We start from the raw sequence: 72,089 nt of genomic DNA on the forward strand, positions 1-72,089 counted from the left end.
CCGCACACCTATCACTATATAAATACCGGTTCTAATCAGAGACACTGGCAGGGATGTCCGCACACCAGAGCTCTACCACAAGACAGGCAGGGATGTCCTCACACCTGATCTTGCGCAGCAACAAGCAGGGATGCCAAATCCAGAGCAGGGATTGACCACACACTCTGGCAGTAATAAGGAGGGATGACCGCACACTTATTACTAAGACGTACAATATAATTAGGGAAGTCCGCACACTTATACGTACCTTACAGGGTTTGTCGAGTTTTACCTCTAGAACCGTTCTCCCCACACCCATCGTATAGAAGAATCCTATATATCCGCAGTACCATAATGATCCGTAGTGTATAATTACTTATCAATTAAAACAAAATACTAATCATACCCAAACTGGCTAATCTTTATAGAATCTACTATAGAAACACACAATGATTATAATTGTATGTACTTTAATTCAAAACTAACCATCATGAAATATTTATTTGAGTATGTCTAATAAGCAATTAAAATGACAAGGGCGATAACTCTCGCAATAAAGATAACATAAGAAATACAGCTTTCCGCTTCATCACCCCCACCCCAGCTTTATGCGTCCTCGCATAAAAGAACATACACAGTATATGGCAAACACAATTCACATGTACAAAAAAAAATGATTACAGATCTTTTAAACAAGCTATTTTGCTTCCTAAATAAAGAATTGCGCACGCGTCTGCATATGCTTGTGTGTGTCATTACGAGCGCAAATGCCGCATTTTCTTTTAACAAGTCTGTCTTTACCATTGCGCAAAACAAAATACTATATTTTATTTAACACAATGGTAAATGGAGCCAAACATGTTAAACGTGTATCATAAGACGTAGTCTTCAAGCCAGCGGGGAGGATTGCGTCGACGACCACCTTCACATTCATCGACGGTATGACCTGCGTTTTCGTTCTTTGGGCACTCTGATTTGGTATCATCCGCCTTCTCTGTACAACCTGCGTCATCTTCTTTCTCAGTCTCCCCGAACAGAACTTGTGGTTTTTGCAGACGAAGTCTATCAACGTGAACTACCTGTGACTTACCACGGCTACCACAGTTTACTTCGTACAGAAGGTCAGATATCTGGCGTAGTATTTCAAACGGGCCCCTCCAGTAGCTAGTCAGCTTCGACGAGTTACCAATTTTTCTCGTTGGGAAAAATACATACACTTTATCACCGTTGCCAAACTTTTCCCAATTCAGTTTGGCATCATGGTAACGTTTTTGTCTATGCATTTCGCCATGAATATGCTCCCGAACAGCGTTGTGTGCATCTTGAAGTTTCTCCTTCAATTCCCAGGCCCATTGATTTTGAGGAACTTGGTCGAGGTCGCTGGGCATTTGATACATGATGTCTAAAGGAGTAGCCACCTCTCGACCCAATATTAATGCATTAGGAGTACAGCCCGTGGTTTCATGTTCAGCAGAGCGGTACGCCATCATCAGGTACGGTAAATGTGTATCCCAGTCCCGATGATGATCATCAACGTATGCGCGCAGCATACTGGCGAGTGTCTTGTTAAATCTTTCAACCATACCATCTGACTTGGGATGGTATGGTGTGGTCCGAGTTTTCTTTATACCAAGTAACTTGCACATATCGGCGAACAACTGGCTCTCATATTGGGTCCCCTGGTCTGAATGGATAGTATATGGGACGCCAAAGCGTGTGATGACTTGTTCCACGATAATGCGCGCCACAGTTGCTGCCTCCATGTTCCGCATTGGGAAGCACTCCGTCCATTTAGAAAAGTAATCTGCGACAACTAAAATATATTTGTTGCCTCTTGCTGTTACGGGTAATTCTCCAAGAATGTCTGTGGCAATGCGCTCCATCAGAGCACCAGATATAGTAATCTTCATTGGGGTTCTCTTGTTTCTCAGTGGAGCTTTACTTCGACTGCACTTATCACAACCAGCAATGTACGCCCTCACATCATCTTGAAGCTCAGGCCAGTAGTACCTCTGTCGAATCTTTGCAAGGGTCTTGCGCACACCGAGGTGTCCTGATGACTTGTCGTGGCTCATCATAAGTGCTGTTCGCCTTTCCGACATTGGGAGTATGGCCTGCATTTTCTTTAACTTTTCTGGACTTTCCCATCTTCGGTATAGTATGCCTTCCATCATTTCCAAAGAATTGAATTGTGACCACAAGGATTTCATTACTCTGTCCTCGCTACTTATTTCGGAGAACTCCGGTCGCTTGTTCGCCAATACCCAGTCTTTCACCCGCTTGATCTGTGCATCAGCATCCTGAAGACTGCGTAAAGATCCTAAGTCATCCTTGGTAACATGCGCAACAACCTCACCAGGGCTTTGTTTGTCCCAGTCCGTCGTAAACCCACATTGCTTGCATGGAATGCGACTCAGAGCATCTGCGTTACGATGTTGGGTACCCGGGGGATGTTCAATCATCATGTCAAACACACTTAGAGTCTCTATCCAGCGTGCAACTTGACCCTCTGGGCTTTTGAAGTTTAATAGCCAGCGTAAGGATCCATGGTCAGTGCGCACTGTAAAACGTTTACCGTATAGGTAGTGTTTGAAGTGTTTACAAAAGTGCACAACTGCGAGAAGTTCCTTTCTGGTAACACAATACTGTCTCTCAGCTTTAGTTAAAGTTCGACTGGCATATGCAATAGGGCGTTCTTTTCCATCTATGCACTGTGACAGGACAGCTCCTATTGCGACATTGCTGGCGTCTGTGTCCAGAATAAAAGGCTGTTTGAAATCTGGCATGGCTAAAATCGGCGCATTACACAAATGCGTTTTGAGGCTGGTGAAAGCATCTTGACACTCTTGCGTCCAGATTAGTGCGTTGCCCTTCTCCGTCAGTTTACTTAAGGGTTTTGCTTTTTCGGCAAATTTTTCTATAAACCTCCTGTAGTACCCGCAGATACCTAGGAACGAGCGGACCTCAGATACATTACAGGGCTCTGGCCAATTCCTGACAGCTTCTACCTTCTCAGGATCGGTTGAGATTCCGTCTTCAGTGATAATATGGCCCAAGTAAAGTACTCTGCGTGAAAAGAGGACACATTTCTTTGGTTTCAATTTTAGTCCGGCATCAACAATGCGGTCAAACACCTTCGATAGGTTTTCAATCATGTCTTCAAATGTTTTCCCTACAACAATTACATCGTCTAGATAGATTAGACAAATCTCCCATTGAAGACCAGCCATGACGATCTCCATTAACCTTTGGAAAGTAGCCGGTGCGCAACTCAGTCCAAATGGCATCTTACGGAATTGAAAAAGGCCTTTGCGTGTAACAAATGCTGTCTTGGGTCGGTCTTCTTCCTTCACGGACACCTGCCAGCATCCCGAACATAAGTCCAGTGTTGAAAACCATGCATTACCGGAAAGACTGTCCAGGGAATCATCGATACGCGGCAATGGGTAGGCGTCTTTTATGGTCAATCCATTCAATTTCCGGTAATCAACACAGAAACGAGTACTACCATCTTTCTTTCGTACCAAGACCACCCCTGCTGCCCATGGGCTGGAAGAGCGCTCTATGACTCCATCCTTCAGCATATCATTTACATGTTTATCTATTTCCTCGGCAGCATGGTAAGGAACGCGCCGCAAGGGTTCCTTAATGGGGTGTGCGTTGCCAACATCTATCTCATGCTCAACCACGTTCGTCGCACCCAGATCAGAGTTACTTAGTGCAAACGCATGAGAATATTGTTGCAGAAACTCCCGCACTTTGGATTTCTGATCCTCTGTGAGGTCAGTGCTACTGCGCCTTAAGAGATCTTCAAGTTTTTCATGCAACAAAGAACTATTCTTTGTCTTTCTCTCTGCCTGGACCGCGCAGACGGACGACATTTCAGCAATATGAGTGCCACTGTAAATGGTTCGACTTTCTGGCCCCATATTTAATACTCGAATTGGTACCACACTATCTGCTTTGACTAAGGTCCTTCCTACCAGTGTACCTGTGGACACAAACTTTTCATTCGGCTCCACCAGACCATGAATCAGCGGGATGCTTTCACCCTCTGGTGCACATACTCTCCCCTTTATGACTACCTCTTGATTTGTTGGTATTGTCACAGTGTTTAGCGCTACAATTCGGTAGCACCCATAGCTCCCTTCTTTTATAAGGTTATATTGTTTTCCTCTGATGCACATTTTCTTCTTCGTCACATCAATCGTGCATTCATTTTCTTCCATGAAATCAAGGCCAATGATTCCATCATTGCTCAGTTCTGCAACCACACCATCCAGTGTACAAGAGAAGGCACCTATCTGTGCTGGAAAGGTTCCCGTGCCACTTATCTGGAGACAATTGCCACCAGCATCCAGTATATCTCGACTGAGCGAGCTCAATCTAGGTCGGTCTTCCTCTGGAATTCTACCCAGCAGTTCAGTGGAGATTAGACTCACTGTTGCACCCGTATCCACTAATAGCTTCGCCTTCACACCACAGATGTCCATTTCAATGAACAGACCAGCTTCTAATCCGACTGGACTTGCTCCTATGGAAGAGTTCTCGCCGGTCTTGATACTTCTGCTAGAAGCCTTGGTGTCGAAGTCCTTAGTTCTCCCACCATGATTTTGTTGGCGTTCCGTAGTAGGGGACTTAAATGGATTCTTAGCTTTCCTTTGCGCCTGATACGCTCTACAATCTTTGCACATATGCCCTGGCTTTCGACCAAAGTAGCATATTTTCTGTGTCCCAAATGTTGGATTTGATTCCATTTGCCTTGATTGGGGAGAACCTTCATTTCGTTGTGCTTTTAGTTCCCTCATCTCTCTCTGTAATGTCTCAAACTTTGCACATAATTCTTCAAACATCAAGGCTGTTTTCCCATCCATGGGTTCAATGGTGGTGGTACGAGCATAGTTCTTTTTCTCAGCTCTGTTGTAAGCTTCTAATTCGACAGCCAACTGAATAGCGTCATTAAGGTTTTTAGGACGTGCCTGTTTAATGCGGATGCGCATTTCCGAGTCAACTAGTGCGTCCACGAATTAGTCTTTGGACAGTGTCTCCCTGATCTCAGCTGACGCAGTAGGGTAGGCTAAATTGGCAAGTCGACGAATGGCTTGTCCCAATTCCGGAAGAGACTTCCCTGCCCTCTGGCGACGTTCACGCATCTGCACCCTGTATAGCTCTGTTTGACTTGGAGGTGCAAATCGGTCTTCCAGGGCTTTTACAAGTGTCTGATAATCGGGCTTTGCCCCCTTTGGCATGTTACCCAATACACCCTGTGCACTACCTCGAAGGGAAACTGCTAAATACAATCCCTTCTGGTTGTATTTCCATCCACTTATCTCTGCACAGGCTTCAAAATGCGCGTGGTAATCTAACCATGGACCACTGCCATCATACGTTGCTGGCTTGATCGTTTGCCTCGATACTGGAAAATCCGCCAACGCATTGTCATCACTATGGGGACTGGTGAATCTTACTCTGGATCTCCTTCTAGTTATCCCAGGGAGAAGAGAATCGTCTTGGTCGTCTCTGTAAGGTTCTTCGGGAGGAAATCTAAGTCTAGTTTTATCGTTACGCGCAGCCTCTCCTTTTTCCTGGTACAGATCAACTTTGGGAGTAGATTCTCGACCACTGTAAACGCGGGGTCGTGCTCCAGCGTCTCTATACATGTCCATGAGAGTTTGCTCAGCAGACTTTTCTGTAAGGGTGTGCGCATGCTTGGCTGGCGCACTGTCAAGGGTTGGTGACTTTTCTTCTGTCTGTTGAATTACTCCTGAGAAACGGGACGCACCAACGCCAGAGTCTCTCACTTTGTCTTTCATGCGCGTTGTGACAGGCGTTGACGACTGGAAACTCTTATTCCTTATGCTCTCCTCTTTCAGCTCCGCGAGCTTCTCTTCTATCATGGAAAGCTCCTTGTCTATGTCGTCCATCGTGCAGCTATCTCAAGCTATCCCACCGCTGCCACCAAATTTTATGTAACGTGCAAGGGAGGTTACTGCCTGTGAACCCCCGCGCGCTCGTACCCGTGATAGAAACGGATAGCCCTGAGATGCTGCAATATGAACAATGCGCAGACTTAATCAGTTGTACTGCGCCTATATAGGATCTATTGACTGATAGCGAACAAGTGCACTGACAGGGATTTCCACACACCAGCGCACTTCCACAAGGACAAGCAGGGATGTCCGCACACCTGCCCTTGCGCAGTGATAGGCAGGGTTGACCGCACACCTATCACTATATAAATACCGGTTCTAATCAGAGACACTGGCAGGGATGTCCGCACACCAGAGCTCTACCACAAGACAGGCAGGGATGTCCTCACACCTGATCTTGCGCAGCAACAAGCAGGGATGCCAAATCCAGAGCAGGGATTGACCACACATTCTGGCAGTAATAAGGAGGGATGACCGCACACTTATTACTAAGACGTACAATATAAGTATGGAAGTCCGCACACTTATACGTACCTTACAGGGTTTGTCGAGTTTTACCTCTAGAACCGTTCTCCCCACACCCATCGTATAGAAGAATCCTATATATCCGCAGTACCATAATGATCCGTAGTGTATAATTACTTATCAATTAAAACAAAATACTAATCATACCCAAACTGGCTAATCTTTATAGAATCTACTATAGAAACACACAATGATTATAATTGTATGTACTTTAATTCAAAACTAACCATCATGAAATATTTATTTGAGTATGTCTAATAAGCAATTAAAATGACAAGGGCGATAACTCTCGCAATAAAGATAACATAAGAAATACAGCTTTCCGCTTCAGTAGCTTTCCCCCGAAAGTGGCTATATAGTAGCCTTTCCCTAGGGGGGATCTTCCCCCATAGCAGGGTTACCGAACTCGCGTTTTTTATTTTGACTTTAGAAAAGATATTATGGAAAGTCGGTCGGGCTTTGTACAACAAATATTGATATTGCATAGATCAGTGTCATCTTCGCTAGCCAAGGGTTTACGATCCGCTCCGCTTCTCTACAAACCCTTGGCAGATTTAGTGCGATTTTCGTAGCTTTCAGTGGCGCCCTCTAGCGGATGGAGAAAACAACCCTGTTTGGATTACATCATGCTTATCCAATGAAAATGCGTGTTTCAGCTAAAGTTTAAAAGTTGTTTAGAAATGGCTGCGCACAGAGAGTAACGCAATGTGGTATGCAAATCATTCAAAATAACAATAAATTTAATCATCTCTTAATTGCATACTTAATTGAAAAAGAAATCATTGAGAATATTATCATGTGTGAACCCATGAAATATATGTAGTCGTTGAGTCTACGTCTAAAGATAACCCCACGTGTGTAAGGTGAATTCCAATTGAGGAAAATAGCTCTGACGCAACTGTCTAAATCTGGGATAGATAGAACATAAAACAACGAATTGCAAGAAATGTTTAATATTACAGTAAACTTGTGGTACGGTACTGTAGTAAATAAAATGCACTTCTGTACGCAGATACGAGTCTGAACTGCGCACGTGGCATCATTTATTTGATACACGGCCGAGTGACAGTTGTTTTGCACGTGATCTAACGTAACATGTTCTCTGATTGAGCAGTGGACTTTCCCTGCGTCCAATCATATGCTGAAAGTTGAGGCTGCGAAAATCGCACTAAATCTGCCAAGGGTTTGTAGAGAAGCAGAGCGGGTCGTAAACCCTTGGCTAGCGAAGATGAGAACAGTGTATGTTGTCGATAATTTGAATGTAGATACATGTATTTTCATAGAGACATATTTTAGAGATATGCTTTAGGGTATTACTGAGAAAGTATATATAAAACATACGATATTATAAAAAAAAAATTGAATTCATAAAAAGCATTTTATGGGAAACAAAGAGTAAGCCCACGCACAATGTATCAAAATAAATCTTTATATTCAACGATGTTTTGCAGTCTTAATTGTATCGATATCTTGAATTAACAAGAGCTAGGCCCACGGACCTTTACGGTCGCCTGAGCCCATGCATGGACCTGTCTGAAAGGCTCTCATTTGCATAATGCCCCCAAAGCCTTTACAATTGAAATATTAAGTAGACTGCATTATAACCTCTTTACAAAAGCATTAAGGGTTTAACATATCAATACATTTTGGCAGATAAATAGACGGCATTTACGTCACCCTTTCAGCAAAGTCTTTTACCAAAAGTATCACTCGGGTAGGCAGCATCTTGATCACCCTATCGTTTTATTTATTCAGTTTTCATCTAACATCAAAAGGACCAAGTATGAGATTTTAGGCATCATAAACATTAGCTCTCCTAGACCATTTACCATTTGCGACCCCCCCCCCCCCCCCCCGTACACATCCTGAAACCATGCAACCTGGTTTACAAAATAAACGATTTTGTTAGTTAACCTGTGGTCTTTCTATATACGTGTTTAATTTCATTCTGAATAAAGACAAAATTTTTAATTTTTAAATACTAAAGGCATTTTAACTATACGTGCCAGTGGCGGGTCTAGACCTTACTGTTTTGAGAGTCGAAGGGAGAGGGCATGGAAGGGGTTAATATCCTCACATTGGGGGAGGGGGGGTTCAGGGGGCCTCTCCCGGGAAATTTTTAAAAAGATTGATTCAAAATGGTGCATTTAAATGCATTTTCGACTGAAATTCTTGTTCCTTCTTCCTTTCATTTATAGTCACCACATTCCTTATAGAAATTAAACAAAAAGAATAAACTTGACTTATTGATTCAAAATAATTCATTTTAATGCAGTTCAGACTGAAATTCTGGTTCCTTCTTGCCTTGATGCATATTTATCACTATTAAGAAAAAGAAGAGCGGGGATGGGTGGGTTCCGACCCCCACCCCCCCTAAATCTGCCACTACATGCATTTTAGCTGGAGAGATTAGAGGGAAATTAATGAATCTCATATATTCACCTTTAGATTGATATTTCTAGGATTTCCAGTTGCATTCTAAAAATGAGTTTGAAAAATTGAAACATTCAAGAATAGTCGCATTTTCATTTTACCAAAATAAAATCCACAAATTAGAGAGAAACGCATTTGAATGTAGGTGCAGGACTGCAGTTTTACGATGTAACATTTGAATGATTTTATCACACAATTTCTGAAAATGTTTAAATGAAATTAAAAGTAACAAGAGACCCATGAGCTACATCGCTCACCTGAGCAGCAGTTTTTAGCAATAATCAAAGCTATCATTATACCAGCACTTTGATTCAGAAAAAAAATCAAAGGTAGCAATTAAAAATTCATAATGTAATCATTATCTCCCCTTGTAGAAGCCCTATGGTCCTTCATTTAAACAAATCTAATCTAAGAATGTTTTTTTGGCAAATATTAGTTGAAATTGGTCCAGTGGATCTGGGGAAGAAGTCGAAAATGTTGAAAGGTTACAGACGAATAGATGACGGATAGCAGGTGATCAGAAAAGACCACTTGAGCTTTCAGCTAAGGTGAGCTAAAAAAAAATTTGGAATGCATGATAAAAATCAAATTTGTTTTCAGAATAGTCCTCGTATGGGATTAAAATATGATGCCATTGCCCATCTGTCATTCAAAATAAATTCGTTTATGGAGAAATTTTGTAAACGAACATGTATAAATCAGAGTACTGACAGTGTAGCTGGGAGTTGCACCGCCTGGGATAGTTACATGCACAATTATATCGTCAACTTTTCATATTTATGTAGCAATATTCTCACCTGCATATGGTGTGTATATATCTCAACTGATTCGATACGCAAGAGCTTGTTCTGCGTATGGTCAGTTTTTAAATCGAGGCAGGCTACTGACAAATAAGTTGATGGTGCAGGGGTTTCAATAGTCTTGTTTAAAGTCAGCATTTCGCAAATTCTATGGTCATTATAACGATCTTGTTTGCCAATACAACTTGCCATTGGATCAAATGCTGTCTGACGTATTTCATACCTGTTACGAAATTAGAGTTATCCCTCTTTGTACATGTGTATCAGTCTGGTGTATTATGTGACATCTTCAGGTAGATTGATTGATCGATTGATCGATTGATTGATTGATTGATTGATTGATGTTTTCCGCCACACTCAACAATTTTTCAGTTATATGGTGGCGCCCAGTTTTTATTGGTGGAAGAGAGAACCCAGATACAATGTTCCAGGGAAGAGACCACCGACCTTCCGAAAGTATCAGGTAGATTGTGATGTAACTGATTTTTGTGTGGATGAATTAAATGTCGTTCAGTTAATACGTGCATTAGTGATCTCTCCGCGCTCACAGCGCCATCATCATTTATAAGTTAGTACGGACGAAGCAATACCGATTGTTAGGCCGTTCATGGCACACTGATTTTGACTACGGATAACTCCGTTTATCTGATCGAGATATAGGGCTCACGGTGGGTGTGATTGGTCGAAAGGGGATGCTCCTAGGCACCTGATCCCATATCTGGTATATCCAGGGGTCCGTGTTTACCCAACTCTGTATTTTGTATTGTTTATACACCGTGGACCATTGTGAAAAGATTCAGTAACGCACGAGTTCCAGATTGTTGAAGCGTTCGGTCTATTTATTTTTCTCAAAAACAACACAAATGAAAGTTTTCTTTGTCTAACATATATCGCACGGAAGGCACAGACGTATTAAGAAACAGAATATGCCCATACTTCGAATAAAAGTAGTTACTTATTTCAAAGATTCGTGTTTAATATATGAGTACCTAAGAAAAGTCGCACAGGTGTTTGCTTCATGAGCTGAATTCAAGGTTTGCAATAATTTGAGAAAGAACCATGATATTGTGTCACGTACAAGAATATAGAAAGACATTCATTTTCTTACTAAATTGGGATTCATAATAGTCTTTATTTTGACGAAATGCTTGAAAATGAAAATAACGCAGGGTGATAAGATGGGCATGGTAGTCAAGTCTTGTTGGAAATGTTCAAAATATTGTTAAAATATGTCCGTTGTTGGATTGTTGTGAGGGAGTGTTGACCTCTGAAGCGACGGATGAGAAGGAAAATCATTTCTGAGCTTAACCATGTCGGAGAATAGGTTTGTTTGGGCGAATTTAGTAATAAAATCGGATTCGAATCGAGGAAGGGGGCAAAATGTCGTTGCACACCTGGTGTATTTATATATATATATATTGGTGGAGTTTTTTCATTCTCTATTTATTGATTAGAATTCAGATACCTGCGCTTAGGCTTAAGTGTAGCTTATTGGCCTTCAAATCCACCACGCCTTCCCTTAATCTCAGGTCTACAGATCTTAGATGTCTGGTTTTGATACCTTTTCAATTTCTACCGTAAAATTAAAAACAAAACCAAAAAAAAAAACAAAAAAAACACCTGGTATTATTTGATTGATTAAATCTTGAATGCGTCACTTGAAAAAAAAAATGTTTTGCTGAAAATGTTTTGAGTACCAGCTATAATGATATAAGGGAGCCTGCGATGCCACGTGCGTGTACATGTGTAGCGTTGTTAAAGCAATATTAGCTCTAAATCTCAATTTTTTTTCATTTTCTTTGTAAAAATGTCCTATCATGACAGTTCTGTATTTAACTTTAGCCATAATCATTTATAAAATTAAAACTAAGTTTAAGATTTTATCAAAATAAAGATTTCAGTTATATTCATTATACATGAATAACATTATACAGAAATAATTTTTTTGCACTTGAAGACAATGTAGGTTTTCTAACACAAATACTAATAGTAAAAGTTTATATACCTTTTTATCTGTCATTGAAATAGTAAATCACAATTTTACAACAAAAAATTTCGACACCGAAATGAGATATTGCTTTAGAATACGACTGGACAAATTGTAGTCTTGTAACCTTTGGCCCTTTGAAAACAGCAGATTTCACATCTATTTTTGCATGTTCCCAACCTAATGGTCTACAAAGTACAAACGCTGATGTTTAAAGTAATCACACTACAGTTTCAACTTTTTAAATATTTAATTTTTCTTGTAACACAATTTCCTTCACCAATTTCTTTAACGCCCCCAAAATTTTGTATTAAGCAGGTGGCTCTCGAAAGTGAAAATGACAGACTGAGAAAGGACATGCACAAACATCATCTAACGAGATGTGTTTGTGAAACACAAATGTCCCCGATAATGGCCAATTCCGAAGATGGCCAAGGTCACAAGGGCAAATATCTTGGTACCAGTAGAAAGATCTTGTCAAAAGAAATTCTCATGTACAATATAAAAGCTCTAATATTTACCATTTAGAAGTTATGACCAATGTAAAAAAAAAAATTAAAGTAGGTCAAATGTCAAGGTCAAAAGGATCAATACCAACGGAAAGATCTTGTAACAAGGAATACTCATGTGAAATATCAAAGCTCTATCACTTACTGTTCAAAAGATATTTGCAAGGTTAAAGTTTTCAAAAAGTAGGTCAAATGTCAAGGTCACGGGGTCAAAAATGTTGGTACCCACGGAAAGGTCTTGTCACAAGGAATACCCATGTGACATATCAAAGCTCTATCACTTATTGTTCAAAAGTTATTAGCAAGGTTAAAGTTTTCAAAAAGTAGGCCAAACTCCAAGGTCAAGGTCACGGGGTAAAAAATATTGGTACCCACGGAAAGGTCTTGTCACAAGGAATACACATTTCTTAGAAACAATAGCGCCCCGTGACGATAGGGGAATGCATGTTCCATCTTTCATCATATGACAATGATTAGAAAGTTCCAAATATTGACTGTTGTTTGATCCTATATAAACTGGTGAAGATCGCTACATGTATTTACTTTTTATTGCTCTCAGTTAAGTATGAGTATTGCGAAAGTAATGTAAACTGATACAACATTTTTATATTATAGAAAATTCATATAACCCTTTGTATGTTGACCGAGTATTACTATAATCATTTTGTAGTTTTCCTGAAATGCAAAATTTTTCACCAGCACTAGGGGTAGTAGAAAGGAAGTCCCAAACCTCGTGAGTCCTTTCCACTTTAATACTTTGTTTCTTGAGTACTAGACTCAAATCTTGTGGACATTTTAATCTTATGCGCATCTTTGTGTTTCTTGGTAGTTCATACGTCAGTGGTTCAAGCAGAAGACACTGGAACTCCCGGGCTGCTCTGTAACATTTTGGGAGTTTGTGGATCATCGGAAGCGTTTGTTTCGATTCAAGGAGGTACGTCAACATCGTTTTATAGTTTTCATCATCCAACCTTACCATGATCTCCAGTTTATAATGACCTTCCTTAGGAAGCCTTGCTCGAGCAAGTAAAAACCCACCGTTAATCTCCGTCATGACGTAATCGTCACTTTCTCTTACAAGATTTTCAGCATGACTCAGTCTGCATGAAGCTTCTATTTCTTTTTCTACAGGTAATTTTATTTCTACTTCGCCACTTTCTGTCATGATGAAGGGACAGGATCCCTTTTTATAAATCAGCCCGTGATTTTTACAACTCTCGGAAGGCCCCCAGAGTCTCCAGTGGTATGGAAAAGAACGAACGAGTCCCTGTGTACTCACACATTTGATAACATACGAGACCAGTGTGAATGCTTCGTCCTCGTCCTTAATGTTAGCCAAGATGCGAAGTGTAAATTTTCCAACAGAAGGTGGTCGAACGATCACCTTATATTCATTTGATCCGCTTTTGTATGCATAGGTATATGGCTTGTTGTTTTGTCCTTTCTCTGGAATAAGCTCTCCGTGGAGGACCGCTAGCTTTGTTCGGTTACTTCTTAATTCAATAACTGATTCAGCATTTGTGAATACAATACTCGAGTGATGTGAAACAAACTCTATACCCCACTCAATGGATTTCATAGAAGGTTTTATATACGAATTGAATTTATCCAGTGACCAGGGTTCCGTCAGGAGCTGCCATGTTAGTGCCATTTTGATATCCAGATCATAAGGAAAATGAGTTAAAACAAAAAGATCGGGATCCATGAAGAAAAAATGGTCATGGTAATCGAAGTGGAACTTCTTAAATTCATCACAATTGCCCGCTCCCCAGGTACATTCGACAAAGCGCCATTCTCCGTCCACGTGTACTGCGTTCCATGCATGACTTGTAGCGTGGCCGTATTCAAATCGAATTTCTGGGTTGTAGTTATAGCCTTTTGCGTATCCGAATATCGTTTGCACTGTAACCTCAGAACACCTGCAATCAGTGAAATGATCTACTTTGTACAAAACAAAGTGAATACTTTGAGAAATAAAGTGCTTGAAAATAGCGTGCAACAAAAATATAAAACAAGTGTGCGATTTCGTGAATAAAACTGCAGCGAGTGTTATCTATAATTAAAATGCGAAAAATGATAAAGAACGGTTACAGAAGCAAAAACTTGTTTTAGAAATAAAAGAAAACACAATTAAATAATGAAAGTGTATTGCGATTCATTGAAGAACTTATAAGTATTAGCAGATTACAGCATCACGCACCTACACAAAGCACTGAAAAGATTGGCGTAACCTATGCAAACAGACGTTTTCAGTTTAAGAACTGACTCAGCATCAAGGGGCTTCTTTTTACCTTGAAATAATGCTGCCGTGTCATATCTGTATGGAAGAAAGAAAATATGATTATCATAATTCAACACAAAAAGCCCTCGCGCGCGCGCGCGTGCACGCGCGCGTGTATGTGTGATATTTTTTGTTTGTTGTCTATAACGTACATGGTGTCAAAACATTAAGAATGTAGATTTTTAAAACTTTCATTAATATTGAATCTTAGAGATGAGATGAAATCAACATTCATGAACCGTTATATCTAGATATGATCTGTATCACAGTGATACTTGAAATGACAGTGCAGATGTTGATATGTTTAACTAGGAAACAATTGGAGTCATGATTTTCAAAAGCCATTTCAAGAGGCTCATAAGCCACAACTTTCACTTGAGTCACCTTGCTGATACAGATATGCGTCGCATGAAAAATAGTCACCTAGCAATAAGGTAAAATCAGCCACTGAACATCTATTGGAATGGTTAAGTAAAATGGAATGTGCAGTGCACGAGGATGACTGTATACTATTATTAAGATTTCACAGTTGTAACCTTGTTCTTCAGACGTACACATCTTGTTTTTGATTGTTTCATATCTAATGCTTTGTAGGAGTTGTAAGAAACCTATACTATGGCTCCATCCCAACTCCAAGGAATGAGGAGAGTTGACTGTTCCGGAAAAGATTTTTAAAGACGTTTTCTTATGCAAGGTGAAGATAACGAACAGTGATCAATCTCATAACTTCTATAAGCAATACAAAATAGATAGTTGGGCAAACACGGACCCCTGGACACACCAGAGGTGGGATCAGGTGCCTAGGAGGAGTAAGCATCCCCTGTTGACCGGTCACTCCCGCCGTGAGCCCTATATCTTTATTAGGTAAACGGAGTTATCCGCAGTCAAAATCAGTGTGCCAAGAACGGCTTAACAATCGGTATGAAACACGTCAGCCAGCATTTGACCCAATATATTACTCCTAAAGTTTGACCCCCTTTCTGGCTCAATCTGACACCAGGGGCCATAATATGACGAAAATTTACAGTACATAGGAATGCTTGCATATTGTTGTGACAGATGGCACACATAGCATTAAGTTTTGTTTTCGGGATGAGGGTTTAAGCATCATCACCTCACTGACTATTGAAGAAACTTGTGTCTACACAGCAAGTATAAGTGATTCTTTCGTTTCTGATCAAGTTTGTTAAGAATAAACTTATCAGATGGCGCCACCGCAGTTTCACGATTTCACAATCATCTCTCCATGAGAGAGGAGTGATCCTTCTTGTGAAGAAAATTTCATCGTCATTTCCCAGGACATTTTATGTCACGTTTAATTGATAGTGGTTTCGGTGTTATGGAGATGAGGTTAAAAATATGAAATATTGACAGACGACGGACATACTTTAAGAATATGAGCTGCAAACAATCAAGAATAACAACACCAGAAAGCTACATCCCCATCAACGCTAACAAACGTAACATCACCGATAAAAACTACACCATCAATATCATCATCAACCCACATCATGGTCAATGAAAAAGTCACCGACATCATTACCAACAAACAACATACCAACAACATCACCGACAAAAAGAAACCATCAACAAAAACATCACCACCAAAATTCGGGTTAGAATAGGTCCCTGTACCCCTTGATTATCGTAAGAGGCGACTAAATGGGGCGGTTCCTTAGGTGGGTTCGCAAAAACCGAGGCCCCGTGTCAAAGTAGGTGTATCGCAATAAAGATCACTCCCTGGTCAAAGGCTGAAAGCGCCGAGCATAGGTCCAAATTCTAGAGACCTTCAATGGCAATGGTGACGTCTCCATACGAGTGAAACATTCTCGAGTGGGATGTTAAACAAGATACAGTCAACCCCCAACATCACCATCAGCAAATTGATATATCACCAACACCAACATCATGACCACCAACAACAATACCACCAAGATCCTCACCACAAAAACATCACAGATAAATATATCAACAACAAAAAAATCACAGATAAATCTATCACCAAAAATATCACAGATAAATCTATCACCACAAAAACATCACAGATAAATCTATCACCACAAAAACACCACAGATAAATCTATCACCAACAAAAATATCACAGATAAATCTATCACCACAAAAACATCACAGATAAATCTATCACCAACAAAAACATCAATAAAACAAGAATATGAACATCACCAGTAATGACAACAACACCAAATAAACATTACAACTAAATCTATCACCGACAAAAACAACATCAGTAAAACAACAATATGAACATCATCACTAATGACAACACCACATACACATCCTCACCGACGGAAATATCATCACATAGATACAATGGGAATTCCGAAAACACACATTGTCTATACGCCCTCACGTACCAAAAACTAGATCTAAAAAAGGATAGAACGAACATTCCCTTTTGTTAAAATATTTCATGGACACAAAAATCTTTCAGAGATACAAATGAAATTTCATAATCTGATAGTTTATCGTACATAAAATGAATTAAGAATAAAAGTAAGACTTGCGATATGTTGTTTGTAATCCATCTGTAAAAGACTCGACATTTCTGTACATGGTTTCTGGCTGGTTTTGTCAGGTACCTGGATAAAGCTTCAACAGATGAATCTGCTGATCTCGGAGCCTGTAAAAGATCAAAGGTCTGAAGAGTTGAGATTTCCTATATGAAAATTCATACTTGAATCTAACATTCATAAGAGCCAAAGGTGTTGTAATCATGTTATACATGTACACGCATCGATGAAATGGCATGCTATCGGGTATGCCGATACTGCTAAAAATGTTCATAGCCCTCACTCCAACCTTTTAAAACAAGCTTTAATTGCAGGTTTCCCAATCTTGGCTTGATTTATTTCTTATTACAAGAATACTTACCCTTAATGCATGGTCATCTAAAGAATGAAACATGGCATCGTCTGGAATGATCTCCAGTCGCTTGGTCTTTGGAGGCTGTGGAGGGTATAAGCTATTTTCTGATGTCTGCACCGGTAGCGGGTTTGAGAAGAAAGCAGTATTTGAATCTGGTTCAATGAAATCTACAGGGGGTTCTTTGAAAGTAACAGATTTTCTCTGAGATTCATTCTTTGCCGGCTTGGTTTGACCACAGCCCATGTTTTCAGTGTAATTATTTGCGCCGATTCCTGATTCGTACTGGCTGGATATAGTTTATGACGTCAACAGGAGGTTCCTTAAAGACCACAGTTTTTCCCTTCTTTCTTTGTTCCGGAAGGACTTGTTCTATGGCTTGTTGTTTTGCGTTGCCACAGCCCATTTGTGCTATTACTGTTGGGAAAAAATCAATAAATGTTTGATAAAATCAACCATTAGCGATATATAATTGCTTATAAATGATATATGTTTAAAAACATTGTTGCAGTGTTTCAAAGTAATGTATTTCTCTGTTTTGCGTCCGAATGCAGGTAACTTTTAAAGGCCCGACAAATATATTTAAAAAGACATTTTCCGAGGGTACACTTCATTTATATATGTGGGTATATAATTTGTCAAAATATGGTCAATGTGCTGGTTCCGTTATGAAAAATTCACATCTTTACACGAATTGCGTTTTGAAAAGCATAATTTATTGGGAAAATATTAACTGATTGATATAATCTTCATCTTTATTTTCATACATTGTACTTGTTTTTCTTATTCAGAGACGTGAGTACAGTGTGTAAAATATTGTTTAATTTTGACCAAAAAGCAAAACAGAAATAAACACTACCCTGTCCTGTCAGTAGTATAAAGCATACAGTGTCTTTAACATGGGTATTGCTGTACATCATTTCCATCCAATCTCTAAAAACAGTTTGGAACGCACAGGGTGTTCTTGTTGACATTCTTGAAACCGATTCTCGATTAGACCACTTTAATCATCAATTGCTCGCAACATTGTTGCGGTGGTGATAAATTAGTATCATACCAATACGTTCATAAGGTTGCCTTTGTGATTGAACAATGTATCTGTATTACCATAACCCGCGCAGCATTATTCCTTCTTTCTTAGTTCGGAGATATGTGATTTCGGGCGGTCTTTTGATTCGTTCTGTACATTTTTCAGAGAAATGGGATTTCGAAGTCTTTTGATTCATTCTGTACATTTTTATGTGTACTTCGCAAGTATCAGCATAAGTGTGAATACAAAAAACCCAATAAGTACCAAGTATCAACATAAACGTCAATACAAAATACCAACAAGTATCAACATAAACGTCAATACAAAATACCAACAAGTATCAGCATAAATGTGAATACAAAATACCAATAAGTATATCAGCATAAATGTGAATACAAAATACCAATAAGTATATCAGCATAAATGTGAATACAAAATACCAATAAGTATATCAGCATAAATGTGAATACAAAATACCAGATTATGTGATAAGGGCATAGGTATTGACGTTTAATAGTATATACTAGCAGTGGTGCATAATGATATGTACAAAAATGTATATACATATAGGCACTGTATGTATAAGTCATTTCAATTACCCTCACTGTTTACCATCACGGTGGAGAGAGAGAGAGAACAGCTAGGGATTACAAACTGGACTGAAACAGCAAGAGCTGCACAAGACAGGAAGAACTGGAAAACGGAGAGAAGGAATTAAGTCAATTTACCATCACAACACTGATTGGATCTAACAAACTGCTCTTCGAAGAGGGGTGGGGGTGTCTTCTACTGGAAGAGCAAAATACTACACACTAACCGTCATCAATTTGCTCTCTACTAGAACATGCATTCTATTTCCGGGAGTTCTGAAACCCTAGAATTCGGTGTAAAGACATTTTGAATTTGTCAGTTTTCCAGCTAACCCACGTCTCCGTTAATCAACTTAATGGTGAAATTAAGGAAGTTTGTTGGGACTGTGCCAAGTAGATAGTAGAGTATACATGATTTGTTGGAGCCAAAAGTCCGAGGATTTCGCCTCCTTAACCCCAAACAACTAGGGCTTCAACTGCATTCTTTGCGCATTACAGCCTACATTCTATGATGGAGCTACAATACAGCTTGCCAACACGGTCCAAGACGTTGTTTAGTGTCGGGATTATCACACGCGTCTCGTTATTTTTGAGCCAGTAGTTCTCAACATTTTCAAATGACCTTTTTTAATTTCATCATTGAACATGACCCTTTATTTCAACAAGTTTGCGTAACGCACCCTCTGGTAAGATAAATAAATGATTTTGGGAATACCAATGTTTGCATGTGGATGTGCCGCTTTGCTCAATTTCTTTTACAAATAATATAATCCATGTAATATGACATATTTTCTGAACTTTTTAGCCACCAAAATAAAATCCTACACAACATAGCTTAATCCTTGTTAGATACAGTTCTTTACCGTTGTGTTTCATATACAGCAACGGATCTACCATGAGTACAGGTTTTAGATTTTATGTAAATAAAATATTTCTCTACCTTGTAAATGGCATTATTACGACCGTTCACGCAGCCTGGCCTTCTCGTTAATTGCTTCGCAACCGTCACTCCGCATGGTTCTTGTTTTTAAAATCCCTCGAATGGTGTCGATGAAACAAAGTAGTTTAAGGAGTATATAGAAACGAACGGATTATATTCACTGACTTTTTTGCAGACATTAATCCCAATTTTAACTTTATCTACAGGCCGCGATAACCTTCATTGTTTAGATCAATCGACATGCATAAACCAACTACAGAATCGATATTGAAATTTTGCCATAATTCAACACGGTATTTTTAAATGCTCCTCGTGAATATCGAAAAGGCAGTCTAGGTTTAAAGATTACTTTTGCTCCAACATATAACGGAGTGTACTTTTAATCACACACACACACACACACACACACACACACACACACACACACACACACGTTAATAATAATTGTATTAGTGACTCATGAATTTACCATCATGACGTTCCAAACAACTTGTATTTCTATGTACTTGGATATTACTTTTGTTAATAATAATTGTATTAGTGACTCATGAATTTACCATCATGACGTTCCAAACAACTTGTATTTCTATGTACTTGGATATTACTTTTGTTAATAATAATTGTATTAGTGACTCATGAATTTACCATCATGACGTTCCAAACAACTTGTATTTCTGTGTACTTGGATATTACTTTTGTTAATAATAATTGTATTAGTGACTCATGAATTTACCATCATGACGTTCCAAACAACTTGTATTTCTATGTACTTGGATATTACTTTTGTTAATAATAATTGTATTAGTGACTCATGAATTTACCATCATGACGTTCCAAACAACTTGTATTTCTATGTACTTGGATATTACTTTTGTTAATAATAATTGTATTAGTGACTCATGAATTTACCATCATGACGTTCCAAACAACTTGTATTTCTATGTACTTGGATATTACTTTTGTTAATAATAATTGTATTAGTGACTCATGAATTTACCATCATGACGTTCCAAACAACTTGTATTTCTATGTACTTGGATATTACTTGTATTTCTATGTACTTGTATTTCTATGTACTTGTATTTCTATGTACTTGTATTTCTATGTACTTGGATATTACTTGTATTTCTATGTACTTGGATATTACTTGTATTTCTATGTACTTGGATATTAAGAAATAAAATCGATGACAGATATAAACAAAAACTTTAATCTATTTGTTGACGAATTACGTTTTCATCTAACGTGAAATGTTCATGTTTCTTTTAAACCAAGGTTCCGAGTCCTATTACTCACCTATGTCCACACTAACAAATACTTCCTCAGCATTCGTACGCTATGTTTACCCTGGTTGCCATGGTAATAGGTAGAAAACTTTGGGAAAATAGTATTATGATCTATATTTATATGCAGTGCAACTTTGCAGTAAGTTGCCAGTAACGCAAAGTAAGCAGACTTTTCTAAACAATCAGTCATTAGAGGCATGGTCTTTGACCACGTGACTTGATTACCAACAGGTCATCTACTCCTCCGGGGGTAACAGTATATCAATTCTGTCAAACAAAGGGCTCAACAGATATTGGGCGGATAAAATCTTCCTTCACTTTTCCTCGGACTAAAATGTCACGTTTTCATTGGTTTAGTTGTACTGCTTGACTACGTACAAATCACGATGTCCTGCGGATAATAGTCGGCAATATGACTGAATCAAAATGGAGAACGTGTATCTATTTTCTCTCTCTTTTAAACCATACTGATCCCTGTTCCCGTTGAGAGCCTCATCAACTGTAATTTAAAATTGGAGTGACGGTCCTTTGTATGACGTCATATTTTTGTTGTTGTGTGTGTCTGCTTCAAAAGATTCACTTAAACTCCTGGGGAGGAAAACTGAATAGCAACAAAGCATTTTAAAAGTGAAAAAGATAACGCGAAGATTTTTAAAGATTACTTGACGGTAAAAAATGAAAGTGCAAATTTCGAAGAACTTGAATGTGTGAACTTGTACGAAATGTTGGGGTACTTTGGCTATTAATGGATTTAGGACATTACGTAAAGACAATGTAACGTATTACAAATATCGAGGCATAAGCAGATATTAAACCAGAAGTGATAAAAGAATGAGATCGCTCACACGAGGAATATGTATTGGTTCCAGCTGACAGAATTTATAATATTGTTTTTGTTTGTAAGGCTCACTGTTTTAACATTAGTTTAAACGAACTTGGCTTTAATTCCACATTTGGTAATCCTACTTATACTTCAACTTCCCATTCCTAAAGATTAAATTCTTCAAAACCACGCCTTCGGTTTTAATATCCCAGTCAATGGGACGGGTAAATATGAGTTACTGTACCTATACTGGATTTCAAAACTTCACCAAAAACCCTGCTGGGATACATTGCTGGACCCAGTAAATGTTTTACCAAACCCCTATCTTTGCTCATTAAAATATTTACTGAGGTGAAGAAAAATTGCAAACGTATTGTGCCACAGAATATGCGAGAAGTGGTAACAATCAAATATGGATTCTAAAAAATTCCAAAGGACTTTTAGTAAATTTGAAATAACAAAACTTTTCCAAAAATCAACAACATCAAAATATATGATTTTTCGACACTTATCCACGTAGTCATTGGTGATCAGGTCTTTCAACAGTTTGTTGGAATTCCCATGGTCACAAATTGTGTTCCTGTATTAGCTGACATGTTTTTATATTCTTAGGAGGCAGAATATATTCAAAAGCTTTTTCATTAAATGAAAAATCTTTTTGGTGGCCTTCAACTCGACATTTAGATATATTGACGACGTTAATCTATTAAAAAAAAAAACAAGATAGAACTAATTCTATTTTCAAGGAAACAAAACTCGGACTGCGCCCCTACGCTACATCTAAAGGTGGGGACCATACTATCAAGAGTACAACATGTGTGAAAAATTTAGGCGTATTTTTCGATCAGCATCTTACAATGGAAAAACAGGTGCCCCCAGTCGTCAAATTATGTCACCATCAGATTTTTAACATCGGGTGGATAAGATAACAAATGAAGCTACCCTGGTAAACGCCTTTGTAAAATCTAAACTTGATAATGGAAACTGTCTATATTTTGGAGTTAGGAAACACACTGGACCGGCTGCAACGGGTGCAGAATACTGCTGCTTGTCTAGTTACAAGGACGCCGAAACGGGAACACATATTTCCGATTCTGACGGAACTCCATTGGCTTCTCATCCATTACCGACCCCAATTCAAGATTTGACCTATACATATTGTTCCTTCCTGGGCCGTCATTCATCGCAAGTCTTCTAGATGAATACAAGCCAAGTCGATCATTGCAGTCAGAATCGAAGTCACGACTTGTGGTGTCAAAAATCAGAGCAAAAAATAGGGACAACGCCAACTCAGCTGGGCTGTAGCACGTCTCTGGAATGACCTTCCAGATGACATCAAGAACTCAACATCGTTTTCAAAAAACTGTCTTAAAACTCGTTTTTATAAATTAGCTTTTTAGATTCTAACATGCATAAAACTGTGACTGGTTTAATAATCAAATACCCAACACCCCCGCCCCCAAATAACAACTTTAAGCTATCAATCTTAAAAATAGTGTATTATTTTAAGAATTTTACAGATATAAGATCTTATGTCATTTAATTGTGTTTTATTGTTGCATTCCTCTCCTTACTCTCGAAAAGCGCCATAGATTCATTTGTTTTATATAAGACACTATATAGATATTATTGTTATTAATTATTATTATTATTAATCATTATTATTATTTATCATCATTATTATTATTAATCATTATCATTATTAATCATTATTATTATTAATCATTATCATTTTCATTCGATATATCCTAGCGAACCCGAAATAAAAGACACATCGAAGTACTTACATATTTTATTTATAGAAAATAAATATTAACGGCAAACTAACAACTCGATTTTATGACGAACATGCTGACTTTAGCTTCTCCAGCAATATTCCATTATCACCAGCATATGGTTTTTATCACAGGCGCCTGAAATGTGGATAGCTTGACTGTGTAGATCTTACGTACACCCCACCCCCCCCCCCCCCCCCGCTTTAGAATTTCAAAAATTTTGACCCTCGTGGACAAGATGGGTTAATCTGAGAAATTGAAATCGTAGCGGCTGGCCTAGGGGCTATGTATGGCGGCTGATTTGTGTCATTTTACACTTTATATCGTCTTTCTGTTATTTCGAGACAAAAAGACAACAAAACGATATTTATCGACTTTTTGCCCAGAAATAACGAAAAGACGACAAAATGATAATATCAGCTACTTTTCGCCTCAAAATAGCGAAAAGACAACACATTGTAAAATGGCACAAATCAGCCACCATACCTATCCCCTACGATCTTGAATGCAGCCCTGCTATGACACGGAACCTAGGTTTTTGCGGTCTCATCCAAAGGATCACCCTATTTAGTCGCCTCTTACGACAAGCAAGGGGTACCGAGGACCTATTCTAACCGGATCCACGAGGGACTACGGTATATGATGTTATGACTAATTTTGAACATCTTGAAAAATTATAGACCTTACAAAAATATTTTGATTACTTTACTATATCATTCTGATTCCTTGGAACTTTGGATGGATGATTCCTTCTTTTTCAACAGATATATCAGGAGAAAACAACACAATGTCATCCAAACTAAGTTCCCAAACAACTCAATGTCACACAAACTAAGTTCCCAAACAACACGATGTCACACAGTTCCCAAACAACACAATGTCACCCAAACTAAGTTCCCAAACAACACGATGTCACACAGTTCCCAAACAACACAATGTCACACAAACTAAGTTCCCAAACAACACAATGTCACCCAAACTAAGTTCACAAACACACAATGTCACCCAAACTAAGTTCCCAAACAACACAATGTCACCCAAACTAAGTTCCCAAACAACACAATGTTATCCAAACAACACGATGTCATCCAACCTAAGTTCCCAAACAACACGATGTCACACAGTTCCCAAACAACACAATGTCACACAAACTAAGTTCCCAAGCAACTCAATGTCACACAAACTAAGTTCCCAAACAACACAATGTCACACAAACTAAGTTCCCAAACAACACGACGTCACCCAAACTAAGTTTCAAGACGTAATTCCTACAGGGGATGAAACAGCGTGAATAATTTTTTCACGACCACTTAAGAAATTGTGAAAATCTGTTTAGTACACTCTTATGGTGAAAAAACCTGATAATATAGTATGACGATTGTTAGGCCGTTCTTGGCACACTGAATTTGATTACGGATAACTCTGTTTACCTGATCAAGATATAGGGCTCACGGCGGGTGTGACTGGTCAACAGGGGATGCTTACTCTTCCTAGGCACTTGATCCCACCTCTGGTGTGTCCACGGGTCCGTGTTTGCCCAACTATCAATTTTGTATTGCTTATAGGAGTTATGAGATTGATCAATGTTCGTTATCTTCACCTTTATAGGAGTTATGAGATTGATCATTGTTCTTCATCTTCTCATTTCATCATGACCCCAACCTAGGGGTTGTCACGCAACTAAACTCGAATCCACACAACATGGGGATGTCTCAATATCAATATGACTACGTGGTCTTGCTGATCTGGAGAAGATTTTCCACTATATCCATGCAATGTGTAAAATTATAGTCCTTCTCCAATCCCCCCCCCCCCCAAGAATTCAGAATATTAGCTAACATGAATCTGCTACTCTTGAATATACTTTTTCATTTTTCCTTTACATTCTGAAGCAAAATTCTGATTCCCTTTATAACCCAACCTTGATCAAACACTGCACTACATTGGAATGCTACTAATACATGCATATCTATATGGAGCGCCAAATTAACATAAACTCAAATAATTGAAGATATCTTCAATTATTTGAAGATATCATCAATTCAATCATTGCTCTCTTTAATTGAATTAATGCGCGCATAAATCAATTATTGCTCTCATCAAATGAATTAATGCGCGCTTCAATTCAATTATTGCTCTCATCAATTGAATTAATGCGCGCATCAATTGAATTAATGAGAGCAATAATTGATTTAATGCGCGCATTAATTCAATTATTGCTCTCTTCAATTTAATTGATGCGCGCATTAATTCAATTAATGAGAGCAATAATAGATTTGATGCGCGCATTAATTCAATTATTGCTCTCTTCAATTCATTTGATGAGAGCATCAATTTAGTAGAAGTATTGCTCGCAATAATTAATTTAGAGCTCGGTTTAAATAATTTGATGATCTCTTTAATTCAATTGAAGATATCTTTAAATCATTTACAATGCTTTTGTATAAGGAATTAATGAGCGCATCAATTCTTTTAAAGAGAGCAACAATTCAATTAAAGATATCATTAATTCAATTGTGGATATGTTGAATTGAAGATATCTTTAAATATATAGTTGCTCTCTCTAAAAGAATTATTGCTCTCTTCAAATGAATTAAAGATATCATTAATTCAATTGAAGAGGACAATAATTGAATTAATGCGCGCATTAAATCAATTATTGCTCTCATCAAATGAATTAATGCGCGCATCAATTCAATTATTGCTCTCATCAATTGATTTAATGCGCGCATTATATCAATTATTGCTCTCTTCAATTGAATTGTAGCGCGCATCAATTCAATTGTTGATATCATTAATTCATTTGAAGAGATCATTAATTCAATTGAAGCGCGCATCAATTCAGTTGAAGAATTAATGCTATCATCAATTCAATTAATGCGCGCAATAATTCAGAATTGAAGATATCATTAATTATTTGAAGAGATCTTTAATTCAATTGTTGCGCGCATCAAATGAATTGATGATATCTTCAAATAATTGAAGATATCTTCAATTATTTGAGTTTATGTTAATTTGGCGCTCCATATATCTAATGGTGGTTGAAACATTATATATATATATTTTTTTTTTTTTTTTTTTTTACAGATTTTATAATTTCCATGTGAAACTTTGACCCCATATTGAGACCCCATCATATCCCATTGGATCATGATTTAATTAAAATTGAATCTGTATTTCCTGAGAATGATGAGAAATCGTGGTCCAGATGGTCTTGAGAAGATGATTTTTCTCTATAAATTCCCATATAAAACTTTGTTCCCCTTCCATGGCCCCACTCTACCACAGACACTTGTTTCTGTAAATGACTTATGACCTCTGTATACTAATAACAACACAAGGTACCTAGCTTCAAATGACACAGAATGGCACCCCCTGAGAATGGCTGCCTTTTGATGCTCCAGGGAATATGCGATGCTAATGTATTTACTACCGTTGTATTGTACAATCATTCAAATTAAAAACCATGTATGACATGACTGCATTCATTGCCTCTTATTGCCGAAAACTGCAACAAAAAATGGATTTTCCGTTTTATACCACGAAGTGCTATGTACTGATACCGCACAGAATACGTGGGCGATTTTGACTGGCTAGCACGCTCTTCTAAAATTACGTTTGGAATTCTTTAGAGTTATTTATAGAAAGATAGAGCATCAGAGATGAATTAAAAATAACAGGCAAAAGGATGGTGACCATTAACCACAATTGATCTTATTTTATATAATTTAGTTACTAACATTAGGGGGGAAATGCTACAAAAAATAAAGGGGACTCCATCCCCCCATATTTTTTTCCACAGACACCTGATAACTATAATCCCCCCTTCTGATTTTTTTTTTTTTTTTTTTTTTTTTGCGGTGACAATGCCTCCAAAATGTGTGGATTCCTTGTCTCTCTCAACCCAATTTCGATTGATGTAGTTGTTTCACGCTTTTCACAAGCTTTAGAGATTGGCCTTCTACTGGACTGGTATAATACAGAATATACTTATTATAAACAGTATAAGGAATTTAAGGCTTACAAAAAAGCAAGTTTACGATTACATAAATCGAAATTAGGATGGAATAGACGGGGAATCCAAACATTTCGGAGAAATAATCGCCGCCCCAAAAAATCAGAAAGGGGGGGGGGGGGGTGGTCCATACTTCAGATGCCTGTGGATTTTTCCATATCGGGACAGATCCGTAATATTAGGGATGCGGGGAGGGGGTTCGTCGGAGAAGTTGTAAGTTGCACATGGCTTGTTTAAATTTCTTGACAGACAATGATAAAAATATGATAGTCATGATAAAGACCGTCAGAACCTTAATTAGTGTGTGCAAGGGGGGGGGGGGGGGTTATAGTGTTCGTCAATGCTGTCTCAATTTTTTCCCCTCAGGCTGGGAGGGGTCATTCTTTGCTCCAGGGCTTCAATTCATAACTTTCAAGCTTACATGCATTAATATCTTCTCATTCACTACTACATAGTACTATCGAAAATAGTGGAGGGGCCATTCTCGCAATATATCTTCATTTGCATGCATGCATGAAAATAACAGTTAATATTAAGGGTTGGCCAGTCGCCTCCGAAAAACATTGATATGTGCCTGCAGCGTTCTTGGTACTTATGGTGGGTTTCATAAAACGTCAATGTAACAACAGGTACTTGCCACATCAATACATATCACAAAGTCAATAACACATCACTAAAAAAAAACTTTCCTTGCTCTATTTTGCATACTTCCAAATAATCTTTTATCTGTATTTTCTCTGACTTTCCATAGATCTGCATGAAACATGCAATTGGCAGAAATATTTCTCATTAACGAGGTTGTATTTACAGAAGTCATAATTTCATTATTATCTTCATCAGAAATTATTCCGACACGAAAATATTTTTAAATCTCCACTCGGGAGGTCTTAGCTTCTATCTTCTGATGACATGTAAAATCCCGAAACGTACGAACAGCTTTGGTTTTTTTGAGTAACTAAAAATAGCGTACAGCGTCTTCAATTCAAAATTTTTATTTTGTTAACAAAGCAATATGTTCAAGATTTTTTGGTAATAAACATCGTATCAATTTATTGTGATAATAAAACAATGAGACTTTATTTTTCAACACAAAGAATATACAATTCTCATTCTGTGCGGTATCAGTACATAGCACTTCGTGGTATAAAACGGAAAATCCATTTTTTGTTGCAGTTTTCGGCAATAAGAGGCAATGAATGCAGTCATGTCAAACATGGTTTTTAAGTTGAATGATTGTACAATACAACGGTAGTAAATACATTTACATAGCATATTCCCTGGAGGCTCAAAAGGCCGACATTCTCAGGGGGTGCCATTCTGTGTCGTTTGAAGCTAGGTACCTTGTGTTGTTATTAGTATACAGAGGTCATATGTCATTTACAGAAACAAGTGCTTGTGCACTCTACCCCCGGGGCCATGTTTTGAACAAACTTGAATCTACAATAAATGAGAATGCTTGTATATCACACTAACCTGTAGTTTACCTACAAAATGCAGTAAACATGCTGGTAAATCTTGTATAAAATTTTAATGCAAGAAACCAATACTAGATAAAAGATCAATATTTCTAGCTTACACAAAATTCTAATTCACATCCAGTCTCTCTATTAGTTCTACATTTACCAAGGATTCCATATCAAAAGCAAATACACAAGTAGTAATGAAATGTTGATTAATAATAATCACTGTTACCTTTGTACTTTCCATTTTCATTATACTTTGTACTAGATGATAGATATTTACATGTACAAATTTGAAAGCACCAACACGCCTCATGAAGCATGCAGGTGTGAAGTATTTCAGTGTATTTTCGAAAGTGAAGTTTATTTCTTATATCATTTACATGTACATTCTACTTTCATTTTTGTTGGAATTCCAAGTCCTTAAAGGGACTGGTTCACGATTTTTGATAAAACTATTTTTCATGTTTAATGGTAAACATTAAAAATATAACTCATTCAATATTGACAGCCAAAATTTTGGCCTTCTGAATGCAAGAATTAAAGCAATATTTTAGCCTTAAATCTGTGTTATGTACACAAAGACTCAAGTCTTTTTATGTATACAAACAAGTGAAATATTGATTTTGTAATATAAAGCATCTTTATTTTGCATAATCACAAATTTTAACTTTACATGACACATTTACCCCAAAAATGCTACGAAATGTGAAAGATATAATAATCTTAGATCAATATCCATTTCTTTTGAAAATTTCATAAACAATAACATACCGCAATCTTTGTTTACAAAACAAATAATAAACTCTCTAAAATGAGCTTCTTTGATAATGTATAACCTTAATTTTTATGTGAACTCTTTTGAACACACATTAGACTGTAGATTTTGATCATTAAAAGTGAAAAAGAAAAATTTGGGGGAAATCGTAAATTGTTCAAACTGTTTTGCATTTATGAAGAAATGGCTATCATTACATTTTGTAAAGATATCAAACACGAAAACATTGGAAATGCAAATATATGTTGGTATAACTCTCAAATCGGCAGAGTTTATGAAATTCAAAATTAGGCCAAATAAAAAAATATGTGTGGTTCCGGTTACCCTACCATCCCTAGTTTTTACCCCTGACCCTAAACTTTTTTTTTGACTATTTCCGAAATCAGTTACCGCATTTTGCCACATATAATGCACCCTTTTTTCAAGATTTTCTTTTATGAGAAGGAATGCATAATATATACCACAATACATATAGGTTTTTGACCAGATTTTCTATAGATGAAGCTTGACTCTAAGTTCATTCATAGCCAATATATAAATACCGCTAAAATAATAAGCTGTACACACTTACTACAGGCCATCCAACATTAGACAGAAAGTGACTTAGAACTAAAGAGTGCTTACATAAATAATATTGCAAATTTCAGGTTGTTTGAATATACTGAGCGATCTGAAAAAAACTTGGAAGGGCTTAAAAACAGTACTCTGGTTGAAATATCATTTCCTACTTTCATGTTCAACAAGAGGTACTGTGAGCAATGCTCACTAAGAATACCCCCCGCTTACCACAATCTCCCAAAGGGTGTTGGTAATAGGTATAAACGACCTCTTTTCTGAGTGTAAAAAACAAATGGCATGACAAACCGAACCATATTGCTACTTCGATGTCCAGTGCACGTGACCTTTGACCTTTTGACCCCAAAATCGATAGGGAACATCTTCATCCCATGGGTAGTCCATATGTATGATATGGTGACTGTAGGTGGAAAGGATAACGCTTTAGAGCCCGGAAACCATATTGCTACTTCGATGTCCAGTGCGCTTGACTTTGACCTTTTGACCCCAAAATCAATAGGGAACATCTTCATCCCATGGGTAGTCCATATATATGATATGGTGACGGTAGGTGGAAAGGATAATGCTTTAGAGCCCGGAAACCATTGCGTCTACAGACGGACAACCCGATTCCAGTATACCCCCCAACTTGTTGCGGGGGGTATAACAAGAGGACCACAGGCCTTATCGATCACCTGAATACTAGTGAAAAAGTATCACTACTTCCATGGACTATGAAATCTAGAAAAAAAATTCCTGAATATCTAAGCTAAATTCTAATGTTCAGCAACAGTATAAAACAAGATGTGTTCTTAAAACTTCACTGCCCTCAAAAGTGCATACACTGATGAAAGGCTTTAAATAATAGGTGTATTAACATTAAAACATCAAAACATATGACTAATTTAGACTCATCCTAAAGTCATAACCCTAGGTTGTGAAATTCAACATTTTTTTCATCCTTTTCTGCTATTCCTAAGTATGCATTTAGATTTTATACAGTATCAGCAAACTTACACATAAATACTATAAACTAAGTTTGGCCCCACCCTGGGGTCAAAACCCTTACTCTGGGGAAAATCAAATTTACAATTTTGGTAAAAGACTACCTGCTCTATCCATTTAGTTTCAATTTAGTATCAAAAGCACTAAAGAAGATGTTATTCAAGTGTTTTACACATAAACACCCCTACCCCTGGGATCATCAAATTTACAATTTTGGCAAAGGATTACCTCTTCTTTTTAAATATTTATAATAGCACTAAAGAAAATGTTATTTAAGTGTTTTACACATAAACACTATATAACAAGTTTGACCCTGCCCTGGGGTCAGAACCCCTACCCCAGGGATCATGAAATTTACAATTTTAGTAGAGGCTTTCATGCTCTACATTACTATGCATTTAGTTTTTCTTACATGTGTGTGGATCTTGAGAAGAAGATTTTTGAAAATTTGTCATTTTTGGGCAGTTTTTGCCCTGCCCCTAATGCCCCAGGGGTGCAGGAATCCTGAAATTTACAATTTAAGTTCCCCTTGTTCCAAATATGTTTGACACCAAATTTGAAAAGAATTAGAATAATACTTATCAAGAAGAAGTTAAAAATGTCTATTGTTCACACACTTAATAACTGACCATTTTGACCCCACTCCAATACCAAAACCCCTACTCCTGGAATAATCAAGTTTACGATTTTGGTAAAGGACTACCTCTTCTTTCTTAATATCTGTTTACTTTCAATTTAGTATCAATAACATTAAAGAAGATGTAATTCAAGTGTTTTACACAAACACTATATAACAAGTTTGGCCCCGCCCTGGGGTCAGAACCCCTACCCCGATGATCATGAAATTTACAATTGTGGTAGAGGCCTTCCTGCTCTACATCACCATACCTTTAGTTTTTCTTACAGTGTGTGGTTCTTGAGAAGAAGATTTTTGACAATTGGTCAATTTTGGGCAGTTTTTGCCCCACCCCTAGGGCTCCAGGAGTCCTGAAATTTACAATTTAAATCCCCCTTGTCCTAATGAAGCTACATACCAAATTTGAAAAGAATTGGACTGGTAGTTATTAAGAAGTTAAAAATGTTCAATTGTTAACGCATGACAGACGACTGATGAAAACCAATTGCAATAGGTCACCTGAGTTTACTCAGGTGCCTAAAAACATAGTTTTGGCAAATGCACCAATTCCCCCCCCCTCCCCCCATTATTATTTGTTTTATTTGTTATATATATATATATATATATATATAAAGCACTAAATAATCACAACTAGGTACTGAAAATTTTCGCCCCAGCCCGGAGTCGAACCAGTGACCTGCGGCACCCACCGCCTAGCAAGACTGTCAAACCAGTGCGTAAGTCCACTCGGCCACAACGACTTCCCTAGAAAGGAAGTTTTGTTATGCTCCTAAAGCGCTACTTATACACACTGATGCAATCTCACACAGTCGCTGTGTCATTCAGTGTTTAAGATATTTTATAAGGCGAGTGGATCTCTCGATATATATATATAATTGTCAAAACTAGGGTGATCCCTACAAATTTTGATAGGTACATGTATAATCAAACCATATATAAATGGTACATGCAAAGAAGTGAAAGTAAAAGAAAATTGCATTTCCATCTAAAATCTATCATTAAAAAAATAAAATAAAATCCCTACTTACCTACCCTATTTTTCAAGGGAGTGTAACCAGAACCACACATATTATCTTATTTGGTCTTATTATTCCCTTTGACCCATAGATGCTTTATACCAAAATTAGTTGAATTTGGTTCAACCATTTTAGAGATGAAGCTGAAAGTGTTCACACATTATGACCAATGTACAACAAATAATGCATGACGACACATGAAAACAGATAGTCATAGCTCACCCTGAAGGACTCAGCCGACCTAAAAATCAGAAGGATGAGCTCCTGATTTAAATGTTCGATTAAATTTTCCATTATGATCGGGAAAAACTTCAATCATCTGAATATACAATAAAACTTAACAAATTGTGTACTTGAGTGGTAAATATACAAGATTTATCATATAAATGTATGACTAAATTTCATCTTTCTTGAGTATAAAATCTTGCGTTCTACACACCATACACACAAATAGTCAGTTCATTTACAGCTTATGTGAATATTGACTAATGTAAAATAAAGATACCAATGATGATCAGCATGAAACCTTTCCCCCTTTTTATCACTATAATTTAGTACAAATATCAATACTTCTTTAATTTCCAATCAATATATGTAGGTCTGTAACACCTAGCTTATAGGTAAATGTTTACAGTATGTTGTTAGCAGATGTATGAGATTTATATATTGACAAATGATTTTTACATTTACCACTGAATAAAAATTATTTGCCATGTATTCGTATTGAATATCATTTACATTCATGAGGGAAGTTTGCCATGAAATTTTTTTGTACATTCTTTGTTTTCAGGATTTCTCATGACAGATTTGAGAAATTCCACCGTTTCCTTTTTGAAATCCTGAATGTCTTTTTGTAGCTGCCGATTTCTTTTGATAAGTTCCGCGGTCTTCATGGTCACATCCAGAAGTCCCGAGCTTTGTAGTGCCTCCTGGGTACGTTTGTAACGTTTACATTTGACATCTTGAGACCGGTTTTTGCTGGACTGGGTCATATCATCTGATTCATTAGGACTAGTTCCCTCCTCAGAAAGAGTATTTATCTGACCCGATGATTCACCAGTGTCAGAATGGACAGATGCTGCAGAAGACAATTTGGACACTTTACATGAAGTGGTATTTAAATCCACTCTATTTCCTCTCCCTTTCCTACTGAATGAATTTGGTTTACTTTCCAAGTCACAAATAGTGCTGAAGACATCATCAGCAACACCAAAGCAGTACTCTGAATCCATCGACAGAGAAAGTCCTTTGTTCTCCATTGCTGGCATTTGCCCATGAAAACTTGACCAGCCTGTTCTCCAGTCGAGAGACAAATCTGGAGATGCTTTCACAGAACTATCCTGTTAATAGACAGAAAACAAGATTAAAGTCACACAATGTCAGTACTTTCACGAAAGAAATTTACAGAGTCATTCTAAATTTGAAGACTAATGTAAGTATTGCTGCTCTTTTTTGTCATTGCTTATTCTATTGTTTTAAACATCATTATTTGTTAAAATAGGTTAAACATTTAAATCTGCTATCTATTTTGCACAGTTACACATGCAATAATAATAGGTCCCTGTTGCAGGTCGTCAAGACAAGCCTAAAAATGCAGAAATGGGAAGTGCTTGCACAATAGTTGCATTGAAGAGAAAAATGGCACATTAAAGCATTTATTCTCTGTGCCAAGGTACACACTTTTCTGTGAAAAGTTACAATGTTCTTTGGAAACATAGTTCATACGACTTGACAAATCATTTTACTTTCGTTTTAAATGCACCAGTTGCATACAGGGAAAAGAGAACTAATTCTATCCTAGTGCTAATAAAAAACTACAAAAATATAAAGGGTCCTGATGCTTTTAGAAATCATATTTGTACCTTCTTTCTTCTTTTTTTTTTCAACATAGAGCGATCTGCAGTGAATGACATCCTCCACTTAAAACATATTAGACTTTTAAATTTCCCCAGTCATGTCTCAATTTTGTGAGATAATTTCTCATCTTGACAATTAATTCAAACTTCTATGATATTTCTTTCAATTCCATATAATTTCACTCTTGAGTATGGCCAATCACACAACACCTGTTAGATATTTATACCTCTGCTCAATCTTGACCACATCTGGGTCACAAATCCAGGTGTTTGGTACTCTCATTAATGCCTTACAACAAATTTCATTGGTTTAAAACCTTTGAATATAACTAGACTACCAGTGAACTGCTTTTCCTTGTAATGACACACAGTAACAGTTCAAATACTACAAGGAATGCCCTAAAGAAACGGTGAAATATAACACAAACAACAAGAGAACCACAAACGGTACATAATACGCCCGTGAAATGCTTACATAGGGTGCTTTTCTTGTGCTATAATTTGTATAACTTTGCTTCAGGTATTATCAGCCATCATGAGGCTGTGACAAACTTTCATATGAACAAAGGGTCTTAGCTTAAAAATCGAGATTTCCTCAAAATGGACCAAGTTCAACAACCTGTAATTTTTTCAAAAATGGAAGAAAATCAAAATCCTTCCCCAGATGCACATCTTCAATACCCATACAAACACTCCACAAAATAAGATGGTCCTCACTTGAAAACTGTGGGAGGAGTTGGGCGGACAAATTATGTACCCTCCATAGAATATTAATTTCCAAATAGACTAAGTTCAACAACCTGTAATTTTCTCAAAAATTGTAGAAAATCAAAATCCATCCCACATGCACATCTTCAATACCCATACAAACATTCCACAAAACAAGAGATGTTTGTAAAACACATATGCCCCCCCCCCCCCCCCCCCAATTGATAGTATCATCAATTCAAAATACTGAGCAGACATTATCTTCCTATGTCAAGAGTAAATTGACCATGTGACCTAAAAATCAATAGGCGTCATCTAGTCCTTATGCTGTACCAGTGTACCAAGTTTGGTGTCAATCAAGCAAATAATTCTTAAAATATAGGAGACAATATATTACTATGTCTAGTTCAACAATTGAATTTGACCTCAAAATCAATATGGGTCATCTTCTCCTGAAGATGTACCAGTGTACTAAGTTCGATGTCTGTCAAGCAAAAGGGTTATCAAGATATTGAGTGGACAGTATATTACTATGTCCAGTTTGACCTTTAACCATGTGACCTCAAAATCAATAGGTGTCATCTCCTCCTGAATATACATCACTGTATTAAGTTTGATGTCTGTCAAGCAAAGGGTTCTCAAGATATTGAGCAGACGGTATATTCCAATGTCCAGGTTGATCCTTGACCATGTGACCTCAAAATCAATAGGGGTCATCTTCTTCTGAAGATGTACTGGTGTACCAAGTTTGATGTCTGTCACGCAAAGGGTTCTCTAGACATTGAATGGTCAGTATATATTCCTATGCCCAGTTTGAACCTTGACCTTTGACCATATGACCTCAAAATCAATAGGGGTCATCTACTCCTTAGGATGTACCAGTGTGCTAAGTTTGATGTTTTTCAAGCAAAGGATTCTCAAGATATTGAGCGGACATTATATTCCTGTCCAAAGTAGATTGACCCTTGACCTTTGGACCTGAAACACAATAGGGGTCCTCTTCTACTCACAACCAACCCACATATGAAATATCATTATCATCAAGTGATGGTTCTCAAGATATTGAGCGGACAACATGTGGTCTACCGACCGACCGAAAGGTGCAAACCAATATGCCTCTCTTCTTTGAAGGGGGAATAATAAGAACACTCTCACTTAATAACTGTGGGAGGAGTAGGGCAGACAAATTATGTACCCTCCAAATAATAATTATTTCCAAATAAAGGGGCAAAACTCCTGGAAAAAAGGTCAAAATGAATCAAAATTGCAGTATGATCTAGAGTGACCCACAAAGAAGCTATACAGCAAATTTCAGCATGATATGTGAAAGAGAAATGAAATTATAAAGAGAAAACCCCGAACGGACGGATGGACGTACAGACATCGCTGTACCATAATACGTCCCGTCTAAAGACGGGCATATAAAAATTACAAAGTATCAATGTTAGACAAGTCAGAATGGATAACCTGGGTAATTTTAAAACAGACGTCTAACAGTCGATAGGCCAAATCTAACAACAGGCCCATGGGCCACATCACTCACTTGAGTCATCTTGGCCCATATTTAAAGATTTTCCCTATATATTTGCATGTAAAACTTTGATCCCCATTGTGGCCACAACCTCCCCTTAGGGGCCATGATTTTTACAAACTTGAATCATACATGCCAACTTTCCCGATTTGTGTGGGATTCTCCCGATTTGAAGCAGTTGAAAAGGCAAAAGCCCGATATCCCAATAGGGATTGCAAAAGTTACCTGAAATCCCGATTTTTCAACAATATCTCCCAGTTTACGACAACAAACCCTGATTTCCAACTGGAAATTGAAATCCCACGTCATTTCTTTGTGGCTAGCCAATCAGAAATCGGGACAATAGTCAGCCATTGCTGTTTACCTGTGTCGCATGGTATCGGGGTGGTGTAATTTACCTGGTCTATCTGTGTTGGGGTGTTTATTGGACAGTGAGGAGCATGTTTTGATAGTAATTATTAATCGGGAAAACAGATTGCAAATTGACATATTCTCTACACGAACGCGAATGACAACGATGATAGTGTCACCACCAAACAATTGGACATTCTGATTTTCGCCTCTCACTGATAGCATCCAAAATATGCAATAGGTACGTCAAACATATATTTTTCAATTATAATAATATAGGCTATCCGAATCTATAGCAATGTATTAAAAATTAGAGGGGGCTTAGTATTCAATAGACTTTGTGATGCGTAATTTGCACACGTCTGTACTGAATTTACAAGTAAAAACATACGTTTTGATGATTGTTTTCTGGTAATTTTTTCAGATGTCATGGGTGCAAAGGTTTTGTTCACAAACTTCCTGGCAGGGCAGATCACTCCTTTTCTGGTTGCATTGCAGATTGTTCAGCCAGACTCTGCAAGTCCATGTTTACAGACAAGCAATATCGCTTTTGTAGTCATACTTAAATGCATGTGCTTTAATTGAAATTTTGATATCTAGTCCAGCCATGTTGTAAAAGGATACAACTTTAAGTACGATTTGTTAATATGTATGGAACTTGTTGTTGGAGAGGATATGCTAGTTTATTTTTAACTTTTTGCTGATTAGATGATGATTTTATTAAAATAATTATGTATACCATTCAAAGTGTGTTTTTTGTTGTTGTTAAAGTTAATGGTCAAACACACTTGAAGTTGTGTTAATATATGATACATGTACCATGACTAGATTGGTATTTTATTTGAAAAGACAAATATTTATTTTCATGGCAAATTGTCACTAATTTAGAGCTTTGAAAAAAGGTCAGCGCACGCAAAATCCCCCATGGGGATTTTTAAAAGTTGGCATGTATGTTGAATCTGTACTATGTCAGGTAAGGAAGCTTCCAGGTAAACTTCAATGGCCCAATGGCTCTTGAGAAGAATTTTTAAAGATTTTTCCCATATATTTGTATGTAAAACTTTGATTCCCTATTGTGGCCCCATCCTATCCCCGGCAGGCATGATTTTAACAAACTTGAATCTGCACTATGTCAGGAAGCTTTCATGTAAATTTGTACTTTCCTAGCCCAGTGCTTCTTGAGAAGATTTTAAAAATTTTCTACCTATATATTTGTTAATAGGGCTGGGTATTGTCTGGAAATTTTGTATTGCAATATTTTAAAAGGTATTGCAATATTTTCACTAAGAATTAAAATGATCTTACCTGATAAAGTAAGATAATATATGACCCCAATCAGCCACGTACATCAACAATCACTTGACTCTACATTAATTCAGTGTTTTGGCAGTGTGATACGAGGTTATAATATTGATATGATTGAGGAATATATAGAATCTTAGCTGCATGCAAATCCACCTCATCAGGAGTCTATTTGCACTTTTTAAACTCCACCCTATTTTTGCATTTTCATGATAATCTCCCCTTCATTTCAACAAACTTGAATCCCCTTTACCCGTGGATGATTTGTACAATATTTGGTTGAAATTGGCCCAGTGGTTCTGGAGAAGATAAATATGTGAAAAGTTTACAGACAGACAGACAAAAGGTGATCAGAATAGCTCACTTGAGCTCTCAGCTCAGGTGAGCTAAAATAGCACATAGAAATCATAGAAATAGGTTTTGAATATTTTTTTTCTTCTTTTCATTGAATTCATACAACCATGATTTGCTTCAACATGAGAAAATTGTGATCTTTTTTGGATTTTAACTGGCTATACAGTAACTGAACATGCTTTTTTATTGGTGATAATCAGAAGATCTTTATTTATCACCATATGAGACACTAACCCTTGGGATTGGAGCAAGTCCTGCATGTTCTGTTTCACTGGATTCTGTGCCTATAAAAGTCACACTTCAATGTTAGACAAGATAGTAACAATACAAAACTATAAAACATAAGTAAACATGGTAAACTGACTCGAGAGTAATTTGGATGTTTTTGTAACATAAGGCCCATGGGCCTTAACAAGTAACCTGAGCATCACATACAAAACTTTATAAGTACAGACCCTGAAGCATACTCCTACACCAATGGAACGGTGTACCAACTCTGCATGGTTTGAGAATTTTTGTTTAATAGAACAGTTCTTATTGAGAATGGAGAACAAATGGTCTGGGTTGGGAACAAAATGCTTTGAGCCAAGATGGGAACAAACGCTTTGGCCTCAATTTCAAATTCTGCATTTTGGAAACTTAAGCACTATTTACATGCAAAAACATTGTGAAAAAGAGAGAAAGAGAAGTTTTACCAAATGATTTATTTGAAAATATTACCAATTTCAAATGAAGAAAATGGGGGCAAGAAAAAATTGAAGTCTGAGGTAGAGTTATGTATAAGTGGCTAAGCTCACATAAAATAATTACTATGATTCATACCGGACCATTTTTATTGTGTAAAAATTCTCCTGGATCCATTTCAAGTTCGATTTTAATGAAATTGTCGCTGTATAACTCCGAAATTCAGCAGGTACTTGACACACTTTTAAAAATATCAGTAAAATTATACTGCAGAGATAATATAAAAAGAAGTCAGTTTCCATTCATGTAATTTTTTTCTTGAGCATTTAATTTAGTGGCTCGTAACAAATTGATAGATTGCTTATCAAACTTTACCAATTATCTTGAGAACCATTTCCTTGACAGACATCAAACTTGGTACACTGGTACAGCATAAGGAGTAGATGACCCCTATTGATTTTGTGGTCACTTTGTCAACGGTCATGAGTCAAACTGAAGGAATATACTGTCTACCAATAACTTGAGAACCCTTTGCTTGACAGACATGAATTTTGGAACATTGGTACATCCTATGGAGTACATGACCGCTATTGATTTTGAGTTCACATGGTCAAGGGTCAAACAGGACATAGAAAGATATTGTCTACTCAATATCTTGAGAAATCTTTGCTTGAAAGACATCAAACACCATAAGGAGTAAATGACCCATATTAATTTTGGGTTCACATGTCTATGAATAATAATTCTGATTTCAAGGTTCTAACTGAAAATGGAGATGTCGATGGACACTGTTACTTAAAATGTTGATAGAGGATCATGAAGTATTGCTATGTAACATATATGGTCCAAACAATGTTACATCCCAGTTTCGTGAAACTATACAAACATATATTGACGACATGAACTGTAACAGTATAATAAGGTGTTGAGATTTTAATTTGGTTTTGAACCCAGCTTTAGACTACTTTAATTATAAGACTAGAGATTGTTTTTTATGAAAAACAAATGTCTCCCCAGCTCCCCCAATTGGAAGTGCTCCAAATGAAACCTCCTCCCTTTAATGTACTGCATGATATGGAGGAGAAAGCATGAGCAGGAACATAGCCATTATGAACTCTGATAAATCACATAGGAGAAGTGTTCACAAACTATTTTACATCCTCCACCCCTCAGATCCACTATAACTTTAAGCATAACAATTGGATCCTCCTGTCCCAACAATATATATGCACATCTACCCATGGCAATGAAGCATTGTACAAAGTTTTAAATCTATCAGATAAACCATATAGGAGGAGAAGTGTTCACAAGCTACTTTACATCCTCCACCCCTCTTAGATCCACTATAACATTTAGAAAAATAATTGGATCCTCCTGTCCTGACAATATGCACATCTACAAAAGTTCAAAATCTATCATATAAGCCATACATTAGAGAAGAAGTGTTCAAAACTACTTTACATCCTCCACCCCTTTTATATCCACTATAACTTTTAGGAAAATAATTGGATCCTCCTGTCCTGAAAAATATGCACATCTACAAATTATGGCAATGAAGCATTGTACAAAGTTCCAAATCTATCAGATACGCCATATAGGAGGAGAAGTGTTCACAAGCTATTTTACATCCTCCACCCCTCTCAGATCCACTATAACATTTAGGAAAATAATTGGATCCTGCTGTCCTGACAATATGCACATCTACAAATGGCAATGGACCATTGTACAAAGTTTCAAGGCTAGCCAACAAGCCATATAGGAGGAGAAGCGTTCACAAGATTTTGTGACAGACGGACAGACAGAAAGTACAAAAACTATATGTCTCCCCCTGAAAGAGGGGAGACATAAATATAAATAACCCAATGGATAGAATCAAAATATTAGAAAAGATAGAGACATGGTAATGTAGACCCCTTAAGAAAATTACATTGTACATGAAAATCTTCATCTAGATATTCATGGGGGAAAAGATCCCCACTTGCACAAAGTAGATTAGATTTTTTTTTTACTCTCCTGATCGTTACTGTCTAGATTAAACCCAGTGGTTCTTGAGAGGAAGATTTTTAAAGATTTTCCATATAATTGCATGTAAAACTTTGATCCCCTATTGTGGTGCTACCCTAGCCTGTGGGTCATGATTTGTACAAGCTTGAATCTATTCTATGTCAGGAATTTTTCATGCAAGTTAAGTTTTACATGGGAATATACACAGGAAATAAATTAAAACAAATTCTTTTCAAGAGTAGCAGGGTCACACTAAATCATATCAAAACGCAAATGTTCCCAAATTGTGTGGATTCAATTTTCTTTATGCCTCCAAGACTGTAGTGGGGAGGGGGAGGGGGCATACTGTTTTCTCCTGTCTGTCCGAAACTTTAACCTTGCTCATAACTTTTTAATGGTGAGTGATACGGCTCTCATATTTCATATGCATACACATGCATTCCTTGTGACAAGACCTTATTTTGGTCTCGAAGTTTTTAATGTGTCACCTTGACCTTGGAGTTTGACATACTTTTAAGAAAACCTAATCTATTCAATATCTCCTGAACAATTTTAGGTAGAACTTTCATGATTTGCATATATAAGATTCCTTATGGTAAGGCCTTACATTTCATACATGATCTTTCACCTTGTTAACTTGACCTTAGAGCTTGACCCAAATTTAAAAACTTTAACTTTATTAAAACTTTTGAATGGTGTTAGTGATAGGGCTCATAGTTCATCCTTGATCAACTATTGTGGCCCCATTCAACCCCGGCGAACATGATTTAAAGAAACTTGAATCTGCACTATTAAAGGAAACTTTCACGTAAATTTCAACTTTTCTGGCCTAGTACTTCTAATTGAGAAGATTTTTAATTGACCACACCTTATATTTATCTTTTCTTGATTATCTCCCTTTTGAAAGTGGTATGACCCTTCATTTCATTTGACCAAATCTGAAGTCCCTTCAATCAAGAATGATTTGTACCAAGTTTGATTGAAAATGGCTCAGTGGTTCTGGAGATGAAGATGAAAATGTGAAAAGTTTACAGACAGATTGACAGACAAGAGACAAAAAGGTAAATGAACTTTCAGCTCAGGTACGTACATGAGTGAGCTAAAAAATTACATTGTCAGTAAACAAGACCTTGGCAGTGCATTGCCCTACCAATAAGCATAAATAATTCAAGGTTGTCGGATTGGTGTGACTGTTTCAGAGCATAAAATATTACAACTGAGTTCACATAATTTCACCTGTGGACACCAAACTGGCATTTTTGTCAGCTGTAGTTGGAATGTCTTTTGAACTTGAAGGCACAACTGGCAGTTTTTCAGTGTAGTGTGGAATAACACGGTGTTGAGAGTCCAATTGTGTCCAAGGTTTGAGGGCTTGCTGTCTCTGTTGCTCCACTGGTTTTGGGAGAGTTTGATGATTAAATTGCTGGTACTTGGCTTTAGCAACCTCAGTTTCCTTTCTGATTTTTTCAACAGCTACCAGAAACTCTAACTTCAACTGTTGAAGACGTATTGAAGCTTGGATGTTAAGATCTGGTTCACAAACAAAGATTGCCTCATCTGAAGAGAGAATAAAATAAAGAACAAGAGGCCCAAGGGTCTCCTAAACCCTGCTGTATTTTACAAGATTTTTACCCTTTTTAATCCCATAACAAATTTTGACCAATGTCTCCATATGAATGAAAAATTCTCGGGTGTCCCATTCAACAACATACAATTAAGCAATCTAATTTTGACCCTATATTTGGAGATGGTTTAAATTTGTTATAGGATTAAAAACGGTAAAAATCTTCTAAAATACAGCAGGGCCGAGGTGACTCAGGTGAGTGTTGTGACTCTTGGGTCATAAGACTGCAACCTAGCCATTTTACCAAACCTGAATTTACACAACTTGGGAATGCTTCAATATAAACATAATATGACCATGGTGATGTGGTCATAAGATGCTGATAAGGAATGTAAATACAAAATATGAAAGCCCTTGCTTAAATAGTACAAGAGATACTTTTAAAGATATTTCCCATATATAACATCATATAAAAGTTTGATACCCATTGATCCCCAATAGTGGCCCAACCTTTTATCCCCTTTTAACTGTGTCATGCCCTTTTTTCTCTATAAATTTTTAAAAATATCTGTTAATATAAGCAATTGTTCTTTATCTCACAAGGTTGATTGAAAAGTTTAAAATCAAGGCAGCAGGTACTTTTAAAGAGGCTAAATGATTATTCTATTACTATCATAGTATGATACAATGAAAGTGCCCCGAAATTGTCTTGCCACGACGAAAAGTGCCCTTTTGAACATATGATATGTGTGCCCTCTCTAGATCCTAGATTTAACACTATGACATTTTATACCTTAGAATTAAGAACCTAGGCTGTTGCCTGTAAAACTGAGGGTCTTCCTCTGTTTTTGACTCAAATACAATTCTTTGGAATTTATTTCACTGTTTCCCAATATAAATCGTCATAATACAGAATTAATGTGAATATTGAAATCAGTGAGTCCGCAAGTGTTGATTTTTAAGAAAGAAATTTACAATTAATAATAAGGAATATGAACATTGAAATCAGTGAGTCCATAAGTGTTGATTCAAAATTACTGGTAAAATATGTTTCATTTCATATAGTATCGATATCGGTATACAGTACCCGCAACGTTATTCTTGACATTCCTATCGTTCGTGTATCTATCATATCATGTTGTAGCCTATTGTATCGTGCGTGTATCCTATTGCATTTTCCCATTATATTTGTATGTAAAACTTTGATCCACTATTGTGGCCCCATGATTTTAACAAAATTAAATTTGCACTATGTCAAGAAGCTTTCATGTAAATATCAGCTTTTCTGGCTCAGTGGTTAGCTTAGCCAAAACTATAAGTATACATGTAACTAACATTAAACATGCACCTACACTTTTTTATGCTGTCAGATCATGTTGTAAACCAATCGCAACTTCTCGGCTTGCCGGAAAGGCCCGAGAATGTGCAATTGGTTGTGCCTCCGTTCATTCTAGAAATTTCCATGAGGCTATTTCAAGACCAAACTCACCGATTGAAGAAATGAACAGTCATATTTCATTTATTCAACAATTATCAAACCTTATTTCTTCTATAAGATCAAAATCAAGCATCAATAAATAAGGGGTGAACTTCATATCGAATTATCTTAAGTTGTCCATAAAAAAGAAAACTCACTTAGATCCACCACTTCATTATCATTTTTGCTATTTCAGGGTAGTTTATCGAAAACAAAAGTAGATTTTTAATTGATTTTACAATATTTACTAATCAAGTAAGATTCTGTTATAGCTTACGGACTTCACCTCACATATGAAACAATATTAAAGCCGTGCAAGCGTTTCGGAGTTATATTGAAAAAATTCGTTAATTTATAAGTATAGATGTGCAAATTTTTGATCATTTCCCCATTTACGAGCGAGCGAGATTTTAGTGAGAGGGAATGATTAAATTGTCATGTATTTTCCGTTGTTGAAAAAATGTTGGGAGCGTAAAAAACAAATAAGATTTTCTGATAACAACTTTTATATTTGAAACTTCACAAGATGTCTAAGTGCCAATTAATAAATGTAATGTAAACATGTATGTGTAATACTAGAGATCTAACCAGTAAGTAGGCGTACAGCTGGGTTTGCTGAACTTCTATTGTCAAACAATTCACTGTACACCACTGACCATAACTGAATCGATTAAATGCTAATCAAAATTGATATATTTATGCACTAACACGAATTTCAATGTAATATATTCTATATTATGACAATTTATAACGGTTAACAGTAAAATAAATTCTCTGGCTCAGTTTAATAGACGCCATCTCATTTTGTGTAATTTTACATCAGTAAACAGGTCCAGTCCAAAGACTATTTCTACCTATGTAGCTACTTATATAGCTCCAGGTAGCTATCTTTACCTACTTTTTCCTTTACTTGCATTTCAGGGCCAAACGCAGGAACGGCACAATATGGTGTGTACCACATTTCTTGATTCACTTACAATGACGATGATACCACAAAAATATTGGACCAGAAAAATGATTACTTACTAAATTTCAAATTTGCATCAATAACTACACCCAGTTCCATTTTATAGGAGCTTTGGATCAAAGATAAGTGATAAGAATGTCTTACAAATCTGTATTAATTTTTAAAAAGTTTACCTTCATGCATTTTTACATTGAAGATTTTGGGGGCGATTTTTCATGCATTTCCTCTACATTCTCCATCCTTGTAAAATATTCAAATTTACACTGCGAATTTTGCCGTGCATATGCACATGATATGACTGACCTGTTTAAAAGATGTGCCTTAATTGTTTATTTATATTTTTAAAAACAGGTAAAATACTTAGGTAGAAGTGGCTATTTTAAGTAGGTCACAGAGGGGCTCGTCACGAATTGACCCTCTCTATTCTATATTTACCAGTGTAAATATAGAATAGACGATGTCAAATTTTAATAAAGCAAAAATTTCGTGACGAGCACCTGTGGTTTAACTAAAAATAAACGACGGAAGATAAGTTTGTACATGTGTCATATTGTGTATACTAAAGAATTAAGGGACACCTAGTTAACGGTTACTGAAAATGCACTGTATTGTCGTCTCACTTACTTGTTATTAGCTCTCATAGATATCTATAATACTACAACCGAGCCCAGCTAATACGATTGCATTGTACACCATGAAACTAGTCCCGTGACGGTTCTACTTTTAGTTTTTGAAAGGCTTTACCTCGGGTTCCATGCTAAATAAACCCATGTCAAGTTCGGTCCTATAGTCTAGAAGGTTACAAGTCAACCCAGCACTCAATAATTTCGACACCAGAACAAAAAGTGAATTCGGCAATAGGTTAACTCGGCACCTAGCGAATTCGGCACCAGAATCAAGTCAAGCTTAATTAAGAAACAATCAGTAAAAGCTTAGGGGGGGGGGGGTGTTTTAAATCTAACGACTTCTGGTCAACTATTAAACCTTTCTTGACGAACAATTGTTTTCAGAAAGAGACAGTCTTGTCAGAAAAAGATGTCTTGGTTACTGATCTGCAGTCTAAAGTGACTGAAACATTTAATGACTTTTTTTTTGGTAAATGTGGCCAAAAACATTGGAAACACAAATGTAAATATTGACAATATAACCACCCAAGTGTAAAGGTTATTAATGAAAACTTTCCACAACTCGAAGGCAGAACATTCCAGTTTAAACCTATAGATGAAACTTTTGTAAACAAACACATAAATAAGATAAGCATTAAGAAGGTTACAGGTTTGGATGGGATTTCCCCCCACGATATTGCATCATGCAAATTAAGCTTATCATTGCCAAACCACTTACAAAACTTATAAATATGTCGACGTCATCTGTCTTTCCAGACTCCTTGAAAATTGCTCAGGTAGTTCCCATACACAGGGAAAACAGTGTACTAGATAAGGGTAATTATAGACCAGTTAGCGTATTACCGGCTATATCTAAGATATTTGAAAATGCTATCAACAGTCAATTATCAGCCTATTTTAATGAAATTTTTCATCTCTCTAGCAGCTTTTAGATCAGGCTTTGGATGTCAATCCACCCTTTTAAGGATTACTGAGGACTGGAAGAGAGCACGTGGTGAAAATCAATATGTCGCTGCTATCCCTATGGAATTATCTAAGGCTTTTGACTGTCTCCCTCACAACCTCATTCTGCTTAAACTAAAATATGGTCTCTCTCCAGCTGCCGTAGATCTACTACCTAGCTACCTATCTTGTAGGAAACAGTGTGTCAAAATTGGCCAAAATATAAGTTCCTTTCTTGATATTTTCAAAGGGGTACCACAGGGTTCTATACTCGGACCAGTAATGTTTAATATTTTCATCAATGATATTTTTTATTTTGTTAAAGACTCAACTTTGTACAACTATGCGGATGACAACACTCTATCCCATTCTGATTTTGTTTTAGACAATGTTATAAATACACTTTAAAGGGAAAGTGGCATTCTCATAGACTGGTTTTCAGCCAACAAAATGCAGGCGAACCCAGAAAATTTTCAAGCAATCCCTCTCGGTAGAAAGACGCATGATAAAAACATAACTTTTAACTTAAATGGTACAACTCTTGCCTGCGAGGAGGAAGTAAAGCTGCTTGGTGTCACTATTGATCTCAATCTGAATTTTAATTCCTATATTTCAAATATTTGTAAGAAAGCATCTCGTCAATTAAATGTAATAAAGCATACATCTTTGTAGGTTGGGTAAACTCACTATCTACCATTCTTTGATCATGTCAGACTTCATTTTACGGTACAATTACTCCATTATCTATCTGCTTTCTTATGTGTCGACTAAATACACAAATTAGGAGTAGAGGACAAAAGAGATGTGAACCTATCGTGATCAATTCTTCCATGAACGTCTTCCTGTGGACGATTGCAAACTTCATGTCGCAACATGGCATTAAACACGAACATCACCCACACAGTCAGACATTTAAACAACCTGGAAGTAACAGTGTCCATGGATGTCAGAGCAAACTCGGCACTTAATGCAATTGCATAAACATTACGACTGCACCGAAATTAAAGCCAGGGACAGATATATTGTGGTATCTTGTGATGGTGAAAGATGGCATTTTAGCAGTCTAGCCGGAAGGACTTTTTGATACTTCTCTGCATGAAAGGTGAAGATAACGAACAGTGATCAATCTCATAACTCCTATAAGCAATACAAAATGGAGAGTTGGGCAAATACGGAACCTTGGATATATCAAGAGTTGGGATCAGGTGCTCAGGAATAAGCATCTCATGTCGTCCGGTCACACCCGCCGTGATCCCTAGATCTTGATCAGGTAAATTGAGTTATCCGTAGTCAAAATCAGTGTGCCAAGAACGACCTAACAATCAGTATGAAACATGTCAAACAGCATTTGTGTGTGTGTGTGTGTGTGTGTGTGTGTGTGTGTGTGTGTGTGTGTGTGTGAGTGAGACAGCGGATGTGACCGGTCGACAAGGGATACTTTTTCATTTGACGAATGATAGGTTGTATTGGCAAACTAGATGGTTATAACGACCATAGAATTCGCGAAATGCTAACTTTAATCGAGTCTGTTGAAATCCCTGCACCATCAACTTGTTTGTCAGTAGCCTGCCTCGATTTAAAAACTGACCATACGCAGAACAAGTTCTTGCGTATCGAATCAGTTGAGAGGTATAAACACTAAATACAGGTGATCATGGAATATTGCTACATATATATGGGAAGTTGACGATGGAGAACCTGAAATCATCCCGTTTGTCATTTTGAAAATGTTAGTTTGTCATAGTATATGTAAAACTTATACGGTACCAATTCTGATGCACCAGATGTGCATTTCGACAAATAAGGTCTCTTCAGTGATGCTCAACCGAAATGTATGAAATCCGAAATAACTATGAAGTTTTAGAGCTAAATATAGCCAAAAACAGCGTGCCAAAAAAGTGGAGCCAAATTCGTCCAAGGATAAGAGCTATGTATGAGGGAGATAATCCTTAATTTTGAAATGAATTTCTAAATCTATTTTCAATAAAATATTAAGTATGAAGTAGAAGTGGATGACTCTGTGGTGTCGTTTATTCCGAGTTCACAGGGATATTTCGATTTGACATCTGAATGAAAATTATTATTATTAATAGGTAATACGTCGTCGATATATCTAAATGTCGAATTGAAGACCACAGCAAGATATTTTTTCTTCTCACGTAGAAATTTTTGTATGAATTCTCCTTCATAAGAATATAAAAACAGGTCAGCAAATAAAGGAACACAATTCGTGCCCATGGAAATTCCAATAGACTGTTGGCGTCGGTGGCCTAGTGGTTAGACTGTCAGACCCTCGACCGAAAGGTCGTGGGTTCGAGTCCTGGCCGCGTCAGGGTCGACGTTGTGTCCTTGGGAAAGGCACTTTACATGAATTTCCTCACTCCACCCAAGTGTAAAAGGGGGACTTGGCTATAGACAGTGAAATATATTGTTAGAATGTTAGTGTTCTAGCGCCTGTAACGGCAGCTTGCACTGTATGCTTCCCAGGAAGCTGAGAAAGTTCTAGATCGATATAAGGTCTGCCGGTGTAATAATGTATTGTAAATCGCTTTGAGCAGCATACGCTGGAAAAAGCGCTATATCAAACCAATCATTATTATTAAGGTCTTCCGTCTCCTGCGGAAGACCTTACTATTATTGTTCGCGTTCTTCTTCTTCATTATTAAGGTCTTCCGTCTCCTGCGGAAGACCTTACTATTATTGTTCGCGTTCTTCTTCTTCATTAAGGTCTTCCGTCTCCTGCGGAAGACCTTACTATTATTGTTCGCGTTCTTCTTCTTCATTATTATTATTATTATTTTCCTTGGTAGTACACGCGTTTTTCTCAGCCATTTCTTGATCGATTTTCACGAAATTTTCAGGAAAGATGTCTTTTGGTGACGAGACTTTGCTTGCAAAATTTCGTGCTTGACGTCACTTCCGGTCAGGAGTTATCTCTCTTTTAGTGACTTTTTGAAGGGCCTTGTTGTCCACGCATCTCCTCCGTTAGTTTTGAAGCTAGAGTCTTGAAATTTCTACACAAGATAGAGTAAACATTTTAGAAGATTTGTGGGGGATTCGATTTTACCGGAGACGATGTGCCTAAACGCTCGCCTGGACCTGAAAAAATGGATGCCAAAATTTTTCGCCGATTTCGGCGATTTTTGACCTTTGATCTCCAATATCTTTTTTCTTGCAAATATTTTGTTAAGACATGTAGAACAAAAGTTGTGCACATTTACGAGATCTTTTCGAAAATATCAAGATTTAGGGGCTAGCCCCTTCAATTAGGGATCTAGAAGAGCTCAAAGTCTAGATCAAATATCTCAAAAATCGTTAATATTTTGGTATAAGTCAAAGAACAAAAAATGTTCATCTCAACAATCTAAATCTATTCATATAAAAATGTAGGTCATATGTTACGTAATAAGGGATTTTAAGGGCCAAAACCATAAAATTTTTACCCCTTGTATCTCGAAAACGACAAATATTTTGAAAAGCAATAAAGAACAAAAGTTGTTCAGAATGATGATCTGAACAATATGCATATTTCGTTTTTACCCTATGTGGCCCCGTTAGGGAGCTACAGTTTGGCCCCTAAAAATTACTTCTAGAAATAACTCCAGAACGGTAAAGAATTTCTAAATACTTGTTGAACAAAAAATGTTTCAAATGTCATGACCTTTCTTACGATATCAAGCAAAAGGGGCTGACCCTTTAAATTAGGGGCCCAGAAGGGTCCAAAGGTGTATGAAAATATCTCAGAAACTGTTAATATTTTGTAATAAGTCATTGAAGCGGAAATGTTCATCTAAACGAGCTTGTTCTTATCAAATCAAAAAGTAGGTCATATGTTACGTAATAAGGGATTTTAAGGGCCAAAATCATAAATAATTGACGCCTCATATCTTGAAAACGACAAATATTTTGAAAAGCATTATTGAACAAAAGTTGTTCAGAATGATAATCTAAACAATATGTACATTTCGTTTTTTCCCTATGTGACCCCGTTAGGGAGCTACAGTTTGGCCCCTAAATATTTCTTGTAGAGATAACTCGAGAACGGTAAAGAATTTCTAAATACTTGTTGAGCAAAAAATGTTTAAAATGACAAGGCCTTTCTTACGATATCAAGCAAAACGGGCTGGCCCTTTAAATTAGGGGTTCAGAAGGGTCCAAATGTTTTTGAGAATATCTCCGAAACTATTAATATTTTATAATAAGTTGTAGAAGCGGAAATGTTCATCTCAACGAGCTTGATCTTATCAAATCAAAAAGTAGGTCATATGTTACGTAATTAGAGATTTTAAGGGCCAAAATCGTAAATATTTGATGCCTCATATCTTTAAAACGACATATTTTTTGAAAAGCATTATTGAACAAAAGTTGTTCAATGTGTCATAACCTATCGATCAATATAAAAAAAAAAATGGGTCTGTGGGCCTCATGGCTCGCCTGTAGAGTCGATTTTTGTCGATATCAGTCGATTTCAAAAACTTGTAACTGGTAAATATTTTGTAAGGACATATTGAACAAAAGTTGTTCAGTTTATCGAGATCTATCGATTGATATCAAGAAATAGGCCTATGGTCCTAATGGCTCGCCTGTAGAGTCGATTTTTTGTCGATATCGGTCGATCTCAATAACTTTTTACAGGTAAATATTTTGTAAAGACATATAGAACTAAAGTTGTTGAGTCTATAGAAGGCTAACAAATGACATCAAGAAATAGGCCCGAGGGCCTTATGGCTCACCTGGAGAGTCGAATTTCAAACGAATTTCACCGCAACTTTGTTTCAGAAGCTTATGATATGAAAAATTGATTATATCTAAAGTGTCTTAAAGTCGGAAACTAAATTGGGACTCATTTGTCTTTTTTTTTTTTTTTTTTTTAACTCCGAGTGCATCAACAAATCGGACGGAAGACCTACTCGTTGCTCGCAACGAGATCGTGTCTAGTTATTATTATTATTATTATTATTTTCCTTGGTAGTACACGCGTTTTTCTCAGCCATTTCTCGATCGATTTTCACGAAATTTTCAGGAAAGATGTCTTGTGATGACGAGACTTTGCTTGCAAAATTTCGTGCTTGACGTCACTTCCGGTCAGGAGTTATCTCTCTTTTAGTGACTTTTTGAAGGGCCTTGTTGTCCACGCATCTCCTCCGTTAGTTTTGAAGTTAGAGTCTTGAAATTTCTACACAAGATAGAGTAAACATTTTAGAAGATTTGTGGGGAATTCGATTTTACCGGAGGCGATTTGCCTGAACGCTCGCCTGGACCTGAAAAAATGGATGCCAAAATTTTTCGCCAATTTCGGCGATTTTTGACCTTTGATCTCCAATATCTTTTTTCTTGCAAATATTTTGTTAAGATATGTAGAACAAAAGTTGTGCACATTTACGAGATCTTTTCGAAAATATCAAGATTTAGGGGTTAGCCCCTTAAATTAGGGATCTAGAAGGGCTCAAAGTCTAGATCAAATATCTCAAAAATCGTTAATATTTTGGTATAAGTCAAAGAACAAAAAATGTTCATTTCAACAATCCAAATCTATTCATATAAAAATTTAGGTCATATGTTACGTAATAAGGGATTTTAAGGGCCAAAACCATACATTTTTTACCCCTTGTATCTCGAAAACGACAAATATTTTGAAAAGCAATAAAGAACAAAAGTTGTTCAGAATGATGATCTGAACAATATGCATATTTCGTTTTTACCCTATGTGGCCCCGTTAGGGAGCTACAGTTTGGCCCCTAAAAATTACTTCTAGAAATAACTCCAGAACGGTAAAGAATTTCTAAATACTTGTTGAACAAAAAATGTTTCAAATGTCATGACCTTTCTTACGATATCAAGCAAAAGGGGCTGACCCTTTAAATTAGGGGCCCAGAAGGGTCCAAAGGTTGATGAGAATATCTCAGAAACTATTAATATTTTGTAATAAGTCATTGAAGCGGAAATGTTCATCTAAACGAGCTTGTTCTTATCAAATCAAAAAGTAGGTCATATGTTACGTAATAAGGGATTTTAAGGGCCAAAATCATAAATAATTGACGCCTCATATCTTGAAAACGACAAATATTTTGAAAAGCATTATTGAACAAAAGTTGTTCAGAATGATAATCTAAACAATATGTACATTTCGTTTTTTCCCTATGTGGCCCCGTTAGGGAGCTACAGTTTGGCCCCTAAATATTTCTTGTAGAGATAACTCGAGAACGGTAAAGAATTTCTAAATACTTGTTGAGCAAAAAATGTTTAAAATGACAAGGCCTTTCTTACGATATCAAGCAAAACGGGCTGGCCCTTTAAATTAGGGGTTCAGAAGGGTCCAAATGTTTTTGAGAATATCTCCGAAACTATTAATATTTTATAATAAGTTGTAGAAGCGGAAATGTTCATCTCAACGAGCTTGATCTTATCAAATCAAAAAGTAGGTCATATGTTACGTAATTAGAGATTTTAAGGGCCAAAATCGTAAATATTTGACGCCTCATATCTTTAAAACGACATATTTTTTGAAAAGCATTATTGAACAAAAGTTGTTCAATGTGTCATAACCTATCGATCAATATCAAAAAATGGGTCTGTGGGCCTCATGGCTCGCCTGTAGAGTCGATTTTTGTCGATATCAGTCGATTTCAAAAACTTGTAACTGGTAAATATTTTGTAAGGACATATTGAACAAAAGTTGTTCAGTTTATCGAGATCTATCGATTGATATCAAGAAATAGGCCTATGGTCCTAATGGCTCGCCTGTAGAGTCGATTTTTTGTCGATATCGGTCGATCTCAATAACTTTTTACAGGTAAATATTTTGTAAAGACATATAGAACTAAAGTTGTTGAGTCTATAGAGGGCTAACAAATGACATCAAGAAATAGGCCCGAGGGCCTTATGGCTCGCCTGGAGAGTCGAATTTCAAACGAATTTCACCGCAACTTTGCTTCAGAAGCTTATGATATGAAAAATTGATTATATCTAAAGTGTCTTAAAGTCGGAAACTAAATTGGGACTCATTTGTCTTTTTTTTTTTAACTCCGAGTGCATCAACAAATCGGACGGAAGACCTACTCGTTGCTCGCAACGAGATCGTGTCTAGTTATCATTATTACTGTTGGAAGACCTGATCACCAAAGACTACAAAGATATTGTCAATAAGGACTTCCAGCATATGTTTTATTTCAACCTCAGAGTACTTGTGCGTGGATTCAGAGTGGTGTTTTAAAAGTAATTTTTGTTGAAGAAGCAACTGTATATGATGTCGAAAAGTTGAGTCTTTAATGTATCGTGAGGAATGGTTGTGTGTAATGTTGAAAAATCATACATTTTGATGTTGTTGATTTGAGAAAAGGTTTGCAAATTCAAATTTACTGAAAGTTCTTAAGAATTATATATTGCATGCAAAGTGAAGATAACGAACATTGATCAATCTCATAACTCCTATAAGCAATACAAAATAGATAGTTGGGCAAACACGGACCCCTGGTCACACCAGAGGTGGGATCAGGTGCCTAGGAGGAATAAACATCCCCTATCGACCGGTCACACTCGCCGTGAGCCCTATATCTTTATCAGGTAAACGGGGTGATCCGTAGACAAAATCGGTGTGCCAAGAACGGTCTAACAATCGGCATGAAACACGTCGGATGTTCATCATGTACAAGAAATTGAGAAAACAAACTTTTTGTTGTCCAGGAAGGGCACTGAAAATTACATAATTCTGAAAATGTGGAGCGTTAAGTGAGTATGTTTCCAGCGACGCCTTGTTTATACTGGAAGTTATGATTAATCGTGGCGCGTTGATCGTTTATGCAAGGGAGATTACTCATCGAGATAAAACTGGATAGGTCTATACTTGTCTGTTGTTGCTGTATGTAATAAATACTAACTGCAGTTGATTAGACCTATTGTAAGATTGTAATTTTTTCATTTATATATTTTTCTGCAAATAATTGTAAATAAATTGTTAAATCTTTGATTTGTTTGTGATTGTTTCTGCTGATCTGGGTTTATTCTGACCCATAATGGTACCAAAGTTAGACCTTGTCACCTGATTTAGCTGTGTTTCTTTGTTGCCACCGGGGAAATAGTGTTTCACAGAGACGTCTTTTTTCGCTTTCTTTTGGGTTGGTCTCTCTTTTCAGGAATTGTTTCCAGCTTGTAAAAAGCTGTATAAAGTTGATGTCATATCATCGTGCGACCACAATGTCAAAGTTTTATGATGTCAAAATAATTACTTCCCGAGTTCCTTACCAAAACGCTCCTTTGGATCAATAACTTACAGTCTATAGTGATAAACGAAAAATGAAAACAGATACCCGACTCCCCACTCTTTAATGAATTAAAAGTAAATTTATCATATGATAGTATGGATACAGGTATACTACCTTATATATTATATGAAATCAAAATCAGAGTGACAAGGCCCTACACCCGGAAACCCTCAATCTACAGTGGAGTTATTAGTCACCCGGATTACCCACAATACAACATTTTGTCATTAACTTAGCTTTGCATCCGGATTTAGTGTTATTTTTATATTTCATTTCTTAATAAAAACATGAATTTGTTTAGTCATTTAAAAATATACATGTAATTACAAACTATCAAAAATACAAAGATGGAATCGATAGATGTTAGACCTTCCAGAAAATATAATGAAATAGAATAGTTAATACAAACTTCCAAACAGAAGCAAAATTGCTAAAACAAAATTATAAAATTAAAATCATAAACAAAATTTATTTATGACAATGTTAAATTAGATGAATAAAATCATATCAATATGATTTTAGGATGAAATATTTAAACAGTTTTACCTGTACAAGTATTTGTATCCAGCACCGAGTCAAAATGATATTGGTTGTACACGTGTGACTGCTCTCTTTTGTAAATGATATACTTAACACGTGTGTATTGTATATAGATGTACATCAACTGTACTCTCATTATTGCTCTATTCTCACCTGCTGAAGTCGATGAAGTCATGTTGACTTGACAAGGTAATTGGTCTGATTTTACATTTGATGTAGTTCTTTCCGCTTCCGATTGAATCTGAAAGATTTTTAAAATATATACATTAGAACATTTGAAATTCCATGCATACTGTAACGAGGACTATGTCGTCCTGTAAGGAGAACTATGTCGTACTGTAGCGAGAACTATGTCGTACTGTAGCGAGAACTATGTCGTACTGTAGCGAGAACTATGCCGTACTGTAGCGAAAACTATGCCGTACTGTAACGAGAACTATGTCGTACTGTAGCGAGAACTATGTCGTACTGAAGCGAGAACTATGTCGTACTGTAGCGAGAACTATGTCGTACTGTAGCGAGAACTATGTCGTACTGTAGTGAGGACTAAGGCGTACTGTAGCGAGAACTATGTCGTACTGTAACGAAGGTTATGTTGTACTGTAACGAAGATTATGTTGTACTGTAGCGACAACTATGTCGTACTGTAACGAGTGCTATACCGACAAGCCCTTGGCTTAGCCATCAGTCAGTACCTAAATCAGCGTACCGTAACGAAGGCTATGTCGTACTGTAGCGAGAACTATGTCGTACTGTAACGAGTGCTATACCGACAAGCCTTTGGCTTAGCCCTCAGTCAGTACCTAAATCAGCGTACCGTGACGCATTTCAGAAATGGATTCAGAGATTGAAATTATGTATTTCAAACCTCGGAGAATACTTTGAAGGGATGTAATGCTCATTACACTATTTGAGTCGAATGATTTTGAGATATCGTACAATACACATTACATATCGAACAGCCCTCGTATATTCCAATATAAACTTTGATCCCATATTGTAGCCCTGTTGCCAAAATTTGAACAAACTTAAATCTGCACTACCTGCTGAAAATGCTAGCATATGTTTTGGAGATACTCGAGGCCTCTGCTGGTGGACTGTTAGTCCCCGAGGGTCTCTACAGCCCAGTAGCGAAGTACTTCGTTACTAGCTTGAAAATACGGATGTATATTTAATTGCTGTTATAAAATTTAGAAATTCATTTCAAAATTAAGGATTATCTCCCTCATGCATAGCTCTTATCCTTGGACGAATTTGGCTCCACTTTTTTGGCACGCTGTTTTTGGCTATATTTAGCTCTAAAACTTCATAGTTATTTCGGATTTCAAACATTTCGGTTGAGCATCACTGAAGATACATTATTTGTCGAAATGCGCATCTGGTGCATCAAAATTGGTACCGTATAAGTTTTACATACTAATTGAGCAGTCAAAATTTGCGTAAAATCTCAGATTTAAGTTTAAGTTTTGGCTTCTTTTCCAGAAATCCAGGCCTGGAGTCGGAACATCTACCCCAGGGAATTTACAATTTTGGTAGTCTCCTTCCTGCTCTATATCATTATAATTTAGTTTTTCATACAGATGTGCGGTTGTAGTTTAGAAGATCCTTTAAAATTGGTCAAATTGGCATTTTTTGCCTCGACCCTAAGGCCCCGGGTTGTTGGAGTCCTGAAATTTACAATTTATACCCCCTTGTCATCTAGAATTGGAGAGTTTAAAAGATCATATTGAGCAAATTTGCTCAAAAGCTGAGGAGCTAACGTCCTTGAATATGTTCTTATTCTATTGAATTCTATGCATTCTTTCCGTGTTTGAGACCCAGAACATCGTAGTCAAGTCAAAGCTTGTTACAAAAAGACAGTGGAATTTATAGAATAGTTCACTTTGCGCGTTATGTCAATTAGAATGAAAGACGAAGATGACAAACAGTGATCAATTCATAACTCCTATAAGCAATACAAAATAGAGAGTTGAGCAAACACGGACTCCTGGATATACCAAAGATGGGATCAAGTGCCTAGGAGAAGTAAGCACCCCCAGTCGATCGGTCATACCCGCCGTGAACTCTATGTCTTGATCAGGTAAACGGAGTTATCCGTAGTAAAACTGCGTGTGCCAATTTCATTTCTTTTTTAATACAAACATATCTATTTTATCATCATGCAAATTTAAAGAAAACATCACACGGTGAAGGTTGTTCGACTATGAGACATAATAACAGGGGCAAATTCAGTTCTGTAGTGCGATTTCTGAGGGGAAACTCCAAATCTAGGGTAAGATTTCCAGTATGGGATCTGGATGTAAGGAAAAAATCTATTCTATAACACCGGTATTTAGATGAATATAAAGTTACCAAGATGTCTTTTTATATCATGTTATATTAGAAAATTCAAATTCGAAATAGGGGTAAATATTTACTTTTAATGAAAGAATTTTTTTTTAAACTTGAGATCTAGAATTATTTTGAAAATTAATCAAAAATTGATAGCACCTGTTTCATTCATGTCAGTATGTAACAAAGATACATGATATGACACTGAAATCATATGCAATCCATGTAACAAATGTCTGCGTGCGAAATCTCAACAACAATTGTGAAATTGACGAGTATACTGTATGTCATAGATATATTATATATGTATATATCGATATCTTCTACAGTTTCTCGGTGTCATCCTTTTTCCCTCTTCAATCCCATGACAAATTGACATCAGAATATCACCCTAACCTAGCCCCTTGGGTTTTATAATTTTACGAAACATGAATCCACATAACTTGGGGGTACTTCAATATCAATATAACTAACATTCCCTACGTTTTCTGGATAAGATTTTAAAAACATATCCAAAAGCCAAAGAGCTACGAGAAGGATGGGACAATTAACGACAGATGGAAAAAAACACCCCAAAACAGAAGCAAGATATGCATGTGGCAAAGTTTGCAAAAACATCATTGGACTGAAATTGCACCAGACAAGGAGTCGAGGTGGTGATGTGAGGAACATAATTCATAATGTAGTATTTAATGGTGAGATGCAGGAGGATCCTAGCCAGGAGAAGAACCCTACAATAGAAGGAGTATCAAGTTTCAAGACATCAATGGCGAATTGATCGGTCTCGGTCTCTAAGCAAGCGAAACCCAGTAGCCTAAACAGAATAACAAACGAAAGAGTCCTATTACAGAATTATACAGCTGAAAAGAGAAGAAGCAGTGTAGTTTTGATCAAGATATCACCATAATCATAGAGAAAACACTGAAAGGGAAGGATGAAAGGAAGATTGAGATATTGACAAACATCGCTTACAACATAGGGAAGGAACAGTTTGGGATTTAGGTTGGAAAGACAAAGAAGATGAAAATAGAAGGGAGTGGTTGGTCAAAGAATAATGGCAAGAACTGTGAGTATTAAACACTTCAGAAGAGCAAATGTCAGACCTGAGCTTTCAAGGACTGAACTGGGACAGAAGAAGGTAAGTGAGGTGAATATGGTAAAGTTTATGAAGGACTCGTTCAATTTCACAAAAGGGTTCATTGGGAAAGAAAGGTCAGGGAGACTTCACTGTCCAACAGAAGAAGTTTAAACATATTTGCAGGCAACTCATTTTTATTTTTAATGATCTCATTGTCCAGCATGTACTATAATTTTACTGGATTTAAACGATAAGGATGCTGCTCTATAGGCAAAACACTATCCACACCAACATCACGAGAAGCAACATTAATGGAACATCCATGAAGACTGAAAGATAATCAGTGATCGAACGTTGATATGTTCCCTTCAGCTACTCTTTCCCTTTTTCAAAGTTTTTGGGGATAAGGGCAAAAAACCCTGCTGTGCCTCATGTCTAATAATTTGACCTATCTCTAATTGAATTGAAAACAAGCATTATGAGAGTATTATATGGCAATACATAGTCCCCTACCGGTTACAAAAATTACTGTACCACAACAATATTCAAAGTTCATTCAAAGCAATGTACCAAATATCAAATGAATATCTGCAAGAACAACCACAAAAAGTTCGGAAAACCGATAATTCATGTTATTTTTCTAAGTCCAAGTGAAAAATCAACGGACCAGGACCAAATCTAAACTTGATCTGTAACTTGTTATTGTAAAGGGTTGTATGAAAGGTGAAGATAACGAACAGTGATCAATCTCATAACTCCTACAAGCAATACAAAATAGATAGTTGGGCAAACACGGACCCCTGGACTCACCAGAGGTGGGATCAGGTGTCTAGGAGGAGTAAGCATTCCCTGTCGACCGGTCACACCCGCCGTGAGCCTTATATCCTGCTCAGGTAAACGGAGTTATCCGCAGTCAAAATCAGTGTGCCAAGAACGGCTTAACAATCGGTATGAAACACGTCAGATAGCATTTGACCCAATAATAGGTTGTATTGACGAACTAGATCGTTATAACGACCATAGAATTTGCGAAATGCTGACTTCAATCGAGACTGTTGAAACCCCTGTACAATCAACTTGTTTGTCAGTAACTTACCTCGATTTAAAAACTGACTATACGCAGAACAAGCTCTTGCATATTGAATCAGTTGAGCTATATAATCACCATATGCAGGTGATAATGGGATGTTGCTACATAAATATGGGAAGTTGACGATGGAGAAGCTGAAATCATCCCGTTTGTCATACAGTTGAGTTGTCAATTTGCCGTTAATGTCTAATTTCAATAAAATATCTAAGTATGAAGCAAAAGTGGACGACTCTGTGGTGTTCTTTATTTCGAGGTCACAGGGATATATCAAATCGACATATGAATGAAAGTTATTATTGTTAATAGACAAATTGTCATCGATATATCGAAATGTCAAATTGAAGGCCACAAATATCAAATGAATATATGGAAGAACAGAGAAAAAAGTGCGGAAAACTAGACTGACAGACGGACGAAGCGCAAACCTATAGTCCCCTTCGTCGGTAGGGGACTAATAAGGATAGTTAAATCAAAGATAGGTGACCATATTGTGTAACATATTCACAAGAGATTTGAAGGTTTAATTCGATTACATCTACTTATTAGATAAACCCATCTTTAATTCTCCACAAATTCATTTGTTACAATTTAATTGAACCAACTTAAGATTATCTTTTATTGAACAAAACTACTTCTACTTATGTTCAGTTATTTGAAGATGGATCCAATTAATCAAAAATAAGTTCAAATTGTACAATAAATAGAATATTTCTAAACGCAATATTCTCAAATATTTGACACTATCTTCAAATTATCAGCCTATCTCTAAATCAATTAACAACGGGTCAAAGTTATTGACTACGGATTGCTCCGTTCACCTGATCAAAGTATGGGGTTCATGGCGTGTGTGACCGGTCGACAGGGAATGCTTACTCCTCCTAGGCACCTGATCCCACCTCTGATGTGTCCAGGGGCCCGTGTTTGCCCAACTCTCTATTTTGTATTGCTTATAGAACTTATGAAATTGATCACTGTTTGTTACCTTCATGATTCTATTAAAGATGGGTCTATTTTTCAATACAGACCTATTTCTAACTGAATTGAGTCAATCTATATTTATTCATTGACTTTGTCCAATGTTTAATTCGCTTAGGGATGTATTCAATATTTTGAAGATAGGTCTTAATTCGAAAGGATAGATTAATAAAATTTCAGAACTATTTCTCTTATACATGTATAGAGACATCACATTAATCAGTGTACAACTTCCACTTTCAAGCAAAAAACAATCACGACAAACCCTTGTGTAATTAATGATATACACGTACTTTTAACGTTTATTCAATTAAGGCTTCGAAACTCTAATGTGTGTTTTTTACTTCAAAATTCACTATAATTATCTTATACCCACCCGTGCACGGGTTAATGTCTAGTTAGTTTTCACAGTTATCAACTTTCCCTTAATTACATGCTTGAAAACATTTTCATGTAAAAGAAAACAGTGAGAAGATTATTTAAAAAGTAAATACAGTGGGAACCTATAAATACATATGCCGTTCGTTATTACAGTCTAGTAGACGTCTTTAAAAGTCCAACACGCACGAGGGGAATTCGAACATGGTGTATGTAACTCAGACGTAATTGTCCAAGATCGTAAAAGAATGAATTACTAAGACGTATTTGATAATTCTATTCTATTAAACTTATGGCACGGTACTGCAGTAACAAAATCCACAGCTTTATACAGATAAAACCACCGAAGAAACTCTGAAGCACTTTTGAGATTTAGCCAAAAAACTTCTTTTTATGAGAGTGTGTCTAAGTACCTGAAGTAATGGCGGCATCCTCAAAAGTTCTCACATTCTTATATTCTAAATTTATTCTCAAATCTTGATGAACAAACTCTTTTCTGGACTATTGGATTGAATAAAGCTGTATGATAACTTTATATTTTTCATAATACAAGAAAACGCAAAGGTCCTGCATATCAAACGTAACAATGAATTTATCACGATGCAATGACTTTTTGTGAAGTTTAAACATGAATCAAGTTAAGATTTTACAACCTATGTATGCATACATTCATGAAATGATTAGCCATGTGTTTTTATTTCAATAATTATCACATAAATGAAAAACTGAGAAAGATTTTAATACTGCATTATCCTACCGAGAGTCATTGTTAAACACCACTTGGATTCCACACACACGTACTCTCAAGTTGAAATAATATCTTTGTAGTCTTTGGTGATCAGGTCTTCCAACAATCTGTTAGAATTCCCATGGGCACGAATTGTGCTCCTTTGTTAGCTGATGTGTTTTATATTCTTATGAAGCAGAGTTTATTCAAAAGCTTCTACATGAAAAAAAAAATATCTTGCTGTGTGCTTCAACTCTACATTTAGATATATCGATAACGTTTTATCTACATGTATTAACAATAATCATTGTCATTTATATGTCGATTCGATATATCCCTGTGAACTCGAAATAAAAGACACCACATAGTACTCCACATATACTCGTACTTAGATATTCTATTGAAAATAAATATTAACAGCAAATTAACAACTCAACTTCTCATAGTTATGTAGCAATATTCCATTATCATCAGCATATGGTGTTTATGTCTCTCACCTGATTCAATAGGCAAGAGCTTTTACTACGTATGATCAGTTTTTAAATCGAGGCAGGATACTGACAAACAAGGTTGATGTTACAGGGGTTTTGACGGTCTTGTTTAAAGTCAGCATTTCACAAATTATATTGTCGTTATAATGATCTAGTTTGCCAATACAACATATCTTTGAGTCAAATGCTGTCTGACATGTTTCATACCAATCGTTAGACCGTCCTTGGCACACTAAGTTGGACTACGGATCAAACTAATCCTGATAACGTCAAAATAAATGATGTCTTTTCTCTGTGTTCCGATAAAAAGATCACCTAATCATTCTAAATTTGGAACTCTTTGTCCTCTTTTCAGTTAGGTCTTACAGGTAATCATATTTCAGGCTTTACAGTGAATCATCTTTTGCCCTTAATTACATCAATTATACTAGATGGCTACGATCAATCTTAAAGATATGCTTTCATAAGAAACAAAAAGCTCAGAAATAGAAGAAGAATTTGAGAAAGGAAACTGTACTGTTAGTACACCATTTTGGAAATATCCATTTGAAGAGGAATCTCAAGATTTGTTTAGTTTGGATACCAAAGATGTAGAAACTAAAATTGCAGATGAAATAGTGAAATTAGCAGACAAAGGTGGCGATAAGTATATCACATTCCTTTCAAGACTGCATGTATGATCATCCAGGCTTTAATGGGCCCCTTAAGAATAAATGTCACCTGTCTAATCCTAAACAAAACTATAATTCTTCAAAGTCAAACCTTTCCAAGCTTTTCATTTTTTATCAGAGCAGGTAAAAGAAATTTCAAACATGGAAATAAAAAATTTCCGCCTTCACATCTCAAAATGGATGTCTTATACTGGTGCAAAATTAGATTTGATGTCTCTGTTGGAAGCTGGTCAAGAGCTGACAAATTTTGCTCCAGTCGTCGATTCTTTAGTTATCTACGGTTTTAGTACACTCAAAGCAATCTGAACAAAGGTGGACCTTTGATAATTATAACAATGATATTATCCTTCTGCACATCAAATCTCTGACACAAATTTAAAGCTATCTGAGGGTCTATGAGGATAGCCTTAAAGGTGAAACTAGAAAAAACCCGCGATATATGCTCTAGACGAAAGGTGATCGGAAACACCAGACCACCTAAGTCATTAAACACTTCGGTTTGACAAAAATAAAACTATACTTTGTATTTTAGCGGACAAAAAATTGTCTGTAAATTCAGACAAAACTATTGTCGTAACTAAAGAAGTAAATGCTATCAGCAACAAAGCAATAAATACCCACTCCATAACATAACCATATGTTGACATATGTATGTTTCCTGTATACAAGACATGAAGCAGATGGTGGTATCTAGACGATCAAAATCATAAGTTCTGACACTGACGATGTTGTTATTGGTGTGGCTGCGTTGGATGATTTGAAAGTAGATCAGCTGTAGATTACAATTAGAAACAGTAAAGATTTACAATGTATACCACCGGTCGCGGTAGCTCAGTGGTAGAGCGTTCGTTTCGTAACTGGGAGGTCATGAGTTCGAGCCCTGCTCGTGTCATGGCCACGTCAAACCCAAGACGTAATCATAAGTAGTGATTACTCCTTCGCCAAACGCCCGGCATTAAAATTAAGAATCACGAATCTTCCGGATATGACCTTAAAAACGGAGGTCATGTGTAGCGTCAGGTGTGGCACAGTAAAGAACCCTCACTGCTACCGCCCTGAACATTAAGCATTGGTTGAAATTTGTAAAACAAACAAATGATGGATACCACTCCATGCCACTGTTCAACCACCAAGTCCAAGATCGCTTCACATGTTGTGATACCGTGTAAACATTCATTCACATGTTGTGATACCGTGTAAGCATTTGTTGGAAAAGGGCAAAAAGACAACACGATAGGCTTGGTATTTGTTTGATTACGCAACAGAGGTATTTCGTACTTTAAGCTCTCTAAGTGACATTTTAACTGAAAGTGAATTCAGTGTACTCGAAGAATTTGTAACCGTCACATATGACCGGTCCAGCAGTACCTATAAAGTAAATGATGCGAACTTGGGTCTATTTGCCTGTTAACGGCGATCTTATGCCACTTGCCACCAAGAGCTGTTGAGCATATCACAAGAACATGCAAGCAGGACATATGTGGGGTAGATATCCCTATGTAAGTCGCAAACGTTATCATCACCATTCAGGTAGGGCTGGGGGAAAGATAGCAGGATTTGGGTTCCATATTGAACATTTCTTGCCGTCGATAGCAGCATCGTGTAGAGAAAACTCCTTATATGTGGATGTCGAATAAACAGCTGCAACTACTCCGAAAATTTGTTCTTTTAGTCCGATAAAGCATTTGTAATATGTATCTAGTGCACACATAGTGTGAATATACGTTAAATCAGATTCTTTGTTGGAACGAATATTGATCGAATATTTAAAAAAAAAATCAAAACAATACCCCCAAGAAAATGAAAAGCCCATATATATAAGCATTACGAAAAATGATGCCAGTTTGAAAATCATGGCGGCCATCTTGAAAATGGCCGAAACCCAAATGGTCCACGCTATTTCCTATTTCATTACTAGACAAGGAAATTTCATGCAAATTTTAGTGCTTGTCTTACTAATTAAAATAATTTACCAGTTAGTGGCTCCACTAGAAGAAGTGAGATCAGACTCAATAAAGAAACATCCCTGCTTGTTTAGCTGATTTGTTTTACGTTCCATTGAATTTTTTTTTCGTTCATATTGAGACGTTACCTTCTTTAGAAGAAATGAAACAATTAGAACGCATAACATAACAAATTGTTGAATGTATTCAATCTAGACTTTATTACAGAATTTGTGAAATCATCAATTTTGTCAATCGTCAATATAGCCCTTATAACAGATTCTGTAAAATCTTCAATGTACCCTCAAAACAGATTCTTTAAAACTCGCACTTTATCAGTGCTATATTGTTTTCTTGGGGTGCGAAAAGCACCACTCTGTCTGATAGTAAGATTGGTTCACTTTTTGACTGACTTGAAATGGCGTAGAAAACAAGAATTTAATTGACTTTCATTGTCAACCAAACTTTCAATTAAATTAAGGGTTGAGTGGGATAATTACATGTAATTATTACAAAGTTATCGGAGGAGGAAAGTTTATGGGATGTAGAATTACATACAGGACGCAGGCGACAGAATACGCACCAAACCGACAGTAAATTCAGTGTTAACTAGGCTCACTGGATCCATGATTAACGAACGGTTGTTTAAACGATGAATTAGTCTAGGTAGCAGGGGACAGTTTCGCACTATAGGCCCGGTCAACTTTTTCAAAAAATGGAAATACCCCATATTTGAAGTGATATTACATGTGTAAAAATGTATACAATAATTTTAGGATGCATGTCAAATGTAGCTGCGTGCTTAATAGAAATGTTGATATACAACATGTAGGTGTCACCATGATTCCTAGCATATAGATGGGTGCAGATACGAAATTAAGACACGTGGTCAGTTGCTGAAGAAATTCCGGTGAAAACATGCAGGGTCCAGCAAAAGGGCTGTAGCTGTGAGGGAAGGTGGATGGCCCCATATGAGAGGTAGATTTTTGAGAAGGGCAGATAGGGTTCTTGATTGTGCAGTGTCTAAATCCCCATGTTTGGTACTGTGATGGTGTGGGGGTGGTGCGGATTAGCCCAAATGAGTGAAAATCAAAGCAAAAAAGGGGAACCTGCTCAGAGCATGTTTTGTGCACCAGCACCAGTATTTATAGATGACATGTAATTTAGGGTCATAATTCATTAACTACACTAATATGAAATACAAGTATTGACATAAAAGGGAAATATGTTTTTCATTAGTCTGTCATAATCTGACTTTGGTGTATATCCCCTATCCACATGTTTCAAAACCAAAGAAACTGTCCCCTGCCACCCTACCTGACAACTGTTAATCATGTTATATCTCTCTAAAGTTTATTTTACAAGCGCAGATATAGTTTCACGATAGGTGAAAATGTGGTTCACAACACGAAGACTTTATATCCATCAGCAAAACCTGTCCCAAATTATATTCACAGATATCTACAGTTCCTGGGTTTCAGATTTTGAGAAGCTTAAAGAAATGGAGATTTTTCAAAAGAACTCCATCTTTAAAAGATAATACATATTAGAATTTCTTCCTGCGAAAGGACAAACAAGGGAGCTTAATTGACATTTCAATACCTTCAATAAAAAGGAAAACAATAACCATTTGAGAATAAATCACATCTGCTTGACAAAGTAGTGCTGCTATGTTCGTTAGCATATGGTATTGTGAGCATGCATTATCACGAAAAACGTCTATCATTTTTACATGCACAGTAACTTTGATGCAGGACAATGGTCGGTAACCACGCCAGAATGTACATAAAAAACAGATTATAAAAAACCCAGTAAAATAATATACATTACCTTTGTAGCTAGCTTCTACATACGAAAAAAATGTCACAAAAAGTCAGATGTGTATCCTGCTTTATCATTTACAGAAAAATCAATAAATTTTACGCATATGCAAATAAGAATATCTTTGCTGTAGGCCAACATTGATATTGCTGACAAGCTTTTATTCTTTATAAAACATAAGAAAGCTAGTGCTGCTATACATTTCCAAGACAAAGACCCCTGTCTGATCCATGAATGATTGGTTCAGTTTCTATTTGAGAAGAGAGAATATAACTCTGTTCATCCCTGTACTCATTTACAAGCTGTGCCTGATAATCTGTTGCCGTAAATTTTTTCCCATTTTCGACTTCTTCCCCATAATCATTGGATTTATTATTTTTTAAAGCAGTATTGGATACAGAAAAGCATTTGTCTTTTTGATTTATATCAGTAAATGCATCATACATCAAATCATGTAGTATACGTAATGAAAGAAAAAATGAGGAAGCTCACATATACTCCACGCTCCAACATTGCTTGACAATGCCTCGCATAACGAATGGTAATGCTATGCATTACTACAAGAACAGGTCAAACGGCCTTGAAATCCTAAGTTCAAAAGGGACAACTCCCTGAATTAAGGAATGAATTTATCATTTTTTTCGTTGGATGGAGGTATACCACGAAAAAAAGAAGAAGACGGAAAACTGCAACATTGCACGTACGCATGATGCAAAAGTTTCCGTCTTTTTTTTTTTCGTGGTATACCTCCATCCAAAAAAAAATAAAAAAATAATAAATTCATTCCTTATCATTTAATATTTTAAAACATTGAGTTTATATGATAAAACATTACATGATTTGAGTTGAATTAACGAGTTATTCTTGGACTACACTCTATGTCATTTCGAGATGGGTGTAGTACATGTAATTTGTGAATGCACAACTTTAAAAAAAAAAAAGAAGGCCTAAATCCGTTAGGCCTAATGGCGACTTCCACGAACGATTGTTTACTATTGAGCAAACGGATTTCTTGTGGACTGAAGAATGTATTTTCGAAAGGATGAGTTAGAAATAAGTCCTGTTGAGAGAAAATTACTAGAATTTTGTTGAGAGGAACTAGAATTAAGTGCAAAGTTCGATGTCTGTACTAACAGAAAGCGTGGGACACGTGCATAATCATGATGTAGTATGCCAGGTAGGTTTCTCTTGAGGGTCGTTACAACTTACAGATGGACAAGTGAGTGTTACACAGGGTTTTTCGAGTTTTATCAGTGAATTTCTAAGGCGTCACATCTGTTGTAACGTCGTACGGAAGCCTCGTTTCGGTGCCCGCTCATAAACATATTATGCCGGAGTTAGAAACCATAGTCGTTAGGGGCTACGATATTGCAGTATCTCTGAGGCAGTGTCACGGGCACTGGAAGTTAATGTAAATATATAGTATGTACATGTATAAAAAGGAAGGGTAGGACACTCTTTTTGAGGCAAATTCGGGTTTGGGTTATTGTGGGCGTTTCTCAAACGGCCTGGCGCGATGAATCGTTCACATATACAATACTTTCAATATATGTACGGTTTCTTTCCGTTCCAATGCCGTTCATTCGAAGAAAAAGATGTTTTTACACCTCCAAGTGTCTAAGAATTTCGCTAGACTGTCTTACTTCCGGTTTAATCGCACTGAATCAAAAGGTAAGTTGTGATTGGTCAATGTGATAAACATTTATAAGTTTATGTCATATTCTTATTGGTTGTGAAATAATGATAAGAATATTTGAACTATAAAAACAAACATGGCTCATGTACTTAACCACTAGTCTCTAACACCATCATGAAGTAATAATCCTAAGAATTATTTTCTCTACATATGTATTTATGGACTAGATAACGTGTGTCACATCAGACTTCAATTTTATTATTGACCTATCAGAACTTACCTTTCGATTCATTGCGATTAAACCGGAAGTAAGGCAGTCTACCGAAATTCTTAGACACTTGGAGGTGTAAAAACATCTTTTTCTTCGAATGAACGGCATTGGAACGGAAAGAAACCGTACATATATTGAAAGTAAGGTATATGTGAACGATTCATCGCGTCAAGCCGTTTGAGAAACGCCCACAATAACCCAAACCCGAATTTGCCTCAAAAAGAGTGTCCTACCCTTCCTTTTTTATTCATGCACATACCTATATATTTACATTAACTTCCAGTGCCCGTGGGCAGTGTGCGGTGTATTTGGTATTTGGGTTCGTGACATAAAGAAAATTGTCGCAAGGTGCAAACTGGACTATTGTCATTCCCGGTTGAATACGTTTAACTCTCAGCCCGGAATTGCAGAAGCAGACGTGTGTTGTTATATTTGGGGGGGGGGGGGGGGGGGGGGGGGTCCTCAAATAGGCATGTTTATTTCATTTTGCATAATTAATTATTATTTATATTTGATATTTGTCTGGTTTTGTGCAATAAATTTATATAGATCGATAGAATTATTAAGTTTTTCTTTTCAGGATTCCCTAATCTATATATAAATACGAAGCATCCAGAGGAATCCCCAACATTCCAATAGAAAGTAGTTCCGGCCATTTATGGTTTTTTTTCGTTGGATACGATATTCCAATAATTTTTCAACCAATGAAAAAGAGTGTAACATGTAAAATTAAATGAGAAATTATTGAATAAGAATTTCCTGGGAATATGCACATCCACACACTATGTGTCCTTTTTAACTACAAAGTTTCACGAAATTCTGTTGAGCGGTCTCAGAGGAGTTGCGATGACAATAAAGGGACCGACGGACGGGTCCAAAAACATTATACCCTCCGCAACTTCGATGTGTGGAGTATAACTAGTTGTGTTATGTTAATTACATATTACGCATATCCGAGTACCTCTCCATTCCTTAAAAGTAATGGAGCCGAGGCCCCGAAGGGAGAGGAATAAGGACATTGACCTACTTAAAATCCACCATTGTAACTCATACTAGGAAATCCCTTCAATAAATTATAAAAACGGCATTAAATAGTAGAGAGTTTTGTTATCTGAAACATTTATTGTTTAATTTTTCCAAAGTTGTCATCGTCCTCAGTGGATAGAGCTTTTGTCTTTCATGCTAAAGGTCTTGGGTTTGACTCCCATCTGTTCCTTTATGTTTTAATTTGAAAATTATCATTTACATTTTGTTAAAAAGCTCCATAGTGACGGAGCGGAATTAGGAGGAATGTGTTCATAAAGACTCAACTCAACAGAACAGTACTAAGCAGTCGATCGTCTAAAACTCTCCATTCCTGAAAAATTCTGGAGCATTCGAACAAAAGAATGATGTCACAGGTGGATTTTGACACGCCGGTAAGTGAGAAAGTTTCCCAGTTTACTTTCGGAAGGTCGGTGGTCTCTTCCCAGGTACATTGTATCTGGGTTCTCTCTTCCACCAACAAAAACTGGGCGCCACCAGATAACTGAAAAATTGTTGAGTGTGGCGGAAAACATCAAAACAATCAATCTGTATGAACATTATAAGTGTGGCGGAATAATAGTTGTAACATACTTGAAACTACACTACATGAGGAAGTTCCGGATCAATTTAACAAACTGTATTTCATATGGTTATTGATAAGAAGATTTAAAAAGTATTTAAATAAACACGTATTTCTCAAATGAACTTTAACCCCCTTTTGTTGCGTTAACCTGTTGTGGCCGCTGGGGACTATTGTTGAACACAAGGGTGTAACACTAAAGCTAAATTTCTACAAGACACCATTTCGAAGCTATCAATGTTTTACACATATAGCCTTGCAAGAGTGTTCGGTTCGTAACCAGGATGTCGTGAGTTTGACTCCGGCTTTTGTCATGGCCGTTCAATTCTAAGATATAAACATAGGTGATGATTGCTCCTTCGTCAAACACTCGACATCACGGATCTCTCGGATACACCCCTGTAAAGTGAGATCCTGAACTCAGACGCGATCGGTAGCACGGATGCTGTTATGCAGAACGACAGTTTAAAGGGGCATGGACACGATTAGAGCTGAAAGTTTTCAAATTTATTTTTCCATTTTTATTGTTGCAATACTTAACAATAATTTTGTTTTAAACATGCTATTTTCTATCAAACAATCTATATGTATATGTAAACAAAAACATGGCATGAGCCTTGTTTACATAACAAAGAAATTGTGAGTGAAGTATCTCACTTGTAACTCA

At 36.8% G+C, this 72,089-nt stretch overlaps 2 protein-coding genes across 2 annotated transcripts; both read right to left on the minus strand.

Moving 5' to 3' along the window:
• Positions 1-12,693: 12,693 nt before the first annotated feature.
• Positions 12,694-20,227, minus strand: LOC125650913 (kyphoscoliosis peptidase-like). The gene is made up of 5 exons (XM_048879493.2): positions 19,888-20,227; positions 17,337-17,744; positions 16,937-17,085; positions 14,364-14,480; positions 12,694-14,082 (listed from the first exon to the last, which is right to left on the minus strand). Exons 2-5 carry the CDS (start codon positions 17,571-17,573, stop codon positions 12,768-12,770), a joined length of 1,818 nt encoding a protein of 605 aa, XP_048735450.2. The 5' UTR covers positions 17,574-17,744; positions 19,888-20,227; the 3' UTR covers positions 12,694-12,767.
• Positions 20,228-29,870: 9,643 nt separating this feature from the next.
• Positions 29,871-46,218, minus strand: LOC125649349 (uncharacterized). Its single transcript, XM_056166219.1, has 4 exons — positions 46,209-46,218; positions 43,264-43,584; positions 39,574-39,623; positions 29,871-34,577 (listed from the first exon to the last, which is right to left on the minus strand). The coding sequence occupies exons 1-4, from the start codon at positions 46,216-46,218 to the stop codon at positions 33,978-33,980; spliced, it is 981 nt and encodes a 326-aa protein (XP_056022194.1). The 3' UTR covers positions 29,871-33,977.
• Positions 46,219-72,089: the final 25,871 nt, after the last annotated feature.

This window comes from Ostrea edulis, chromosome 5 (genome assembly GCF_947568905.1).
Source record: "Ostrea edulis chromosome 5, xbOstEdul1.1, whole genome shotgun sequence".
Lineage (NCBI taxonomy): Eukaryota > Metazoa > Mollusca > Bivalvia > Ostreida > Ostreidae > Ostrea > Ostrea edulis.

Bases quoted from the DNA above. Each gene is read 5' to 3' on its own strand.
- LOC125650913 (XM_048879493.2), bottom strand. From the start codon at position 17,573: ATGGGCTGTGGTCAAACCAAGCCGGCAAAGAATGAATCTCAGAGAAAA. The intron at 17,086-17,336 runs GTAAGTATTCTT...GATCTTTTACAG, and splicing joins TAGATGACCATGCATTAAGG to GCTCCGAGATCAGCAGATTC. The intron at 14,083-14,363 runs GTGCGTGATGCT...CACTGATTGCAG, and splicing joins CTTTTCAGTGCTTTGTGTAG to GTGTTCTGAGGTTACAGTGC.
- LOC125649349 (XM_056166219.1), bottom strand. The intron at 39,624-43,263 runs GTGAAATTATGT...TGACTTTTATAG, and splicing joins TGCCAGTTTGGTGTCCACAG to GCACAGAATCCAGTGAAACA. The intron at 34,578-39,573 runs GTTAGTGTCTCA...GTCTATTAACAG, and splicing joins GACTTGCTCCAATCCCAAGG to GATAGTTCTGTGAAAGCATC.